This window comes from Siphateles boraxobius, unplaced genomic scaffold, assembly GCF_051911475.1.
Source record: "Siphateles boraxobius isolate OS27281-9 unplaced genomic scaffold, OSU_SipBor_1 272, whole genome shotgun sequence".
NCBI lineage: Eukaryota > Metazoa > Chordata > Actinopteri > Cypriniformes > Leuciscidae > Siphateles > Siphateles boraxobius.
In genome coordinates this window covers 2,465-74,553 of record NW_027508890.1, presented here as the reverse complement: position 1 = coordinate 74,553, position 72,089 = coordinate 2,465, and the positions used below count along the sequence as shown (strand labels likewise).

General features: G+C 37.4%; 2 protein-coding genes and 1 long non-coding RNA gene across 3 annotated transcripts; 1 reads left to right on the top strand and 2 right to left on the bottom strand.

The window, feature by feature from the left end:
- Positions 1 to 14,438: 14,438 nt before the first annotated feature.
- On the top strand, positions 14,439 to 19,003 carry LOC143753098 (cystatin-B-like). Its single transcript, XM_077245631.1, has 3 exons — positions 14,439 to 14,612; positions 14,959 to 15,048; positions 15,459 to 19,003. The coding sequence occupies exons 1-3, from the start codon at positions 14,532 to 14,534 to the stop codon at positions 15,597 to 15,599; spliced, it is 312 nt and encodes a 103-aa protein (XP_077101746.1). The 5' UTR covers positions 14,439 to 14,531; the 3' UTR covers positions 15,600 to 19,003.
- A 22,225-nt stretch (positions 19,004 to 41,228) lies between these two features.
- On the bottom strand, positions 41,229 to 62,168 carry LOC143753095 (uncharacterized). Its single transcript, XR_013207526.1, has 2 exons — positions 61,786 to 62,168; positions 41,229 to 46,297 (listed from the first exon to the last, which is right to left on the bottom strand). It is a non-coding gene; the product is annotated as an uncharacterized LOC143753095 (long non-coding RNA).
- Positions 62,169 to 68,698: 6,530 nt separating this feature from the next.
- Positions 68,699 to 70,228, bottom strand: LOC143753097 (E3 SUMO-protein ligase ZBED1-like). The gene has a single exon (XM_077245630.1). It carries the CDS (start codon positions 70,226 to 70,228, stop codon positions 68,699 to 68,701), a length of 1,530 nt encoding a protein of 509 aa, XP_077101745.1.
- Positions 70,229 to 72,089: the final 1,861 nt, after the last annotated feature.

The window sequence follows — 72,089 nt, the reverse complement described above, 5'->3', positions numbered from 1 at the left end:
TCAGCATCATTTACATCAGAAAGACTATCTGTACTCTCAAGATCCTGATCTGAATCATTTTCAGAAATAGCATATCCAGAACTCACATTGGACATCTGGGTATAGCTTTCTTCCTCAGCTTCCTCTCTTTCACCTTCTGTTTTATCATCTTCTATAACTGTTTGCTCTTTTTCTAATTGTTTGTCCTCTTCATTTATAATCAGAGTGGATTTTTCTACACTTGCTAGATTTACAATCTCCTCACCCGTATCATGATTTTCTACGTCTCTTATTAAGCCTACATCAGTGTTTTCTTTAGGTGCTGTTTCAACAGCAGGAACAAGAACATTATCTTGTCCAACGTGTTGCTCAATTATTTGCGGATTAGATGACTTATCTGTTTGTTTATTTGGACATGTTTGCCTAACATGCCCGTGTCCTCCGCACGCAAAACACCGGATGTGATCTGAGCTAATAAAGATTGTAGCCTATAATCTTTGCCTTCGTTTTTGAGTTTTACTGCTAAATTGAGCGGATCTTGTTGCTCATTCAATATCATGTACGTAAAGCGTCTAAAAGACATAACGTGCTTGATATTCGGATTTGTCAGACCCAACGGAATCATTTTTATAGGTGCTGTTAATCTGCCATATATTTCAAGAACGCCTTGGATAGTTTCGTTCTTTATGAACGGAGGAACGTTCGATAGTACGTGTAGTGGCCGTTTGTCAACAAACAAAAGAAAATTAAACTTAAATCAAACCTTCAAACGACAACTTCTAGCACTCTGGGCAGGTGATGTACGCAGGCAAGAAATAAATCAAATTCAAGGCTGGATTCAGGGTTTGTGGGTGGTTTATTTGATCCAACTGAGCAAGCAATACAGCATCTCTCGCGCTGGTAAAAAACCATGTGCCCATCACCCAGGTGCTACAGGCCACCTCCTACTTCCTACCTATATTTACCCTCACCTGTGCCCAATACTGCCCTCAGGTGTCTAAATCAAACATTGCAATTATTAAACTAACCAAAAATAAAGACTAAACATATAAATAAAAACAATTAACTAAACAAACAAACAAAAGAACATTACCAAAATATATATTACTAATGTGAACAAAATAATAATAATAAACAAATTAATTAACAAAATTACCACTACTGAAAGCAAACTAATGTAGCTCCAACACTCCGGCCCCTAATTGTGCATTATCACAATTACTGAACTCTCAAAAACGGAGCTACGCACTATGTATTTTAAATATATAAGGCGCAGACGTCTTGCCGCACCTGCAAGGAAAAGAGAAAGAAAGAGAATAATAGAGGCAGACAAGGAGAAAGAGAGAGAGTAACTTCATGTGTTCATACTGCCGCCTCCAGCAGCAGGCACAGCTTCGTCACAGGCCTCTCTAAGATGCTGGTCTTCGTTTGGAGGCGGACAGAGCGCACAAGCCCATTCACATCTGATCTGACATCCAAAACTTTCCCCATCATCCAAGAGCCTCTTGAAGCTGTAGCATCTGCCACAAGAACAACATCTCCAGGTGTAAGGTTTCTTCTTAGTGCTGTCCATTTTTGTCTCTGTTGCATCAATGGCAGGTACTCAAGAATCCATCTCTTCCAGAAGAGTTCCGCCATGTACTGTATCTGCTTCCATCTTTTTCTGACATACAGATCATTTCTGTCAAACAATCCTGGTGGCATAATTGGTTTACCTTTCAACAACAGAATGTGATTCGGCGTCAAAGCTTCCAGGTCATTTGAATCATCTGAGGCCCTTGTAATAGGCCTATCATTCAATATTGCTTCAACTTCGCAAAAAACTGTTTGGAGCGCTTCATCATCCAGGGTCTGCTGTTTAAGGACTGAGGTAAGAACACTCTTCACTGAGCGAATCAAGCGCTCCCAAACGCCGCCTTGATGGGAAGCTGATGGGGTGTTAAATCTCCATTCTATACCATCCTGAAGAAAGGCTCCTTGAATTTTACCATGATTCAGAGCAGTCAGACTCTCCTTGAGTTCACGGCTGGCTCCAACAAAGTTAGTTCCGTTGTCAGACCTGAGAGTTGAAACTGGGCCTCGTCTGCAGATGAACCTTCTCACAGAATTTATACAGGAGTCTGTATCCAACGTGTATGCTACTTCCAAGTGTACAGCACGACTGGTCATACAGGTGAAGAGCACTCCGTATCTTTTGAGAAGACTTCTGCTTCTTTTAACTTCAATGGGCCCAAAATAATCAATGCCAACATGAGTGAAAGGGGCTTCATCAGGCAACACTCTTTCAGCTGGTAAGTCCGCCATTTTTTGTTCAAGGAGTCTTCCTCTGTTGCGTCTGCAAACAACACAATCTGATATAACCTTTCTTGCAGCAGAGTTTGCATTTATAATCCAATACTTCCGCATTAAACTGGACAACATATAATTTCTTCCAGTATGACCTATCTGCTGATGAATATGGCGCAGAATTAATGTTGATACATGCAGGTCTTTTGACAGAATAGCAGGACGCTTGGATTCCACTGGCAGTGAGGCTTTGCTTAACCGACCACCCACTCTGAGAATCTCACCATCCATCACTGGGTCCAATCTATACAGTGGACTGTCCTTGGATATGGATTTCACACCACTCTGCAGCGAGGTAATTTCATCCTTAAACCGTTGATGTTGTACATACCGGATGATTGACAGCTCTGCCCTGGTCACATCTTGAGGCGTCAGACTCTGTCCTTTGAGCGTAGCCTTAAAGCTCTGCATTTGGCTTTCCACCTGTTGATGACAGTCTGTAGTGTCCATACTGAGGTCAGCAGAGGCATAAAGCTCCTTTCTCCTATGTCCCAATAACACAAGAGTATCTTTGATCTTAAGAAGCCAAGCTACAGCTACCTGCAATCTCTTCCAAGATGAAAAGTAATGAATCAGGTGGCCCATAGCATTGTCTGTGTCTTTAACAACAGCATTCACTGTCAAGACCCTTTTGATCTCAGGGTCAGCGCCAGGAATCACCTGAAGGTCTACATCTAATTTAGGCCACCCATCCTTGGACTTATAAAGGAAATCAGGTCCCATTATCCATCTCCTTCCATTCAGGAGATCTTCTGCCCTCATTCCTCTTGACGCTTCATCTGCTGGGTTTTCCTTTGTCCCCACATACCTCCACTGATCAATATCAGTTGCCTCCCTGATGACTGCAATTCTGTTGGCCACAAAGGTATAGAATCGCCGGTTTTCATTTGATATATATTTAAGGACTGTTGTGCTGTCGGTCCAGAAAACTGACTTCTCCAGCCTAAGTTGCAACTCCTTCCGTAGCATGCGGTCTACTCTTACAGCGAGGACTGCAGCTGTTAGCTCCAGGCGAGGAATTGTCATCTGCTTCAGCGGAGCAACTCTGGCCTTCCCCATCATAAATGCAACATGCACTTTATTATCCCTTTCCAGTCTTAAGTAAGAGACAGCTCCATACCCAACCTCACTGGCATCAGAGAAGTGGTGAAGCTGTATAGTGACAGGGTTGCCAAAGTCGTTAGGCTTAATGCAACGATCGATCTTAAACTTTGCCACCTTGCGGAGATCTTCCAACCAACCAGCCCATTGCTTAGCGAGAACATGGGGAATATCTTCATCCCATCCTAGGTTTCTTTTACAGAGTTCCTGCAGTAACAACTTAGCCATCATGCTGAATGGAGCAAGGAAGCCCAATGGGTCATAAAGGGAGCTGACCACCGAAAGAATTCCTCTTCTCGTCCGTGGTTGCTCGTGTGCTGAGGCCTTAAATCCAAATTGGTCAGTCTCAACGTACCTTTGTAGTCCTAATGTACGTTCAACAGGAAGTTGATCTGTATCCAAATCTAGCTCCATCATGTCTTTTGCTCTGTGGACTTCGCTGACAGAGCGCAACACTGCACGACTATTGCTGACCCACTTTGACAGAGTGAATCCTCCTTTCTGACAAAGTGCAGTTAAATCCTCGATCATTTTCCTAGCTTCCTCTTCTGAGGCCATTGAACGGAGGCAATCATCAACATAAAAATTGTTTTTCACTGTACTCACAACCTCTGGAGGGAAGTGTTCTGCGTTGTCATCTGCAGTTCTCCTTAAGGCATAATTGGCACAGCTTGGCGATGATGCAGCTCCAAATAGATGTACCTTCATGCGATATTCCTGCGAAGCCTGTGCAGTGTCACCACCTGGCCACCAGAGGAAGCGGAGAAAGTTAACGTGCTTATTTGAGACATGAACCTGGTGAAACATAGATTGGATATCAGCCACTATTGCAATAGGCTCCTGCCTAAATCGGACTAAAACTCCAATGAGGCTGTTGGTGAAATCGGGGCCTTGCAAAAGCTGACTATTGAGCGATGTTCCTTTGTATGAGGCTGCACAGTCAAAAACAACTCTTAGCTTGCCCTTCTGAGGATGATACACACCGTGGTGAGGTATATACCACACTTTCCCATTGTTCTGTGTCAGCTGGTCAAGAGGAACTGGCTCAGCATGTCGCTGTGATATTATTGCATTTAGGAACGTGATATATTCCTCCTTAAAAACACTGTTCCTGTCAAACTTTCTTTTCAGGCTACATAAGCGCTGTTCTGCTATATAACGATTATCCGGCAGGGTTACATTTTCCTTTCTGAATGGCAAATCAATACAGTAATGACCTCCAATTAGCTTTGCTGTGCTACTGACAATATCCATGAACTTAATATCTTCTCTGGACATTTCAATCTGCTCTTCTGATGATTTCTCATTAAAGTCATGGTGATACTGCTTAACAAGCATTTCTTGCAGATGTTCAACAGAGATGCGATTTGCTGTTACAGCAGAATAACCACTCTTACCTCTACAGCTTCCACCATGAAGAGGACCATTAATGACCCAGCCAACCCTGGTTCTGACAGCGTATGGGCCCTCATCTAGGCTATTTATTACTTCCCACGGCTCCAAAACCTTAGGGGCGTCAGTTCCAATAAGCAGATCTACATTTGCATGAATGTCATAGAGTGTTACATCCTTCAAATACGGCCATGGATCAATATCTGCTTGTCGTGGAATATTAAGTGTAGACACAGGTATAGTTCTTTGAGTCAAAACATCAGGAAGCTCTATGAAATCTTCAACACCCATGCCAGACACTTCAAGACCTGACAAAACATGAGCATTCACAACCTTTCGTTGGCCCATTGTTCTCAACAAAATGCTTGTCTTCTTACCTCGCAAATTTAACCTTTTCGCCATGGTTTCTGTACAGAATGTGCCGGAACTGCCAGGATCCAGAAAAGCATATGTCTGCATGATCTTATTAGTCAGTTTGCTTCTAACCTTTACTGCAACAATAGAGAAGGTAGAATCATCTTCCACACCGGCCCCAATATGGCCACACGTCTGAAAGGTTACGATTGAATCACTTGAAAGGCTCACAGGTAGTTTGGCTTGTCTTACAGATGTGCCTTTATCCTGTCTTTCTATATGAAGGACCCCGGGGTGTTTCTGATGACATACATGGCAATCCAATCGACTCCTGCAGTCCTTGCTCGTGTGGCCTACCTTCAGGCAACCAAAACAAATACCCTTGTCCTTAATGAAGTTGATCTTGTCCCGGTGTGCCTTGGCCTTAAACTGTGAGCACTGACCTAGTGTGTGGTTTCTCTGCAGGCAGAAAAGACAGCAATGAGTGGAGGGTGTGCCATGTTCTGCAGGCCGTGCCATAGCTTCTTCCCTCACAGGAGTGACATTCGTAACGTAGCTGCTTTCCTTCCTTCTTTGTCGTAGCTGACTGCTACAGGAGGCCTTGACATTAGGATGTTGAGGATCTTGAATGTTTCCAAAAACTGGATCTGTAACAATTTTCACTTGTCTCTCAATAAAATTTACAAGATCAATGAATGTAGCCCTCTGTCCACTTCTTTCTTGCAGATCACATGCAATATTCCTCCAGTTTTCTCTTAGTTTGTAAGGAAGTTTTAAAATGATACTCCACATGTTAGCTGGTAAGTCCAGTTCCCTCATATACATTACTTGTTCTGTTAGGTTTGAACATCCTCTGAGAAACAGAGAGAATGATTGTAATCCTTTTACATCTTCACCTTTAACGGGTGTCCAGTTAAATATTTTTTCCATGTAGGCAGATGCAATTTTATGTTCATCTCCAAAGTGCTGAGCAAGAAGACTCTTGGCTCTGTGATAGCCTTGATCTGGAGGCATATGCTGACAACTATGCACAAGATCCTTTGGCTGCCCCCTAGTGTATTGTTCAAGGAAGCTCAAACAGTCGCTGGGATTATTCGTTTTCTTCTCCACTACATTTTCAAAGGCTCTAATGAAGGATTTATATTGAAGAGGGTCTCCATCAAAAACTTGCAGATTTCTTGGAGGAAGAACAGAGGATATATTTTGCTGAACCAACAGTGCAGTGATTTCGTTTTGTTTTTGCATAATGCCCACCATGTCATTTTTGTTGTTACCGCTTTGAGTTTGAGAGTTTAACATATGTCCCATTTGACGTCCATTTGCAGTCTGTACTTCTTGATACGGAGCTTCTGGCCCAAACGGCCTTCCATACATTTGCTCAGCAAATCCTTGTCTTGGCCTAACAACTGTTGCAGGATCAGGTACAGCAAGAACATCATTTTCATGTGGGACAAAAGCTTTGACAAGAGGATCTAAACCGATGGATCTTTGAGCTTTGCTCCTCTCCAAATAAGAGTTCATTCCATCAGATCGTCTTGAACCGCACTGTGATGAATTAATTTCAAAAACTTGAAGCCTTGCAGTTGTAGCTGCCAAATCTGTTTCAAGCGCTAATTGCTCTTTTTCTCTACGAAGCCTTTCCTCCTGCGCTTCTATATGATGTTTCCTTTTTAAAGCTTCGGAGCGTTTAAGAAGAGCTGCTCTCTCGGCCTCCGCATTAATGCGCGCCGTGGATGTTGCAGAAATCTTTGATATGCCGGTGGTGCGTGATTTTACAGAACTTGCTCCTACACTTGAGACGTTAGAAATACTGTCTTCAGGTTGTATTCCATCGTCAACACATCCTGCGTCGATAGGTTCTTTTGGCTGCGAGTATGGATAACCAGCTTTAGACAGCCACTCCTTCACATCTTCAACAAATGCATGACATGATTTCATCTTCTCCTCAAAGGTTTTAGTTTTAGTGGTGAGTATTTCATCATCTGGTAGAGGCAATTCCATAAATGTTTCATGTATATCGAGTGCTTCTTCATAACACTTAATGAACAAAGCGAGCTGAGTGTTCACCACGTCGGCATTTTCAGTTAATTCCATTAAGGCACGGATTTTATCCATAAGCTTCTTAGCCTGGTTAGTTTTTGCAGTGCGTTTTTCTTGACAAGTTTGTATGTAAAAGCACATTCCTTTAGAAGTCAATTTGATTGACCGCTTTGATTCCGGCCTCTCCACATCAGTCATTTTGTTGCAAACTTGTAGCCTAATTGTTGACAATATCAGTGAATGTTCACAATCGGGCAACAAGGTTAGCAAAGATGGCGATCTTTATCGAAACAACTTTGTTTTATACAACAAATCCTCTTCATCCACACAAGCACACACAGCACTGGCTTTACCCTTTTATGAATGTATAGGCCACCCAGTGGGTTGATAATTCAACAAGCGCACAGCCAATTAAAGCAGTTCAAGATCACGTACCTCTTCATGAAACCGTTTTCCTATACGGCATTTCTTGCAGTACATACCAACTGGAGATTTCTTAGCTCGGGCAAGGCCTCTGTCTCATGCCAGCAGATAATCCATAAATGGTAAATAAAACAATCCATACTGATTTTCCATCGGGTATCCCAATAATATCCGAAGCTAATTCCAAGGAAAGTTCTTCTTCTTTCTTTAATCAATGAGCGGGTTTTTTACTTGTTGTAGTGGCCGTTTGTCAACAAACAAAAGGAAATTAAACTTAAATCAAACCTTCAAACGACAACTTCTAGCACTCTGGGCAGGTGATGTACGCAGGCAAGAAATAAATCAAATTCAAGGCTGGATTCAGGGTTTGTGGGTGGTTTATTTGATCCAACTGAGCAAGCAATACAGCATCTCTCGCGCTGGTAAAAAACCATGTGCCCATCACCCAGGTGCTACAGGCCACCTCCTACTTCCTACCTATATTTACCCTCACCTGTGCCCAATACTGCCCTCAGGTGTCTAAATCAACATTGCAATTATTAAACTAACCAAAAATAAAGACTAAACATATAAATAAAAACAATTAACTAAACAAACAAACAAAAGAACATTACCAAAATATATATTACTAATGTGAACAAAATAATAATAATAAACAAATTAATTAACAAAATTACCACTACTGAAAGCAAACTAATGTAGCTCCAACAGTACGATTTTCTTAGATGGACTCGATAACGGCAGTACTGGCACAAACATATCGTTAATCGTAATTCCGCGTTCAACCAAACCATCAACCATCTGAACATCGGCAAGAAAAACAACAACAATTTGTTCATCCTTGAAGCTGACTTGATATTTAACCCACCAACCTGTTCGCTGACTGCAACCACCACATCTTCCACAGATATTGAATCATCAGGTGTGCATTTCAAACCGTGTCTAAGAGTCAAGCGTGAGAAATCTCCGCTTGACCCCATTTATCTAGGTTTGCCGACCTCAGTCGGCGTTCAAAAATAAGTTTGTTAAATAAACTAAACTCTTTAACGAAATCTTATAAAAAAGAAAACGAAAAAACAAGATTAAAGTAAACAAACTCTCATGTGCTCCCGAACTCTAATTCTTCCCACTACCCACAATCCCTAGCGAGAGAGAGAGAGAGAGACCCAAGAAAGGGACCCAGAGAGTCAGAAGAGAGCAGAGCATAGAAAAAGACAGAGCATAGAAAGAGTCCCCTTTTATCCTTTCTCTGACCATGTGACTATAACCCAAATGTGAGACATTTAAACTGACCAATCAGATAAATACAACTTCCCCCAACGTAAAAAAGGTGGGACAATTTCATAGACCCCCGAAGTACACCCAGTTTGGCCTTGAGTCTTATCAGCAGTCAGCACCCCTGTGTCTTTAGGAATTCCAAATGTTCCTTGTGGAAGAAAGAGGGGGTGGAAAACAATAAAACAAATGTCTTTGTTATTTTATTTAAGCAGGAAAATCAATCCTTACAGCAGTATGCAGATGAATACACCAATCAGCCTCAGAACAGGTCTCAGTAAAATCTACTACTAATCTGGGCCCGGTTCCCCGATAACGCTCAATCTTAGCGCGCTAAGAAGACTCGAAAATATATATTATACCAAAGTTGTTTATGTGTGTTCCCCGAAGTGTCCCTTAGGAAGCTTCTTAAGACGCTGCCTCTTACGTTCGACGTTACAAAGGCGCTGTCCCAAGTGAAGGTGCTGAATTAGTTGGCATCGATTGCTCAGGAATCGATTTTCCAATTCACGCGAAGGAGCAATACGGCGTTAAGAAAGACAACACGTTCTATGCAAATGAAACATTCCTCAAATTATTCCAGTAACATTTATTTTAACATAGTTTAAGTTATCAGTAAAATATAGACTATTAATTAAATTATCAAATTGTCAGTATATGTTCACACGATATGTTGTGACGGGTAGACGAACCGGGTATCCCTCGCTAATCATCCACCCTCCTTATCCCGTTGTGCCACTTGTGCCGCTTGACATGGGTTTAACGACTTCCAAAAATTATGTAATACACTTTTATATTAATGGTAAGGTACTTTACAATCAGAATTGATTGGCAAGCAGCTGCAGTTACTTACTACAGTTGTTTAATGCGGTAGGCCTATTGATTGCCATTGGTCTACATGAACAGAGAGAGAGAGTTAGATACAGAATATGGTGGTAAGCGCAGGTCTGAGAAGGTCCAGCAGCTGCATAATGAGTTGTCTTGGGAGGCGAATTTTTTTTTAATATAGCCACGTCAGGCAAAATGTCAAAAGGGCTTAAGTTTTGCCGAATAAAAAAATTGACATCCGTGGACTAAACGGCTCCGCGGCCGGCGCCGTCTTTGATTCAATACAAGGACATGTTGGATCGCTGCCATAGTTGATCGCTTACTGGACGCCACCATGCTTACCCATTTATAGATCTTAGCCATTTAGAGCTAAATTGTTTGCCAGATTTTAATTATCAAAAGTGATTGCCAATTTAAATGCTTTAGTGACATTGCGAAATAGCCTAGGCTAATTACCACCATATTAGTTCTGATACCAAATAAAGTCAACTTCATAAATAGGCCTGTATCCATTGCAAACATATTTTATTATTAGTCTTAAAATGTCCATAACATAAAATCATTGTTGAGCCACAACATTGTCAACATACCATAGTTTGACTTGTACTGCGCTGCGCTGATTTCTAAAGACTGCTGCACAGTGGCGGCGACTAGCGTCTTGAGCTCAAACAACGCTAAGAGAGAGCTTACGAATGGTCCAGACCAACCTTACGAAAGTGTGACTTACAGAAGATATACTTAGCGTACGAACGTGTCGGGAATCGTGCCATCAGGTTAAGAGAGAGGTTAAGGAATAGGTTAAGAACTAGGCTACTTAGCGATAAGAACGTTTTGGGGAACCGGGCCCAGGAGTTTTGGTGCGAATGGCAGGATAAATTGAACATTGTGCATAAAGTGATTTAAATGTTCATACATTTCATATGTAAATTGTTCTGTTCATGTATAACTTACATGTTTGAGCCTGTAATGTTTAAATACAACCCATATAGAAGCAAAACTTTTTCCCCTCAGATCCTGACTTGCTCTGTGCAAAAGGACAAGAGTGATTCAGCTAAAGATCTTACACAGCTTACATATCACACCTTATTAATTCAGTTTATTCTCATCTCTTCTTCAAATGCAGGAGATTACACCGGTTGTTTATGAGACCGTCACATAATAAAGCTGTTGAATTGAGTCACATATTGTAATTTAAAGTCACATGTAAATTAAAAAGCCTTTTGTAAAAAAAGACTTTTTTACTTGTTAACTATTCGTAAAAAAAAAAAAAACAATTGATAGCTTGGATTAGTGATAATGGTATAATTTTTTTTTTTTTTTTCCTGTCATTTTTTGTTGGTTCAATTGTATTTTTCATTTTTTTTTATATATACATCTATTTATATTGTGTTGTCATACTTGATTTTTGTATTATTTATTGTTCCCCCTTTACTATGTCTCAGGCAGTGTTTGCTGTGGTGAAATGTGTTGAACTTAAAAATATTATTTAAAAAATAAATATTTTGAGCAATGTTTTTTAGAGGTTTACTCTAAGTATTGTTAGGAAATTATTGATATTTTTCTTTCATCTTTTTTTTACTTTTTTAAGGATCTGCTTGAAGATTGGGACAAAATGTTCCTAAACATAAAGTCCCAAATTGCATTTTTTTTTACCTGTAAAGCCTGTGATTATGTGAACTGAAAGCTGTTTATGAGACGTCATGCGGCTGTTTTCAGTATCTTCAGTTTTATATTTTTCTTTGGAGTTGCATTTGCCAGTTGACATCATGGTTGACATGTAGGCCTACAGTGTCACGGATGATGGATTTCAAAATGTTTCTGATGAAACTTCACTGAAGCGCAGCCCACACAAAATGCATATGTTGTGAAATATATGTCAAAACGTTTTTGCTTTGTTTTTCTGGAAAAACAAGAAAACCTATATATATATATATATATATATATATATATAGATGTATTCATTCACTTTGGTTGTAACGTACGGACAGAGGCGGTCGGATCCATGTGCAGAAATTTATTATAACTTGAACATAAACAGAAATAAACCAGGTACACAAATAAACAAGGGCAATCCAATAACTCATGGTGTAAACAGGCGTAGGTCGAGACAGGCAGCACAGGTTCGCAAACAGTCCAGGATACAGGCAAAGGTCGAGAGTCCAGGGAAACGGAGAAACAGAACAGGGAATAACGCTCAGAAATGCACGCTTATGGTGCGTTCACACCGGACGCGAATAGCGCGTCAGGCGCGAGTGATTTCAATGTTAAGTCAATGCAAAGACGCACTCCACTTTATTCCTATGGGTGACGTCACGCGACTTTAACGCGCCCGCAAAGCATCCCGGGAAGGCGGTGCTTCATTGTGAAAAATGCTGCGCGTCAAAAAGCTGGCCGATGCCCATCTTTATGCAAATGAATCCGTCAAACGCGACGCGTCTATCCAATAGAAGTAGTCTCTCGAGGGGCCTTTGTTCTAGACTGGCCGCTGGGTCAAAACCACGCCCATAGCTGTAAAGTTGAGGAACGCCCATCAACTTACAAATGTGGAGAGGCGTGCGACACCACGCTTCAGTCGTGTCGCAAAAGTGGATCAGTACCGTAAATCATTCGCGCGTAACGTGCTTAACGCGCCATACGCTCAATTCGCGCCATTCGCGCGAACGAGGCGTATTCGCGTCTGCCGCGCTCTACGCCTCATTCGCGCCGCAGGAATTTTTTACGCGCGTAACGCGTCTTTGCATTGACTTAACAGTACTGATCCACTTTTGCGACACGACTGAAGCGTGGTGTCGCACGCCTCTCCACATTTGTTAGTTGATGGGCGTTCCTCAAGTTTACCGCTATGGGCGTGGTTTTGACCCAGCAGCCAGTCTAGAACAAAGGCCCCTCGAGAGACTACTTCTATTGGATAGACGCGTCGCGTTTGACGGATTCATTTGCATAAAGATGGGCATCGGCCAGCTTTTTGACGCGCAGCATTTTTCACAATGAAGCGCCGCCTTCCCGGGATGCTTTGCGGGCGCGTTAAAGTCGCGTGACGTCACCCATAGGAATAAAGTGGAGTGCGGCGCGACTGAAGTGTCGCACGGACAAGTGGATCAGTACCGTTAACATACATTGAAATCACTCGCGCCTGACGCGCTATTCGCGTCCGGTGTGAACGCACCATTAGGCAAGGCAAGTTTATTTATATAGCACATTTCATACACTGTGGCAATTCAAAATTCTTTACATAGAAAGGAATTAAAATAATCACACTATGGCAATTCAAAGAGCTTTGCATAGAAAATAAACACAAAATAAAAGCAAGGGAAATTAAAAAAGTTATGAAAGGAATTAAGAGATAAATGATACAGTCATAAAATGATTTTTTTGAAACAGTCCTAACATTATTATTTATATGAATGCTGCGTTCGTCACCGTCAATGATTCACACTGATAATAATGTGCCAGTTTGTTTCATTTGTACATTGATTATTTATTCTACGGCAACAACAACATAGTCATGTGTGTGTAAACAATTTCATCTATACCACGAATTTAATTTCTCGTGTCATTTATACGCTAAAAATAGTTTTTGCGTGTATATGATACGCACTTTATGGCGTGTAAGACGCACTCACACCCTAATCCTACCCAAGGGGTTTACAGTGCGTAGCATATGCACGCAAAAACCATTTTTGGCGTATATATGGAGAAATTAAATTCGTGGTATAGATACGCACTTTTACGCATATTAGAATTATTTCTGAAGCATCTGAAACATTTCTCAAATTATAACATCTTGTACTCTTAAAAATAAAGCTTCCAAAATGTTTTTTTTTACAGCGATGCCGGATAGAAGAACTATTTTTGTTTAGTGAACAGTTTTTAAAAGAACCTTCTTTTAGAGTGAAAAACATTTAAAAAAAATCTTTTAAAAAAATCCACTATAAATAACTTTTTGTTAATAGAAAGGTTCATGGATGTTCAAGTTTCTTCATGAACCATCGATGCCAATAAAGAAGCTTTATTTTGAAGAGTAAAGCGCTCATGTTGACAGAGATCATGCAAACCACATTTGTATTTGATAATGACATTTAAGCGAGAAGACATGATCAGATGATCCGCACACATACTGTATCTGTACACAAAAACACATTTTTTAATGTTTTTCTTTTCTTACTCTAAAAATTTGTACTCTGTAGAAGATACTGATTATTTAAAAAAAAAAAAAATTTATTCATCAATTCTTTGAAGACTGGAGTAATGATGGTGAACTTTCAGCTATTATCACAGGAATAAATTACATTTTACAAAATATTCAAATAGAAAACATGTTATCTCAGATTCTCTAAACTGTTAAACATTGCTCTGTATTTTGTTAACTAAATTAAAAAAAAACATTATCCTTTTGTGGGTCAATTTTAAAGGGATAGTTCGTTCAAAAATAACAATTCTGTCGCACTCATGTTGTTTCAAAGTTGTGTGACTCATTCTTCTCTGGAACATATTTTGAAAAATGCGTCAGTTATGTTGTTTGTACATACAATGGAAGTCAATCAGCACCAATATTAGTTTAAATGGTTCCCAATGTTCTTCAGAGTATCTTCTTTTCTGTTTCACAGGAACTGAATATTACACAACACCCCAAAGAGAAACTCCGCCTATTCATTCACTCCCTTTGATGTGAACACATGGAATTACAATGTGACGTCATGCGATTTTGGCAGCATAAATAGTGGATCAGAATCAATCTGTGAGACAAACTGCCTGATAATACAGTTTATTATCCAGATTTGATCACCAGCACAATGACTGATGCAAAGCAAATTTTGGGAGGATGGAGCACAGAGGAGCCTGTCAATGCAGATGTGGAGAACATCTGCACTGAGGTAAGAGACAGAAAATCACTCTTGTAGTAAATGTGTTTTTGTTAAAACACAGCCAAGTAAAATTATCTATTTTGATGCTGTAAAATGTGTTATTTAAAAAAAAAATGTTTTCCTTTTCACTTCAAATCACAAAACATTTCACTTGAGTTTTATGATATCTGACTGATAGACGTACCTCCCTAGAGACCAATAAACGAAATCTTTTTAAAATAATAATTTAGATCAATATGTCCCAAAACGCCGGATCCGTCTGGACGAAACGCCGATCCGATAAAAAAATTTGTACGTATACAGCTAAACGCGTCTCCGTGCGGACAGGGCCTAAAATGTGTATTTGTTTATTCAGGCAGGGAAGCAGGCTGGAGTCCATTTTGATGTTTGCATTCCTAAAACCTTCAGGCATCAGATTGTGGCAGGAAAAAACTATCTGGTCAAGGTAAATGAGTGTTTTGTATTGTTTCACAGAAATACTTTCAGCAAAATTTGTATGTTTCTAATATCAACAAGCGAACTATGGCAGACAGTGTGTCCTAAACGGGTGTGATGTGTCATTTTTCCGTCCTCTCTGAAAGATACAATTTCTTCACTGTAAAAAACTTCACTGTATAAAGTTTCTCTGCATTTGTATAACAGAAAACTTTTCTCAACTGTGTAGCGTTGCTGGACACTCAAATCTAGTTTGCAATGGTCACTGTAGCAGAACTCGTAGAAATATGTTCGCGGTGTCATGGATCAATGTGAACAGACTACAGTTTTACGTGGAAGAGATCACATAAATGCATGTGTATTCTCTCTCTCTCTCTCTCTCTCTCTCTCTCTCTCTCTCTCTCTCTCTCTCTCTCTCAGGTGAAGGTCGGAGTAGAGAAGTACCTTCATGTGATGATATTTCAAGCTCTCTCCTGCCATGGAGAGAAACTGACTGTGCTCGGAGTCCAGTACCCTAAAACCGCCAGTGACCCTCTGGAACCCTTTAAAATTAAACACTAACCGACCGCATGCAGAAAATAGTTTGTATGATATAATAACAGACACACAATGAGCTGCCATACTGTAGCCTATAGAGGAACTGTGAAAACTGTTTTATTCCTCAGTAAACTCAATATTCAAACCCTCAGTGCCTGTGTCAGTGTGTTTATGTGAACAACACCAAATTCACTTTACTTTACTACAATTGTTTTATGCTGAAATAATAATCTCAAAAACAGTTAAAATTTCTCATTCCATATCTTTAAAAACAAAAAGTAAAATAAAATACTGTAAAATGGCATTCATTTTTCAGATGAATTAAATAAATCAAAAACTTGTGCACCACACGCGGCTATTGACTGATGAACAGGTAATACTTGATTTTTCAAAAGTGTGTTGTAACGCAAGCGTTACTGAACATGTACCGAGTAAAATATGACTGGAAATTGATTAGTAATGCCTTACATTACTGCGTTACAGCAAAAAGTAATATGTTACTGTAATGCATTACTTTTGTAACGCGTTACTCCCAACACCGGTGCTAATTAGATGATGAACGTTTATGTTGCTACACAATTAGGCTGCAAATATAGTGGGCTTTAAATTGCTGCATCAACATTTATGAAGTCCCACATTTCAAACTATAACCATAAACAATGTCAAACTTTGCTGCTAAATTAATATGCATTCACATGTCAATCTCACGAATTAGCTCTTATTCATACGTTATTTGTGTACTCATTTAGGGTCATTTTACTGGAAGCAACACTCACGAAAATTCGTGGCTGTACAGGAGGTTGATCTCCAAGCTATGCAACAAAAGAGGCGGAGAATCTCGTAAGAATCTCGTTATAAGTCTAGGGGGAGGGTCACCCAACTTTTGTAGGCCCTATGCATGAAAACAGCAAAATTTCAAAGTGGCTTGTTTGGTGCATATTTTTTATTTTTTTCATAAAAACAATGTCAGGTGTCAGGTAGCCTAGGTCTCGTACAATTAGGCATCAGACGAAACGGCATCAGACAAAAAGGCATCAGACAAAACAGCCTCAGACACAAAGGCATCAGACATAACGGCATCGGACAAAACGGACTCAGGTGGAGTTTAGAGGTTCGCATTGCCCCGCCCCATGTGACGTCACATGTACGCGGTTTAGGGCTGGGTTTCCCAAAAGCATCGTAAGCCTAAGAAGTTCGTAAAAACGATCGTACGACTGATCTTAATGGTCTGTTTCCCAAAAGCATCGTAACTTAAATAGCACTTGAAAATCTTCGTAGAACTACGAGTGCTCTGGAGTAATCGTTAATCCCCAAGTGCATCGTAAGAAGACAGATTTATGAGGTCTCCTGCAGGACAACCGGCAGATTACACTTTTTTATCTAGATTTAACAGATTACACTGCAACGTGAGTATAATATAAGGTTTTGATTGTACTTTATTGTACACTTTATTGTACTCGTGTTTTGTTTTAATGAATTTATATATAAAATAATTAAAAAGGGAACAAAAAATAGAAATACACAAATTAAATGAATGAACAAAAAAATCATACAATAAGTAATGTGGGAAATATGCTTTAAAGACTGGGCAAAATACAAATAAATTTAAAAAAAATCTGTCAATGACTTGCTGACGTGCACGAAAACCAGCCATGTATTGGGCATTTCTTGCGGACTGATCTTTGAACACCGGTTGCAGTGAGTTTGCAATGTCCTCCCAGATGTTTTGTTTTTCCTTATTTGTATGGTGTCATTTAAATCTGTTAAAAATAAAATCTTTGTTTCGCTCTATCTCCTCTAAAAGGACATTTAATTGAATCTTTTTGAAAGGTATCTTCTCTTGTTTTTTTTTTGTTTTTTGTTCAGCCATTTTGTCAGTGCCTCCGCCTGTATAGGTGCTTCATATAGGCCTAGACTTGTCTTAATTTCTAATCCACAACAAATGACGATTATTAGGTTAAACGTTCAGAATATGATTCCATATAAGGTTATATTCCAGCACTTCCCGAATGGACAGCAACGCTTAAGTAGCACGTAGAACGCGTTCTCTTCTCGCGCGTTTATGTTAAGTGCATTAGTAACCTTGCACTCTTAAAAGCTAAGTTATCGGGAAACCCGATATCGTTATCGATCGTTATCGGGAAACCCGATCGTTATCGGGAAACCCGGCCCAGATCAGATACAACAACAGCTGATGGAGGAGATAACCCGTCATGATATATTTATATATGTGCTTTCATCAAATGTTACACTAATTACGTTGTATACAGAAGAGAACATGCATTTCGGGAGTTTTATTTGCACGTTTAAAAAGTTAGATGACATTTCAACTAGCTAGCTTGTATGTTGGCAAACTGATAGTTTTCACGATCGTGAAGTTAAAGCCTTCTTTCGAGCTATTAGACTGCTTGATTTAACATTGCTGTAAACATTTTTTTGAAAAATAGATATATTTTTCATGTCTGTGAGCCATACACTGAGTTTAACTTTATGATGAGATGCGCTCCAGTTCACTGCAATGCAAGTGACACACCGGCGCCTCCATAATGATTATAATTGTCTGCTATATTTGCCTCTTATTTATTAAATCCAGGCAATTGGTTGATAAAAAATGATTAAAATTAAGATACAATTTATTCAAAACGAAATTCACTTTCTACAAAACAAAACTTAATGAAGTGGTCAAAATCATGTCTTACCCATATATTGCGCATCCTATCTTACTCATGCTGTTCACTTTTTCATAATCAACATGGAAAAAAAAATAACATTCTAATATTTTAACAAATATGAAACTAAATGCGCTTATTTAGTAGCCCTCTATTGCTGCACATTCATTTAATTCTGAATTTTGCACATACGTTTAAAGGCATTTGTTTGTGTAAAAAATATCTGTCACATTTATCAAGTTCACGGTTAATTGTACGTGCATGTATTAATCTTTATGATACTAAAATCATAATAAAGTAGGCTATACTACAAAAAATCAGATGAGAATATTAACGCAACGCGTTTAATTAAATGTTTAGCATTTTCCTCCCATAGAAAACCATTATAAAACGCATAATAATGCAGATTAGAATGCCCCCTTATTATGTCGAAAAATAGCAAGTTATTATGTCGAAATAACAAGATATTATGTCGAAATATGTCTGAGGCTGTTTTGTCTGATGCCGTTTCGTACGATGCCTTTGCAACATTTCACATTTTTATTTTTTGTATATATTTTATAGTTTCACATGATTTTATAATTGTATTAATTGGTTTTTAATACAATTACAGTTAAAAATACAGACACTATATATGTTTGATTACTGTATTATGTTTAATACAGACAGTATCTCTTCAGTTTAAACCATAAACGCATGCTGTCCACTCAAGTGGACATCTGAAAATCTCTTTGAAAAATGTGTTAAAAAAAAAGAAAATTTCAAATATTGTTTTTCATGCCCTAAGAGCAATAAAAACACAAAGGAAAAAAAATCCTGACTGAGGTTATCATAATTCATGCATGAAAGGGTTAAAGCAGAGCTTTTCTCAAAGCGGTGAGTGTTTGAGTCTCACCGGCACCGTCATAATAATGTGCGGGAAAAACACTCTGATGAACCATTTCATTTCATTGTCATCCCTTCATTTTGTAGAAAATTTAGTTGTGAATGTGACAGGTTGAGATACTCTAATATTTGTTTTGGCTCATTAGATCTCAAATGGGAATTCACGAGCTGTGTTTACAATAATATCGCAGTTGATGATATCCTCAGCCTGTTCCTGTTTATTCATGTCACTATACTACTTAATTATTTGTTAGGTTTAAATGGGAGGGCTGTATAGTGCGCAGTTTGATATTCATTGTCAATATATCACTTTCGGTTTCAACGTGTTCAACTCGCTCGGTCCATTTATGGTGACAAAATGATATGGCATAAAAACAAACAAAGTGTATCATAAACAATGCAATATTTATTGAGTCTTTGCCAAAGACACATTTGATGAATACATTTTTGGTCTCTGCTGTAATTTTAACAGTCAAGTGGAGTATAAATTCATAATCATAGTCTTAGGTCCTGAAATAAGCATTATTCCTCTGTTGTCAAGTTTTATGCTCGACTCTTGCTCGCAGATCTTCCCGCTGACGCCACTCGTTGAATCCTCCAGCGTAATGACGGGCCCTGAGAGGAAACACACACGGATACCTGACTTTTGTCATCTGTGAGTCAGTGAGGATGAATCCAATGAATGATCATGACTTGCTTAGGTTTTTCTGATTACCGGATGAGGATTTAAATCATAAAAATTATTTAATAGCAATATTTACAGCGCATTTTCTAGCCAATTAAATAATTAATGCATTATATTCATAAAACCATTTCTACATAAAAAAAACAGTCATATAACTAATGTCACTACCTATAAAAACAAAACAAATAGAAAATGCAAGAAAGCATAGGAAAAATAAATGTTGACATATGAAGGACACCAAATCATAGAGGGAAACTCTCTTAAATGAACCCATAATATCATATTTGCTTTGCAAAATATAATATCATAAACATGATCAAAACTTTTCTGAAAAACCATCTGTACTCGATCTACTACATGCCTTCTGTCGTCTGATAGATAGTTTACACTTTTTAGCAAGTAAAAGACCTTTTTTTACAATTGTGCAAACGTCCCCCTTCAGCTTGTGGTTCACAAGGTCTTTTTGCTGTGAAATCTTTCATTTTTATAAAGTAAACGTAAGAATAACTTTGATATTGTTATAGTAATATTTGAACAATTAGTGCACTGTAGCAGTTTAGGTTTACTTGATTATCATACATAATTTATTAGAAAAATCATGTTAAAATGTGAGTCTCAAATATGATCATCAGGCTTTTGAGGAACGTTTATTTGCTCATCTCTCAGTCATCTTTGTGTTTGCATTGAATTATGTGTTTTAAAACTACAGAGTGTTGTAAACCTTGTTCTTCTTAAGTGTAGGAGACTTAGAAGCGAAGACCAGGAGACGTTGGGGGTCAGCTCAAGTAATTGAAGGTAACAGACGAGCAGGTTATGCAGTAACGTCCACCACGGAAGTGTTAGCTTCAGGACGTCTTCCAGATCATTTTTCAGCTCAAGCTGCAGAACTAGTAGCCCTAACAAGAGCATGCACGCTAGCTTCAGGATCAGTTGCTAATATCTACACAGATTCCAGATATGCTTTTGGGGTAATTCATGATTTTGGTGTCATTTGGCAAACCAGACAGTTTCTAACTTCTGCTGGATCCCCCATTAAGCATGCTGAATTAGTGAAAGATCTAATGTTTTCCATGAAACTTCCAAAGAAATTAGCAGTGATAAAAGTGAAAGCACATCTCACAACTAATACTACGGAAGCTAAAGGTAATGCTCTTGCTGATATAGCAGCTAAACAGGCTTGTTTCTATGCAACTGTACAAGTGTGTTCAGGTAGTGCAGCACAGAAGACAATTATGCCTCCTGAATCAATAATTGATCTGTACAAAGACGTTCCTCTGTATGAAGCATGGACATGGTTAGACAAAGGAGCCACAGTGGATTCATCCGGGTGCTGGACCAAAGGGGAAAAGTATGTTGCTCCCGAATCACTGTTGCCATATTTGGCTCAACAAATACACAATTTGGGTCACAGTGGTCCAGCAACGATGAATCACAGGTTCTCAAATCAGTGGTGGAATCCAAAATTCAGAAATGTAGCCACAGAAACAGCCAAGAGGTGTGTTACATGTCAGAAAAATAATGATGTACCAGCAGCCACTACACCAGCAGCACATACCCCAGCCCCACCAGGACCATTTCGTCACCTACATTTACATTTACATTTACATTTAGTCATTTAGCAGACGCTTTTATCCAAAGCGACTTACATTTGAGGATTAAACCAAGCGAGTCATCATGGAGAGGCAAAAACAACGCAAGAAGTGCTCAGAATACAAAGTTCAAACATTGCTCAGAGTAGCATAAACCAGACAAGCGAAGATTTCAAGAAAAAGTTTTTTTTTTTTTTCTTATGTTAAGTGCTCACGGAAGACATGAGTTTTCAGTTGTCTTTTGAATGCTGTCAGGGATTCTGCATTCCGGACGAGGGTGGGTAGGTCATTCCACCAGCATGGAACCGTGAATGAGAATGTTCTGGACAGTGATTTTGTGCCTCGCTGTGAAGGCACCACGAGCCGTCGCTCCTTGGCCGATCGTAGGCTTCTGGTAGGGATGTAGACCCGTAGGAGCGAGTGAAAGTAGGAGGGAGCTGAGCCGGTGGACAATCTGTAAGCAAGTGTCAGCGCCTTGAACTTGATTCGAGCAGCGAGTGGTAGCCAATGCAGGGAGATGAACAGCGGAGTGACGTGGGCCCTTTTGGGCTCGTTGAAGACAAGACGAGCAGCAGCATTCTGGATCATTTGTAAGGGTTTAGTTGCACATGATGGAAGACCAGCTAGAAGAGCATTGCAGTAATCAAGCCTAGAAATAACCAGGGCCTGGACAAGAAGTTGTGTTGCATGCTCAGTTAGGAAAGGCCTGATCTTCCTGATGTTGTGCATTGCAAACCTGCATGATCGAGCTGTCTTTGAAATGTGGTCTGTGAAGGTTAGCTGGTCATCAAAGATTACTCCAAGATTTCTGACTGACCTTGATGGGGTGATTGAGGATGAGTCTAGCTGGATAGTGAAGTCGTGCTGTAGAGACGGATTGGCAGGGAGAACGAGAAGCTCAGTCTTTGCCAGATTGAGCTGCAGGTGATGTTCCTTCATCCATGCCCAAATGTCTGCCAGACAGCTAGAGATACGTGCAGCTACTGTGGGATCGTCTGGTTGAAATGAGAGGTAGAGCTGGGTGTCATCAGCATAGCAATGGTAAGAGAAACCATGTGCCTGTATGATGGGTCCCAGTGATGTGGTGTAAATGGAGAAGAGGAGGGGTCCAAGGACTGACCCCTGGGGAACCCCTGTGGTCAGTCGATGTGCTTTGGATACCTCGCCTCTCCATGCGACCCTGAATGACCTACCTGTGAGATAGGACTCAAACCAGTGGAGGGAAGATCCAGTGATCCAGTGATCCACCTGCAAGTTGATTACATATCATTGCCTCGTTGTAAGGGAAAAACTGATGTTTTGGTAGTAATAGATAAGTTCTCAAGATGGGTAGAAGCTTATCCAACAGGGCGTGCTACAGCTGCACATACTGCTAAATGTCTTGTCACTGATTTCATTCCCAGATGGGGATTACCAGATTGCATTGACTCAGATCAAGGTACACACTTCACAGGACAGGTAGTCAAGGAAGTGTCTAGAATTTTGAAGATTAAGTGGAATCTTCACTGTCCATGCAGGCCACAAGCATCAGGACAGGTTGAACGATCGAACAGAACAATCAAAACCAGACTAAGCAAAATGCATCAGGAAGGGGTACCATGGGTCGAAGCACTGCCAGCAGTACTGTGTAGTATGAGAGCATCACCTAACAGAACAGTAGGACTGAGCCCTCATGAGATTATTACTGGACGCCCCATGCAGATGTCAGGTGTGATTGATCTTAGAAATGCTGATGAACACATTGCCTCAGATGCCCTGATTGCTTACTGTGAAAACCTAACAAAGGCGGTACAGAGTGCCAGAGGGAGAGTTGAGTCATGTTGGCAGACTCCACCAGAAGGTGGACACACAATCATCCCAGGTCAATGGGTCATGATAAAGTCATTCAGGAAAAAGCCATTAGACCCTAAGTGGCATGGACCACATCAAGTGATGTTGATTACAGCAGCTGCAGTATTGTGTCAGGGAAGGAAAACCTGGACTCACGTATCACACTGTAAAGTTGTTCCCCCTCCAACAGGGATAGGATAGGACACGAACCAGTGGGGAGCCGAGGGAAGAACCGATTGCAACAGGCGTCGGAGGCCAACCCTTTGGTGAAGAATCCCTCATAGGCCTTCCCATCCATTAATCCATCCTCACCTCACTGCGTTCTTTAGGTGTCATAATTAAGAAATAGGGAAAGAAGGAACAACAATAGCAGACTCGGAAAATTTACCACCCTAGTGTTTGAACCAATACTGCTCTACTGTTTAGCAGACTCAGAAAAAGTTTACAACCATAGTGTTTGAACAAATACTGCCCTACTGTCTAGCAGACTCGGAAAAGTTTACAACCCTAGTGTTTGAACAAATACTGCTCTCCTGTCTTTTGTTTTCTGTCTTCCTCTGTGCAGATACCACTTGATGGCTGTCCCGAAACCCATACGCACCGACCTCTTCACCTGCGTATGAAGACACCACTTCCAGAAAACAACGAGACCTACTGCCGAGCCAACTATCACAAAAGGATATAGTATTATCCTTTTTATCCTTATTATTATAGATATAAAATAGTATTTTAACTGAGAAAGATGCACACACTGTTTTCCATTTTGAGGCAATCAAGGTTTCAGACATTAACCTCTTGTCACATCTCAAAGGTCAGCTGGGCCTTTTGTTGATCTAATCAGGCTTGTTGGATTAGCATCTCAAGACTCTGAGTTACACTGTTACCTGATGAAATCAGGTAACCAGCTGAATCAAGAGTCCCCTCCTCTATGAAATTAATTCCACCCCCTTGAAATGTATATAAACTGCAATGTAAAGTTCTCTTATTTAGACTTGATTGAGATGACTACAGCGACGCAATAAAGAACTTCTGCTCGAAAGATACCTCTTAAAGTCTCCTGGTCTGCACTTCTAAGTTTTCAACACTTGAAAAGAAAAAAATACACAACGCAGAGACCCACATACGGAACCTTCAGTCATCCAGCAACATGATCAAGATTGTCATACTACTCCTAACCATCAGGACATAGCACAAAGTGTAGACTCCAGCCATGACTCACTTGTGCACAAACATGATGGTCCAACAAGACAGTCTTGGTCTTTCAACAAAATTACACCAGATGACTGAAGATAACTCTTCATGGTTCGGGAACTTGTTAGGTAAACCGTGGATGTGGATGAAGGAAATAGCAATTCTGCTGTTGTTTCTCTCATTAGCGTACTATCTATGCGTCCACAGTATCAAGTTTTTCATTTAACAAATGAATCACGTCTCTCACGAAAAAATCACAGTTCCTACCAGAAAAGACTATTACCCGTAAGAACATCACGGACCCTAAAATTGCATGTTTGTTTCTGTGTCAGCATGCAATTGCAGAAACAGCAACACAGAAGCATGTGCCTGTAACGATCACAAGTTACAAGAATGAACTTTTAAGTGTCTAAATTTGTATTTTGTGAGAGTTATTTAGAACTCTCAAAGGGGGAAATGTAGGATTACAAATTGTATTTAAATGATTTATTGAGCTTCCAATACTATAGTATTTTAACTGAGAAAGATGCACACACTGTTTTCCATTTTGAGGCAATCAAGGTTTCAGACATTAACCTCTTGTCACATCTCAAAGGTCAGCTGGGCCTTTTGTTGATCTAATCAGGCTTGTTGGATTAGCATCTCAAGACTCTGAGTTACACTGTTACCTGATGAAATCAGGTAACCAGCTGAATCAAGAGTCCCCTCCTCTATGAAATTAATTCCACCCCCTTGAAATGTATATAAACTGCAATGTAAAGTTCTCTTATTTAGACTTGATTGAGATGACTACAGCGACGCAATAAAGAACTTCTGCTCGAAAGATACCTCTTAAAGTCTCCTGGTCTGCACTTCTAAGTTTTCAACACTTGAGAAGGAAAAATGTTACAACAGAACAGCACAAAGTCTGAGTCTTCTCTGTGAGGCTTTGTGACGCCGTATCGCTCTCTAAACTGATCCGGGCTCAGTCTGAGGGCCTGCTCCACCTCTCCCACTACATCAACAAAAGTACTGTCATTCATAAAGTGTGTGAGCTGAACTGTGTGACTTACAAGGAATGTTGGTTGCTCCTGGAATAAATCCTGCTTCCAGCTCATCCGGTTCACGAACATCGACGAGCTGGACGCTTCGAGTGGACATCATGAGCTTCAGCTGCTCGTACGTCACCACACCATCTGAAACACACGACGGGTGAGTATCGACAATCTGCTGCTGAGAATTCATATGATCTATTGTATATGATACAGTCATTACACACATCACTGGATATCTGATATTTTGGTTATAGATAACTCCAGATATATGAACTACAGCAGCTCCAAAGAAGGTTCAAGTGACGTGCCAAAATTATATCTATTGCTTTATTTTAAACATAAATGTTTTTTGGGGGATTGTAAGATTATAGGTTTTTTATTTTATTTGAAAGAAGCCTCTTCTGCTCACCAAACCTGCATTTATTTGACCAAAAACACCGTAAAAACAGCAATATGGAATACTATTGCAATATATTTTCTATTTAATTTATTTCTGTGATCAAAGCTGAATTTTCAGCATCATTAGGCCTACTCCAGTCTTCAGTGTCACATGATCCTTCAGAAATCATTCTAATATGATGACTTGCTGCTCAAGAAACATTTCTGATTGTTATTATTATCAGTGTTAAAAACAGTTGTGCTGCTTGATATTTTTCGGGAAACTGAATTAATTTTGTTCAGGATTCATTGATGAATATAAAGTTCAAAAGAACAGCAATTATTTGAAATAGACATTTTTAAAACATTATCTCTTTATTGTCACTTTTGATCAATTTAATGCTCTCTTAAAGGTATTAATTTCTTTAAACATGATTAAAACAAAATCTCTTGCTGAACCCGAAGCTTTTGAAAGGCAGTGTGTGTTGTATCTAAATACTTTATGGGACCACTTTATTTAGGTCCTAAACTTGATTCTATGATGGTTGTCATTCAGGCCATCGTGGGTGTAAATGTCAAATAATTCCTAGAAAAATGTAAATTCGGCTAATTTAAACCATTAAAGAGTAACTAAACCCTAAGCTAACTTTTTTTAGTTAATGATCTGTAAGAATAGGGCTTTATTAGTGCTGTTCATTGATTTGAGTAACTTTTTTGACATTTGGGTATAAAGTGTTTTAATTCTACAATATATGGTGTAAAAACGTCTGAGTGCTGCCCTCTTCAGGTTGAACGGTGGCTACTGCAGTTGAATTTTCCTATTGGATGTTTGCGGTGGCACGTTAGCAGGTTCCAGCTCACCCTTCTTATACTGTCTATGAGCTCACCACGCCCTTGGTACAAGCTACCACGCCTTTGGCAGTATAAAACAATCTTAAGTCAAAACCACTGTAGCGAGTCAGGAGTTGGAATTGCGAGTATTGAAAACGATCAGGATAGAGTATATAGATAGAGTATATTAGCATCTATTTAGCATAGCATTTATATAGTTATTTAGGCTCTGCCCACTTTTCCAGCATTTTTCAAATATTGCCAGTGGGTGGAGTCAGGCTCTGAAAGGATATGTATATGGCAATGCTAGTTAAATGGTTGGGCCATCTATAGAAATGTTCATTTTAAAATTTAGTTTGTTTACTTTATATTAGGGCTAGGTGATAAAACAATAACGATAATTATCGCGATATCATTTTTCTCGATAAAACGATATCAAGAGTTCGATAAATGTTCGATAATGTTTATGCGCCAAAAGTGGAACTAAACTCATTTGAACCGCGCGCCACACGGACCATTTATCCGCTCGGCTCAAATTAGCAAAGAACACAAATGTCCAGTTTAAACCAGTTTAAAGGCAGATGAAACAGCGCTGACAGGAGAACAGGAGAAACACTGTGCGCACGATACAGTCAGAATCTGAATTGATACTGAATCCATTTACCATGGATTTACTGTAACAAGTAATATTAACTGCACCATGAAATGTGATATATACATATTGAATTGTATTAGCCTATATTATTAATGTAGACAATGTATTACTAATGGAATATAAACAGTATTTAATAATGTATTTAGGCTACTGTTTTTCATACAAATACCATAGAAACCATAAAGTGACATTTTGCCATGATAGTGAGGTGCTATAGGCTATGCCTGGTTTTATCTGTGGTTATCATGATCTAAATGCATGATACTGGATGACCAATAGTTAATTTTAATAAAACTCAAACAGTCAGAATATTACATTTTACCAAATAAAAATGTGGTCGTTACATTTTTTTTTAACAGATGTTACTGTTTTTGTTAATGAACATAAATTTAACAATAAGTAGTATTAGCTTGAGTTAGGATGCAGATTTACAGTCAACTCACTGTCAAATATGCATTTCGACACAAAACATGTAATATCAATAATGCAGCCTGCACTGCAAACTGCTGAAGATACGTGCCATCAAAGTCAGGCAACACAAACCTGTTTCAAGACTTGAACAATATCCCCCATAGCACATGCAGAAACTAAGCATCTTTTGCAGCGATTTTTGTGTATGCTCACACATGCAAAAGATCAGTGAACGTGTGAGGCTACTAGAAGATAGGCGGTAATTTTGCGTTAATTTGTAAAGGAAAAACTAAAATTTATCATTAGCCTATCATTAAATCCATAAAATAACTAATTTTACATTCTGGTATTTATGTGCTGTTTACTTCCGCCTTGTTCACATTCTTGCACATAGGGATTCAAAAGAGATGTTTTCCCCCCTTTTTAATTTAGGTATGATAGAAGGGTTTAGATTCTTTATTTTGACAACTAATATAGAAAGTTGAAGAGTTAATTGATTATATAAAATTCAATGAAGGTTAAATAATCTAACCTAATAAATAATCTAAATAATAAAATAATTTAAATAATCTAATATAATATAATTAGCTATAGTGTGTGTGCTCTTTATTAATATGCCTGGAGGTAGTAAGTAGCTAATAATAATAAAAAAGATCAAATTCACTCAGTATTCCATGATTCCTAATTCACTACTATCTCAATTACAATTAAGTACAAATTAACTGTATTCAGTTGTGTAGGAAGGCACTAAAACAGTCCAATACATTTATTTAAACTAATTTTTATGTTAAAATAATTAAGATTTATATGCCACCCCAGACTGTTTGCTGGCCCTTGCCTGGCCACCCCTATGAAAAAATCCTGGCTCCGCCACTAGGCCGTGTGTTTAAGCCGACCACTGCTGCTCAGTTTTCTTGTGCTTTTCAAATGTCATGTCAGTCTGAGACTGGTCTCTTAGCTGACTCAGAGAAATTAACTTCTTCCTTTCTCTCCACATGTGCCAGCATTCTTGACATTGTTTCTCCACTAAAAGTTTTGACTCACAAATCCTTCAGTTTGGAAGCTTCTTCTGAAGTCTGTGAGAATTTTTTACACTATTTTTTAGACAAGATTGCCTCCATTAGAGCTCATATCTCCCCACCTGTATCCGACCCTTCTGAAATGTTGACCTGTTTTACAGTGTTTGATCAGTTTGAGCCTATGTCGCTTCCTTGCCTCAATAAAATAATTTCACAGCTCAAACCTTCAGCCTGTCCCACGGACACTGTAACAGAGGAGCCTTTTGAACAGTTATTGTGTCACTTATTCACTGTTTAGCTTGATGTACGGCTGCTACATTATATTTTATGTTATATGAGAGTGAGGTTACCTGATTGTGTGAAATATTATGTTAATAGTGTCAAACGTGATCAGCCAGTTGTAATGTCTCAGCATTTCTGCCGTGTTAATTGCACACAGGCCCGCCGACAGGGGGGGGACAAACGGGTCTGTTGTCCCGGGCCCAGGGTTGGGGGGGGGGGGGGCCCAGAACTGGGCCCTCATTAAATTATGGAATAATTGTTAAAAAATAAATAAAATAGGCATATTTGTGGAAAAAGTATCTAATATTTTTTCTAATAAAATATCTAGTTACATAAAAGCTTTTTATTTGTTTTCTTCCTAATTGTCCTTTAAATAGTGTAGTGGTCAAGAACCCCCCCACCCCCAAAACAAAAATGGTTTGGCCACTGATCGAAATTTGATGTTGTCATTTGATTTGAAGTTCAGTAGGCTAACGTTACGCTTAAAATGTCCGGTCATCACAAGTCCGGTGTTCAGAAAAGAAAAGAGAAGAAGAAAATAGAGGCCTTCGAGTCGAGATGTCCTAAACAAATATTTTTAAAAAGGTGGTGACGGTGAAGCTGGAACTAACATTAGTAACTTAAAGTCAACGTAGAGCAAGGTAAGAAACAGCGCAGCCAACGTCTATGAGTGTTGTCAAAGACCCGGTACTTCGGTACCAAGTCGGTACTAATTTTCTTTTTAAACGTCACGCCACGGTACCAGGTTTTCTCAAACCCGGTACTTGATGCGCGTGCATGCCCGAAGCGCGTGCAGTTGCGACCTCTTCATAAAAGTGCTGAGACATTGCGACCGGCGGTGCTGCTGATGTGGTGGCTGTAAATCCACTTGTTGATAAGAAAGGAGAAAAGAGCCACATATGGAAATATTTTGGCGCGCAAGTTCATTGTTGCATAGCAACGACAGACGCCACGGGAGAGCACGCGCTTGTGGAAAGAAGAAAGCGGTGCGAACTGCGCTCTCCATGATGATGAGGAAGTATTAGCAAAGATTTCATTGAAATCCTAGCCCTTGCATTAGCTTTACTACTAGATATATTTATGGAGATGAGAAATAAAAAGCCGGCTGAAATGTGTCACTGTCGTCATCGGTGAACAGATAATGGGCCAGATCCGAGTCTATTTTTGCTGCGCTGCTCATGCTTAGCTAATTAAAAGTGAAAGCACACTTTTGATGGACAAAAAATAAATATGATTTCACACAAAAAGTGCCCAAAATGCACAGATTTTGCATGTCTATTTGTGTTTTAACACTGCAGTAGGCTATGTAAGAAAAGAAAATGAAGACATTTATAGAAAATGTACCCATTTAAACGTGTTTTTATTATTCAGTTTAGGTGAAAGAAGGCTATATGGTGTTTTATAAAAAAAAAATGGGGGGGGCCCATCTAAGATTATCTTGTCCCGGGCCCAGGCAAGACTGTCAGCTGGCCTGATTGCACATCTATTCAGTTTATGTTACTGATTACTTTATTTGTTTATTGTAGAACCACATTTGAGAATCATACATCAGCAAGATAAATACTCAGTAATACACTAGATTACACACCTACATTTATCATCGCAGAGGATTCATCATACATCAGGGCCTGATACTGCAGCTCGACGACGAACTTCACAAATCTATTTTGGACATTTGGACATCTTAAAGAACTGCAGAGACTAACACGGACTGTAACAATCTTTGTTTTCACTGCCTAACCGCAAGACTAGCTAACATCTAGCCTATCCTTGAAATTCAAATCTGTTGAAATAATTAATTGTTTATTTTGTTTATTATTTTGCTTATAGACCTACGCATTCATTTTCCATGACAGCAAATCTCTGCGAGTTCTGCTAGAGTGTCCAGCCAGCAACGCTACAAAGTTGAGAAAAAAATTCTATTATAGGCAACGAATGCAGAGGAACTTTATACAGTGACTTGATGCATTTTAACTTTCAGAGAGGAAAAATTACTGGACACATCACACCCGTTTAGGACACAAATTGTCTTTGGATCTGGTTTTACTATAGAGAACCAGCTAATGCAACTGCAAAGCCTCACTTTTTGTTCTAGGAACATTATGTCCCTTCAAGCAGATCCTTAAAACAGTTTAAAAAATAAACAATTTATTAATTTACTAACAGCATAGAAATACCTTATAGATTAAATAACATTCACAATGCAATGCTCAAAAATATTTTAAAAAATAATATATTTTTTTTAATTTTAAGTTCAACAAATTACAACACAGCAAACATTGCCTGAGACAAAGGGGGGAAAATAATAACAAAATCAAGTATGACAACACAATATAAGTAGGGCTAGATATGATTAAATTAAAAATATAATTGAACAAATATAATGTGTAGAAAAAAAAACGCATAATTGTATGGGAACCTTTTAGAGAGGGTGACTTATCACTAATCTAAGACATCAAAATATTTTCCCATAGCCTATAGTTAACAAGTTAAAAAGTCGTCAATGTCAACATATTTGAGAGATGACCATCAGATCAGATGCGGGCTTTATGTTCACAGAAGCAGCTGAGCGTGAATTCTGGCGCAACGCTTCAGAAACTGTCATAAAGTGCGAGTTAAACTGTCTAATCTAAACATTTCATATTTGACAGCTCTTTTTTAGGATAGAAATCTTAAACGACCGACGAAAATCCGCCCCTAAACCTAGCCATCACGTGGGTTTAGACAAATCGTACAAATTCGTACAAGTGAGGTCGTGAGATATGGTCTAAAAACATTAACGAAGCCGTTTTCATCATCATACGATTAATAATGAATGTGTAGCTATTGTGGAATTTAATAAACTTAGTTAACAATCTTTCCTTGAAGGCTACTTATCTAAGAAATATCCTTAGGCTATCTATTCATAACTTAGATTATTACAATTTATAGTTTAAAAGCACGACGCTTCCCTCTAGCTAACTCATTCTCGAGAAGATCCTCCTGAACCTCCTTCACTGAAGCACATCTCTTATTATAAAGTTTTATGCTCTTATGGTAGAGTTAAACATTGAATCACAGATTGACCCGGAGAGGGAGTTTTGGATGGACGTTTCAGGAGAGGAACGAGAGAAGGTTTGGACTCTCTCTGCAAAAGGACAAGAGTGATTCAGCCAAAGATCTTACATATCACATCTTATAAATTCAGTTCATTCTCATCTCTTCTTCAAATGCAACAGGAGATTACACCTGTTGTTTATGAGACTGTCACATAATAAGCCATTGAATTGAGTCACATATTGTAATTTAACGTCACACAATGTAAATTAAAAAGCGACTACTTTTTTACTTGTTAACTATTAGGACAAATATTTTGATATCTTGGATTAGTGATAAGTCACCCTCTCTAAAAGGTTGGCATAAAATTATGTTTTTTTTTCTGTTTTTTTTTTGTTGGTTCAATTGTATTTTTCATTTTTTTTATATCTATTTATATTATGTTGTCATACGTTTTTATTATGTATTGTTCTGATTGTTCCCCCTTTACTATGTCTCAGGCAGTGTTTGCTGTGGTGAAATGTGTTGAACTTAAAAATATTATTTAAAAAATAAATATTTTGAGCAATGTTTTGAAAATGAAATGTAATGAAAACTGCATATCATATGCACGTAAAAACTAATTTTCGCGTATAAATTGCACTATAATACGATAATAATACACAATGCGTGCTATAGGGACGCATTTACGACTGATGGATTTCAAACTCTGATGAAACTTCACTGAAGCGCAGCTCACACAAAATGCATATGTTGTGAGATATAGGCCTATGTCAAAACGTTTTTGTTTTGTTTTTCCGGAAAAACTAGAAAACCTATATGCAAAAATACCTTATCACAGGATTGTGTGAGCTGAGTTATGTTGATCAGTGGAGGAGATGTGGACTAATTCCGCTGTCATTCAGTTTACATTCGTTTTTTTTTTTCTCGTTTGTATTCGCTTTGGTATTAGGCCTACTAAATGGTAAATTATCAAAAGTCTTAGTCCTAATTGTCACAGACAAAAATGAAAAGACTATCAATCAAAGCTCAGCTTTAGGAGTGGAAGAGACTGTGAAAAATAAGAAGACTGAGAGAACAAGAAAGAGTGATGGAGATGAGGAGAGAGCAGGTATTGACAAATAATCTACTGCCCACTGACAAATTGTAATCCAATTTTTGGCCTTTAAACGTCTTGAAATGCACATAAGAGAATTAAATAAATTAACACACAATGTAACAAATATGAAAATACGCTGAAACAGTTAATTTTTTACTCTGCTTGTGTAAATGGTGCCAAAGAAGAAAAAGTGTATATCATGACACTTCAATATTTATCACTGATGTATGATTAATAGTGAAGCAGAGTCTATTGGAATGTGAGCATGTGATCTTTGTCTTGTATGCTTGTATCTGCACATCAGATTCACACAGGTTTAGCAGTCGTTATAGATGCAATCCATCTTCACATAATCTGTCAAACACTCAGAAACAAAGAAAGAAACAAGATAAGATTTTGACAAAAAAAAAAAGGAAAACACCAACATGGAATGAATTCTGTTTCTAAAGAAAATCTGATCAAAAAAGTGATTTATTCTTCATTGCAGCGTGTGACACGTGTACCATTCATGTCTTTTCACCTTTATAATCAGTAATGGTATCAACATACACGTTTTAAAAGAAAAGAAAAAAAATATGATAGCTAAATCAAAGTAATTTAATTATCTCTTTATTTTTGTTGATACATTTTGTATATATTATAAACCTACATATATATTATATCTCATTTAATATTAAGAAAGTCCAAACCACCCATCCAGCAAAAGAGCTGCGGTTTGGAGAATTTCAGTAGGTTTACTTTTGCTTTAGATAAATGAGCTTTTGAATCTTTTGGTTTGCAATGCCCAATTCGTATGAATTCGTACGAATGACTAAGGAAACAAAGACCTATGGGGCAATGCCAAAATAACAAAAGTTTAGTCTACCTTGGAGTTAAATTCCAGGAGAAAACGGGGGACTACAAAATAAAATGGCGCCCACCTCCCATACAGTTCCCAAGTAATAAAGAAATAAAAACAAACAATGAGGAGAATAACAGCTTAAATGGTAAAGCAAATCACTGTACAATATAAAAGTTGTAGACTCACAAGGAAGCAACAGTGCCTTAGGCTACAGCATTCAACAATAAGCAGGCAATAAAGCAACAATAGGTCTAAACCAAAAAGGGAATGCAAACAGTCACACAGATCCACAAAAAGTTGCACTTCCAACAACTGGACCGCGCAGGACACAGATCATGCTCTGGAGAAACATTCTCCATGATTGAGAGTTCTGCTTGCTTTTATGCTGCTTCACTCCCGGTTGGTAAGCAGGTGCAGCTGGGGACGCAGTCAGATACAGTTCCTGCCAGAGTGAAAGACTGGGGGAGCCAAAGGAGAGCAGGAGACAAAACAACAACAAAAAGAAAAAGAAAACATACCACAGTATGCACCTCTCACAAAAATATACATCTTTGGATGTAACAATCAGCAAATGAGCGTCGGCTATTAGAATGATTTCTGAGGCATCTGAATCATATCTCAAATTATATCATCCTGTAGGCTACTCTTAAAAATAAAGCTTCCAAAAGGTTTTTCTTTTTCTTTTCTTTTTTACAGTGATGCCAGATAGAATAACTATTTTTGTTCAGTCAACAAATCTTAAAAGAACGTTTTTTTCTGAAAGTGAAAAACATTTTTAAATTTTTTTACATTTTTCCACTATAAATAACCTTTTGTTGAATAGAACGGTTCCATGGATGTTAAAGTTGCTTCATGAACCATGAACCAAGCAGCGCTACTGTTGACAGAGAGATCATGCAAACCAGATTTGTATTTGATAATGACATTTAAGCGAAAATACATAATCAGATGATCAGCACACATACTGAATCTGTAAATAAAACATTTTTTAATGTTTTTCTTTTCTTACTCTATAAATGTATGATCTGTAAAAGACACTGATTCTTTTAAGTTTAGTTTACTTTTTTATTCATCAATTATTTAAAGACTGGTGTAATGATGCTGAACTTTCAGGGTACTGTCCATCCCGTATTCCACCATCATAAATCTGGTCACTCCATTGAGCGTGTTGCAACCTGGCTGTCATATCTGTGTTGTGTCATGAAGGATTCAGTCACAAGAACGAAAGAACCAATGAGATTCAAAGTAATCGAAGTGGAGCTGACGTGGTAGCATGTTGAATGTTCTTCAGTCATCAGTAATGTTGACATTCAAACACATTACAAAGCTTGGAAGAGCCAGGATATTATTAAATATATATCAGATTGTGTTCAAATGAAGAAACGAAGTCATACACATGTTGGCTTGTTGGTGATGGGGTCATTTTAAATCTGTTTGATGACTTCTGTTAATTGGTGAAAAGCACTCAAAAGGTGAAATGTTTGTTTCACAGGAACCCAAAGGTCCTACACCAACTACAGTGTTTAACGGCTCTCCTGATCCCCTCAAGGCTGAAAGTGTCAGCATTATAATGGACAACGTGAACATTACAAGAGCGGCAGACATTGACATGACACAGGCTGTGGAATGCATGTTTGCTGTCTATTTTCTTTTCAATGTAATACCCGGTTGACATTAAGCACACAATGACTTTTATTCAAAAACATATGCTTAAACTTAGACAAGAGCATGACACAAGAACACCAATACCTGTACTAAAAATGTACAGTCAACTTATGTAAATTGTAGTGCTATTTAATAGATGTTTTAATTGTTCATTTATTATCTGCATTGTCAAATATCAAAAATGATTTGTTTTTCCTTATTTCAGAGATACATGTACAAGTTCTGTATGTGTGTATACAGTACATAAACAAACTTATGTATGTTTATTGCAAAGTGAAAATGCTCGAAATTATTTCATTTAAATGCTTAATTTGAAATAATTCAAACTAAATGGTTGAATGTAATTAAACACCTTAAATGTAAAAAAGTTTTGCTGTCTAATACAGAGAGGTGCAATTTTAAATATGACACTAATATTTTTGAAATCAATTGAATAAATTGAAACTTTTTGAATTTTCTGGATTGGTTATATTTTCTTATTCAATAATAATTAACTCGTTTAATAATAAAGAACCCTTAAATGGTTCTATATAGAACCATCTAACTTGATTCAAAGAACCATTTGGGGTTATTTTTATGGAACTCATTAAAATGGTTCTTTATATAACCATTTTGGAGTTCCATATATGAAGCGGGTGATGGAACCATTTCTGGTTCTAAATAGAACCATTTCTTTTAAGAGTGCACCCACTCGAACAGTTTTACAGTATTACACAACACTCCAAAGTGAAACTCCACCTATTCATTCAGTCTCTTTGACGTGATTGAATTACAATGACGACTGATGTCATGCGATTTTGGCAGCATAAATAGTGGATCATAATCAATCTGTGAGACAGACTGCCGGTTTAATTCATGCAGGCTTTGATAACAATCACACTGCAGTAATGTCAAACCTTGGAGGATGGAGCCCAGAGAAGCCTGTCTCTGAAGAAGTGAAGAAGATCTGCATTGAGGTAGGAGACTGAAAATCAGTTTTTGTTAAAACACAGCCTAGTAAAATTATATATTTTAATGCTGTAAAATGTGTTGGGAAAATTAAAAAAGCTCTGTATTACAAATTTGTTGTCATTTTTAAAATACTTTTCACAAGGGCGTAGGTTTAGGGGGGGACGCTGGGTACTAGTCCCAATCAATATTTTGAGATGACAAATTTGTCCCCACCAATATTTAGCAAGCTCCTTTGAACTGCTAGTTTGATATTTGCGCTGCATTTGGATCGATTCCAACGGCCAGGACGACGACAGTACAAGATACGCCGTAATTTGATTGGCGGCGGGTTATCTGACGGGCAGGCTACACGCGCGGGCCGGGACTACTTTTTGTGCTTGCACTCACTGGCAGCGAGCGGGTGGTTTATGCGTGTGTGCGCGCGTGACGACGCCGATGGTAAGTTACCAGGGCTGTCTCTCTGCCTGCCATATACAAAGGCCAGAGTAAAACATTTTAATATTCCGTTTTTTGCCCCTTTTTGTACTTTGTAGATCAGCTATGTCACCCAAGAAGAAGAAAGGGGACATACGAAGCTTTTTCATAAAGCAGAGTGTAAGTAGGCAAAAATAACTAGCCACACAAATAACTAGCAGTAGCAGTGACTGACCAGGCTTTCAAATGCAGATTCTACTGTGGAAAATAGTATTAACTGGTGATCCTGGTTACCCAGGATATTGTTACAGTTAAACCTAGCTTCTGCAATCTTTCAAGGTTAGGAGCATTAATTAGGGGTGTGCAGCACGGATAGACTCATAGAAGTTGCGCTATCATGATAGAATGCTACGAAGTCACTGAATGTTAATTAGCCTACCTTAACTTAGAATCTTGCAGTCATAAACTGGATCATCTGAGACATTTTTCGTTTCTACATTCTGTTTATGTAATGTATTTGTGAGTGTAGCCTACTTGCTAGACACATGTGCTGGAAAAACATGTTGGCAATGTTAAAAAAGCGAAAGTGAACACTGTTGGTTATTCAAATATAATGAATCATTACTTGATTGATAATATCCAAATAACAATATCTGGTAGGAGGGTTAAACTTGCTAGCCATAGGATAGACTACAAAATTAATTAACCATTTTGTATGCAGGAAAGACCGCATCAAACCACAACAGATTTACATTTATTCATTTAGCAGACACTTTTTATCCAAAGCGACTTACAATTGAGAACAATAGAAGCAGTAAACCTAGGATAACAATATGCAAGTTTTATGACCCTTCCCAGTTTAATCTAATGGACTTTTTTTAAAGAATAGAATGGGGGGGGGAAAGGGGGGGGGGGGGAAAGGGGGGGGGGTGTCCCCGTCCCCGTCCCCGTCCCCGTCCCCACCAAAGCTGAGACCAAACCTACGCCCATGACTTTTCACTCAAAGACACAAAACATTTCACATGAGTTGTCTGATATCTGAGTGATAGACGTAAGTATAGAGACTAATAAACTTTTTGTTAAAATAATAATATAGATGAATATATAAAATGTGTATTTGTTTATTCAGGTGAAGTCAGACATAGAGAAGGAGGCTGGAGTCCCTTTTGATGTTTTCATTCCAAAAAGCTGTAGGTTCCAGGTTGTGGCAGGAATAAACTATCTGGTCAAGGTAAATGAAAAAAGTATTTTTCATGGGTTTTGAGCTTGATGTTTTCATCACTGTCTGAAACTCTTCCAAGGCACAATTTCTATGTTTCCAATATCAACACGCCAACTGTGGAAGTGTCCTAAACGGGTGTGATGTGTCCTGTAATTTTTCTGTCCTTTTCTGAAAGTTAAAATGCATCAAGTCACTGTATAAAGTTTCTCTGCATTTGTTGCCTATAAGAGAGAACTTTTCTCAACTTTGAGGCATTGCTGGACCTGGACACCAAAATCTAGTCGGCAATGTCACTGTCAGAATTTGAGGGAATTTGCTTGCTGATATGGAAAATTAATGCGTTTTGGTCGCTATCAATGTGAACAGATTTTTACGTGAAAGAGATCCATTATAAACCCATGTGGATTCCTCTCTCTCTCTCTCTCTCTCTCTCTCTCTCTCTCTCTCTCTGTTTCCGGTGTGCTGGGAGTGTGTGTGGGAGCTGAGTGTGTTTGCTGAGAGCAATTGTGGAATTTTCCTTTTTTTTTTTTCTCTCTCTTTTCTTTTCCCCTCGCTTTTACACAGAATAAGGAATAGGTTTTTCTCTCAGTGTGTGTGCGTTTTTGAGACGCCAGCATGGCGTCGTTTCCCACGCCAGGAACGCCAACACTGTCACTGCGTAACGGGTGCCGGTGTGTATGGAATGATATTCCGGACATTATTCAAAAGGAATTGCAAATTGTATTTGCAATTGCGTTTTCAATTTGTGGACGCATAAAATGTGACATAATCCAAACGCAATTGCAAATCGCGCATTACCGTTTGCATTTTCGTTTAAGCGAACGCACACTGACTGCCAAATTTCAAATGAAAATGCATTTAATCATTCCAAAATATCATTCCATATCAAAGTGGGTGGGATTATGACTGATCGTTATAGTTTATCCCAGAGCCGTTAAATATGAGAGTTGCGACACACTTTGATCTCGCCGCCACGCGGTCACGTGGTTTATGTAGCTCTCAATAGTTCCAAACAAATCCGCGTTGCCAATGATTTTAAAGCGGGGCAGACAGCAGCAGCTGTATTTGCAGCAATTATCGGTAAATATTGACGCATAATGTACATTGATTTTTACGTTGACACTTAAATGGCTTGCATATAATAGCATATTTTTTCTGGGGAGTAGCAGAAACGGCATTAATACGTTTTTGTGTTTATTTTTGGAGGGAAATGGGGTGCTCCCATAACGTAGAATACATTTACAGCACAGCAACGACCATTTGCAGCACATTTCTGTAAATATGATTTAGAGACGGCATTAAAGTTAACAGTGTGGTCAGTTGAAATGAAACTGGAGATATGGTTACTGATACTGACTGGAATAATTCATAACATTAACGTTATTGTTAAGGGGATTCATTTCAGTATACATTTACATACTGTACACAGTACATAGTATGCATGTATTTGTGTGTGTTCTGATGAATGGTTTGAAGGGATGTAGGGGTACATTAGCCATACTAAAATTAATCCTATAACGTTAATGTTAGATCGTATTTATTGTTATTTCACTCAGTAACCATCTCTCCAGTTACACACACATTTATATGTATACATACACACACACACATACATAATATATATATATATATATATATATATATATATATATATATATATATATTGTGTGTGTGTTTATGCATACTCTACCAGCCAAAGTTTTGGATCAGTAGGCTAAGATTTTTAATGTTTTTAAAATAAGTCATCTCTTCTGCTTAACAAAGCTGCATTTATTTGATTAAAAATACACATTTTATAATTTAAAAATGTGTATAAATATAATATAATTTGTCCATTTTAGAAAATAACTATTTTCTATTTTAATATATTTTAAAATCTCATTTATTCTTGTGATCAAAGCTGAATTTTCAGCATCAGATCCTTCAGAAATCATTCTAATATGTGGATTTGATGCTCAAAAAACATTCATTATTATTATCAATGCTGAAAACAATTGCGTACAATTTATTTCAGGATTTTTTGATGAATAGAAAGTTCAAAAGAAGTGTTTATTTGAAATAGGATCTTTTGTAACATTATAAATGTCTTTACTTTAACTTTTGATCAATTTAATTTATCCTTTAAATTCATCCCTTATTCATCCTGAATAAAAGTATTGATTTATTTTATTTCTTTCCCCCAAAAAATAAAATAGAAATTCCTACTCACCCCAAAATTTTGAACGGTAGTGTTTAATGTTACAAAAGCTTTCTATTTCGGATAAATGCTGTTCTTTTGAACTTTCTATGCATTATATAATCCTGAAATAAAAATGTAAATAACTTTTTTCAACATGGATAATAATCATAAATGTTTCTTGAGCATCAAATCATCATATGATACTGATTTCTGAAGGATCATGTGACACTGAAGACTGGAGTAATGATGCTGAAAATTCAGCTTTGATCACAGGAATAAATTGCACTTAACTAATAATATATATATATATATATATATATACACACATGTATATACATACTCACATAGAAACAGTTGTTTTAAATTGCAATAATATTTCACAATATTACTGTTTTTTTTCTTTTCTTTTTAATCAAATAAATGCAACTTTGGTGGGCAGAAGTGACTTCTTTTAAAAACATTAAAAATCTTACCGATCCAAAAATGTTGACTGGTAGTGTACATACACATTGTAATTGAAACTTTTATGTCAATAAAGCCATTTGAATTAAATTTATTTTTTTGTGTTTTGAATTTTGGAGGGAAGGGGGACTGCTCCCATAATACATTTGCAGTATTTACTGTATATATTTTTCTCATGCTTCTATGGTCATAATTAATAACATCCTTATGTTATGTTAAAATACATTCACATAAACCTGCACAACAAGCAAATATCAATTAAAGCGGCTCAGTTTAAGTCAAGAAAGAAGTTTGGTCAACAGTAAAAAATATACAAGGCAACCAATTGCATTCAACAAAACATTTAATTATATATTATATCTAGGGAGAGGGTAGGTAAGTTTTCCTTGAATGTTCTGTCTTCAAAGAAACTTGTTCGACTTCCTACAGGGAGAGAAAGATAGCAGAAAGCCGGCCAGAAAGGGAATACAAGTGTTCACAATAGCCATTACATTCTGTCCCCGAAGCTGATGACCTGGAGACCTGCTGGTGAATCGAGAATCAGTCAAATGCTTAGCCATACACTGATAACAAAAGCATTCAAACTCCACGCAATAAGTAATACTATAGTTATTATACTATAGTGAGAGCATTCCCCTGCCAGAAGCAGAGCGTGTCACTTGCTTTTCAGTTCGCAAATATGACTTGTATTACTGCTAATATTTATGGATATAATTCACCAAAAGATAATACGTTTTTTTTTAATAAATTAGAAATGCGTATTTGTCATATGTTATCTAAATTTCCAAATTCTTCCTTAATTTTCGGTGGTGACTTTACTGTTGTTTTGAATTGTACCTTGGATAGATGCCCCCCCCCAATCTACTAAAACTAATTCTGAGTATTTATTATCCTTTATGCAAAAATGTTCTGTTGTTGATGTGTGGCGAGAAACCCATCCCTTGCAAAAAGTTTTCACATGGAACAATAATTCCCTTTCTACAATCCCGACTTGATTTTTGGTTGACATCAGCAGAGTTGTCAAATATAAAGACTGATATACTTCCCTCACTATTGTCTGACCATAAGGCCATTTCTATTTGTATTCCATTTGTATCTGCTCCCTCACTAAGTAAAAGATCCTCATATTGGAAACTTAACACCTCAATTCTTCAACACAACGAAGTTCTCACTAGGATTAATAACTTAATTTCCTTTTATTGGCTTAAAGCTAACAAAGAGAATATTTTTTGCATTAATTGGGAACTTCTCAAATACGAAATTGGGAAGTACTGTCGGAAATACAGTAGTTCGTTAGCAAAATCAAGAAAAAGTAATGAAAACCAGATTATTGCTAGAATTTCGACATTATCATGTAAAAATGTAGATGATCTTATAGACTCAGAAAAAATTGAGCTTGTTGATCAAAAACATAATTTAGAGGATATATATAGACGGAAGGCTGAAGGCGCCTTCATCAGATCTCGACGGAATTGGCTAGAGGAAGGTGAGCAGAGTTCTGCCTATTTTTTTAGGTTAGAAAAGCAGCGAGTTAAAAATTGTATTCAGCAACTAAGTATTGATGGGAATGTAACTGCTGACTTTAAGATAATTGCAGACTTTTGTGCTAAATTTTATAATGATTTATATTCTTCTAAATTCTGCCAGCAGTCCACCACGGAATTTTTTGAGTCCTTATCTCACATAAAACAAATTAATAATGAAGATTGTAGTCTGTGTGATGCACCCATTAGTCTTTCAGAAAATCTTGATTCTATAAATAATTTAAAAAGTAATAAATCCCGAGGGACTGATGGACTATCTGCAGAGCTTTATAAAGCATTTAGTCAAAAATTAGCACCTTTTTTACATAAAATGTTTTTAGAGAGTATTGTGAAAACCACGCTTCCTCCCTCTTTATGTCAAGGGCTAATAACTTTGATTCCTAAGCCCAATAGAGATCCCCTTCTATTAGAAAATTGGCGCCCGATTTCTTTATTGAATACCGATTATAAAATTATTGCCTTAGTTTTAGCTAAGAGGCTAAAACTTATTCTTAATAATATAATAGATGAGTGCCAATCAGGTTTAATGCATCAAAGACATATTTCTAATAATATACGCTTGATTTTTGACTTGTTGGATTATTCAGACCTTATCTCTACTGATAGTTTTATCCTCTTTCTTGACTATTATAAAGCATTTGATTGCTTAGAACACGAATTCATGTTACAAGCCCTGCACAGATTGGGTTTCGGTAATTTTTTTTGCAAATGTATTAAAATGCTTTACTGTAATGGTAATAGCTCTATCCGACTCAATAATGGCACCTCTCCTAGGTTTTTTTTAAAGCGTGGTGTAAGACAAGGTTGTCTTACACCATTTCCCCATATCTTTTTCTAATAGCTACACAATTTTTAAATTTACATATTAAAGAGAGCCCTGTGAAGGGAATTTCTATTGCTGGTACGGAATTGTTTATTAGCCAACTGGCAGATGATACAGCATTGTTTCTAAGAGATGTCTCTCAGATCCCAATTGCTTTAACCTCTCTTCAGTCTTTCTCTAATGCATCTGGCCTTTTGCTTAATGTTAATAAATGCGAATTACTCCCGATTAAAAAATGTGCTGCAACCTCTGTCTCAAACATTCCCATCAAAGAAAGTGTCACCTATTTAGGAATAAAAATAATAAAAGATACTAAACTAAGATGTCAGATGAATTTTAGTTCAGTTGTGGAGAAAACACACAAAAAATGTAACTTTTGGTTGTTAAGAGATCTATCTTTAAAAGGCAGAACTCTGCTTACTAAAGCAGAAGGGATTTCCCGCTTATCCTATGCTGCTCAGTCTTTAATTGTGGATAAATCTACTTGCAAGTTGATTGATGTAATGTTGCTCAAATTTCTTTGGAAAAATAAAACTCATTATATTAGAAAATCAGTTATTTTGAATTCTTATAATAAAGGTGGCTTAAATTTCATTGATTTTGATTCTCTTAACAATACCTTAAAAATTAATTGGCTTAAACGTTTCCTTCACAATCAATCTTCTATTTGGAGTATAATCCCAAGATATATCTTTTCTCAATTAGGAGGTATACATTTTCTTTTAATGTGCAATTATTCAGTTAGTAAACTTCCTGTCAAACTTTCCAATTATCATCAGCAGATGCTTATGGCTTGGAGACTTTCCAAAACTTAATTTCTCTTAAAGAAAGACATGGATATCTTGGATGGCATTGGGGTGAGTAAATTATTTGGAAATATTTATTTTGAGGTGAACTAATCCTTTAAGGCTGTTTCCCACAGTGAGTATATTGGTTTAGTTTGATGAATTCAATGGATTCAAGTCACTGAATCAGCATTTCTTGTGGGTGGAAATCCAGATTCCCATGAGTTTACACACATTTTTTGATAACTCTGTACAGTTTAATGTACATACCATCTCATACAGGCAAAATAAGGAATTTAAGAATTGGCTCTTTGAAGACTATAGGGAGAGTCACTAAAATATTGATTTAAATATAATAAATATAAAGTAGGGCTGGGTGATTTGGCCAAAAAAAAAAAAAAAAATTTTTTTATATCAGTCGATGTCGATAAATATCAGGATAAATGTCAAATCTTTATTTCTTTCCAGTTTAAAGGGAGATTTTTGCTCCTAAGTGAAAGTTGTAGAAACCAGTGTTAATTGTGGTTTTAAACTACTCTTTATTGTCAGAAGATAGCATGACAAACACTTGCCAAACAGGTGAACATTTCACAAATCTGAGGTAGAACATTCAAACATGTCATTTTTCCTTAACATAATAAATATCTGAATAGAACAATATATTTCTTAGTTTCTACATGTGCTAATGGGGGATATTGTTCAAGTCTTGAAACAGGTTTTTGTTGCCTGACTTTGATGGCCCGTATCTTCACCACAGTTTGCAGTGCAGGCTGCAATATTAATATTACATGTTTTGTCTCGAAACGCATATTTGACAGTGAGTTGACTGTAAATCTGCATCCTAACTCAAGCTAATACTACTTATTGTTAAATTTATGTTCAATAACAAAAACAGTAACATCTGTTAAAAAAAATGTAACGACCACATTTTTATTTGGTAAAATGTAATATTCTGACTGTTTGAGTTTTATTAAAATTAACCATTGGTCATCCAGTATCATGCATATAGATCATGATAACCACAGATAAAACCAGGCATAGCCTATAGCACCTCACATCATGGCAAAATGTAACTTTATGGTTTCTATGGTATTTGTATGAAAAACAGTAGCGTAAATACATTATTAAATACTGTAATTATATTCCATTAGTCATTTAATACATTGTCTACATTAATAATATAGGCTAATACAATTCAATATGTATATCCCACACTTCATGGTGCAGTTAATATTACTAGGCTAACGTTACAGTAAATCCATGGTAAATGGATTTAGTATCAATTCAGATTCTGACTATCGTTGCGCACAGTGTTTCTCCTGTTCTCCTGTCAGCGCTGTTTCATCTGCCTTTAAACTGGTTTAAACTGGACATTTGTGTTCTTTGCTAATTTGAGCCGAGCGGATAAATGGTCCGTGTGGCGCGCGGTTCAAATGAGTTTAGTTCCACTTTTGGCGCATAAACATTATCGAACATTTATTGAACTCTTGATATCGTTTTATCGAGAAAAATGATATCGCGATAATCATCTGTTACACCCCCGTCTAGAGGAAGAGGCGCAACATGAAAGAGTCAGAGAATTACAAGATTTGGAACAAAAAAAAGTTATTCATTTTCTTAATATGGGACTTGTGGTTCAGGAGCTGACCCAGCCAAAATAACAAACAAAACAACCTTGTCTTTAACCTCCTTACTAAACCCTAACCCAAAAGAAAAGAAAACGAATATACAATCTGTAAAGCTAACTCCCTAACAGAGTTCAAACAGTTTACAATAAAAAAAAGAATGGCGTCAAGCTCCCTACTTTCCCAAAAATCAATGTGTACAATATATTTACAATCAGGCAAACAAAACCGAAAAGGGCAGTCCAAATCGGTGTCGGTAAGCAGGCAAAGGGTCAAATATACCAATGGGGATATTTAGATAAAAGACAGTTCACAATTCAAACAAACAAACAGTACTCACAGTCTCAAATACTCTTAACACTCAAATACTCTTAACACTCAAATACTCTTAACACTCAAATACTCTTAACACTCAAATACTCTTAACACTCAAATACTCTTAACACTCAAATACTCTTAACACTCAAATACTCACAAAAACCCAATCTGCCTCTCTAGGAAATGATGATGTGTCTTTTAAAACACTCTGCACCAATCAGGATAGAGGATCAATCACCATGCAGAAACCAATCAGATGGTGTTCCAATCATCCTGTAGGAACCAATCAGATGATGTTCCTAGACAAGCAAACAGAGAAATAACAAAATGCAACCCATAGGGTCGTAACATTATCGTTATCGTTTTATCGCCTAGCCCTAATATAAAGTAAACAAACTAAATTTTAAAATGAACATTTATATAGATGGCCCAACCATTTTACTAGCATTGCCATATACATATCCTTTCTCTTTAAAGGGTAACTAAACCCCGTGGTCAGAGCCTGACTCCACCCACTGGCAATATTTGAAAAATGCTGGAAAAGTGGGCAGAGCCTAAATAACTATAAATGCTATGCTAAATAGATGCTAAAATACTCTATCCTGATCATTTTCAATACTCGCAATTCCAACTCCTGACTCGCTACAGTGGTTTTGACGAAACAAGATGGTTTTATACTGCCAAGGGTGTGGTGAGCTGGAGCCTGCTAACGTCACGAACCACCCCAAACATCCAATAGGAAAATTCAACTGCAGTAGCCACCGTTCAACCTGAAGAGGGCAGCACTCAGACGTTTTTACACCATATATTGTAGAATTAAAACACTTTATACCCAAATGTCAAAAAAGTTACTCAAATCAATGAACAGCACTAATAAAGCCCCATTCTTACAGATCATTAACTAAAAAAAAGTTGGTTTAGGGTTTAGTTACCCTTTAATGGTTTAAATTAGCTGAATTTACATTTTTCTAGGAATTATTTGACATTTACACCCACGATGGCCTGAATGACAACCATCATAGAATCAAGTTTAGGACCTAAATAAAGTGCTCCCATAAAGTATTTAGATAAAACACTGCCTTTTAAAAGCTTCGGGTTCAGCAAGAGATTTTGTTTTAATCATTTTTAAAGAAATTAATACCTTTAAGAAAGCATTAAATTGATCAAAAGTGACAAAGAGATTTATAATGTTTAAAAGATTTCCATTTCAAATAAATGCTGTTCTTTGTAACTTTATATTCATCAATGAATTAATTCAGTTTCCCGAAACATATCAAGCAGCACAACTGTTTTTAACACTGATAATAATAATAATCAGAAATGTTTCTTGAGCAGCAAGTCATCATATTAGAATGATTTCTGAAGGATCATGTGACTCTGAAGACTGGAGTAGGCCTAATGATGCTGAAAATTCAGCTTTGATCACAGGAATAAATTAAATTGAAAATATATTGCAATAGTATTTCATATTGCTGTTTTTACAGTGTTTTTGATCAAATAAATGCAGGTTTGGTGAGCAGAAGAGGCTTCTTTCAAATAAAATAAAAAAACCTATAATCTTACAATCCCCCAAAAAAAATTATGTTTGAAATAAAGCAATAGATATAGTTTTGGCACGTCACTTGAACCTTCTTTGGAGCTGCTGTAGTTCATATATCTGGAGTTATCCATAACCAAAATATCAGATATCCAGTGATGTGTGTAATGACTGTATCATATACAATAGATCACATAGGGGTGGTGATGGCGCAGTGGATAAGACACATGCCTTTGGTGTGAGAGACCTGGGTTCGAATCCACTGTGAGACACCGATCTGTCCCTGAGCAAGAGACTTAACCCCTAGTTGCTCCAGAGGCGTGCGACCTCTGACATATAGCAATTGTAAGTCGCTTTGGATAAAAGCGTCAGCTAAATGAATAAATGTAAATGTAAATATGAATTCTCAGCAGCAGATTGTCGATACTCACCCGTCGTGTGTTTCAGATGGTGTGGTGACGTACGAGCAGCTGAAGCTCATGATGTCCACTATGGTGTTGCTAGGGTGATTTAAGGTATTTTGGGTGGTTGCTAGGGTGTTCTGGGTGGTTGCTATGGTGTTCTAGGGTATTTTGGGTGGTTGCTATGGTGTTGCTAGGGTGATTTAAGGTATTTTGGGTGGTTGCTAGGGTGTTCTGGGTGGTTGCTAGGCAGTTGCTAGGTTGTTCTGGTGGTTGCTAGGGTGATTTAAGGTATTTTGGGTGGTTGCTAGGGTGTTTTAAGGTATTTTGGGTGGTTGTTAGGGTGTTCTGGGTGGTTGCTATGGTGTTGCTAGGGTGTTCTATGGTATTTTGGGTGGTTGCTATGGTGTTGCTAGAGTGTTTTAAGGTATTTTGGGTGGTTGCTAGGGTGTTCTGGGTGGTTGCTAGGGTGTTCTAGGGTATTTTGGGTGGTTGCTAAGGTGTTTTGAGCCTTTTGGGTGGTTGCTAGGGTGTTTTGGGTTGTTGCTAGGCAGTTGCTAGGGTGTTCTGGGTGGTTGCTATGGCGTTGCTATGGTGTTCTAGGCTTTTTTGGGTGGTTGCTATGGTGTTACTAGGATGTTTTAAGGTATTTTGGGTGGTTGCTAGGATGTTCTGGGTGGTTGCTAGGCAGTTGCTAGGGTGTTCTGGTGGTTGCTAGGGTGTTCTAGGGTATTTTGGGTGGTTGCTATGGTGTTGCTAGGGTGATTTAAGGTATTTTGGGTGGTTGCTAGGGTGTTCTAAGTGGTTACTAGGCAGTTGCTAGGGTGTTCTGGGGGTTGCTAGGCAGTTGCTAGGGTGTTCTAGGGTATTTTGGGTGGTTGCTATGGTGTTGCTATGGTGTTTTAAGGTATGTTGGGTGGTTGTTAGGGTGTTCTGGGTGGTTGCTAGGCAGTTGCTAGGGTGTTCTATGGTATTTTGGGTAGTTGCTATGGTGTTGTTAGGGTGTTAAGGTATTTTGGGTGGTTGCTTGGGTGTTCTGGGTGGTTGCTATGGTGTTGCTAGGGTTTTCTACGCTATTTAGGATGGTTGCTAGGGTGTTCTAGGCTATTTTGGGTGGTTGCTATGGTGTTGCTAGGGTGTTTTAAGGTATTTTGGGTGGTTGCTAGGCAGTTGCTAGGGTGTTCTGGGTGGTTGCTATGGTGTTGCTAGGGTATTCTAGGGTGTTGTATGGTATTTTGGGTGGTTGCTAGGCAGTTGCTAGGGTGTTCTGGGTGGTTGCTATGGTGAACTATTTGTGAATTTAAAAGTTCATAAGTGTATGAATTTATGAAAATTCATAAGTGTATGAATTCATGAGTTTATAAGTTTATGAGTTTATGAGTTTAGAGTTTATAAGTTTAAATGAGTAAGAGTTCAGAGTTTATTAATTTATGAGTTTGAGTTCATAAGTGTATGAATTCATGAGTTTATAAGTGGACGAGTTTATGAGTTTATGATTTCATGAGTTCATAAATTTATGAATTCATGAGTTTATAAGTGTACGAGTTTAAGAGTTTATAAGTTTAAATGAGTAAGAGTTCAGAGTTTATTCATTCATGAGTTTGTGTTCATAAGTGTATGAATTCATGAGTTCATAAGTGTATGAGTTTATAAGTTTATGAATTCATGAGTTCATAAGTGTATGAATTCATGAGTTTATAAGTGTACGAGTTTATGAGTTTAGAGTTTATAAGTTTAAATGAGTAAGAGTTCAGAGTTTATTAATTTATGAGTTTGAGTTCATAAGAGTTTGAATTCATGAGTTTATAAGTGTATGAGTTTATGAGTTTAGAGTTTATAAGTTTAAATGAGTCTAAGAGTTCAAGTTTAGAGTTTATTAATTTATTATGAGTTTAAGAGTTTAAGTGTAGATAGAAAAGTGTCATGATAGATGAGTTTATTAGTTTAAATTAATCTCAATGGCTCATATAGTATATAGAATGGCAGTTTGATTCAGTCTAGGGCTTCAAGGAGTTTAGATTTGAATTTTTGGCAGTTGGCCAGTTTGAAAATCTGAACATTCCGCAATGTTAAGTCAATGGGAGTTTTTTCCGACTTTGATCGTCATTTTTAGGAAAACCGTAAGTCTGATCAGTTAGAAAAGATATAGCATACCGAGTCAGAACAGTTTGAGTGTCTGAGCCGAGTTTGGAGTATGTGGAGTTAAAGCTCTAGGAGGAGATAGAGTTGTAAATTTTTGTAAGAATAATAATAATAATAATAAGTTTAAGTACAATATCAGTAAGTTGGCTCTCACAAGCCAACTTAACTAGAATGTACATTTCCAGAAGAAAATGTGAAGTGGTGCTTGCAGTGGCAAAACTCGCCACTCGGTTGCTAGGGTGTGGTACATGATTGCATACGAGGCAACAAACATGTCTGTACTATGTTCTGGTGCTGAGATATGGCTTATTCATGTTGTTCAGGTGGTTGCTAGGTGGTTGCTAGGGTGTTCTGAGTGGTTGCTATGCGGTTGCTAGGGTGTTTTGGGTGGTTGCTAGGGCATTCTGGGTGGTTGCTAGGGCGTTGCTAGGGTGTTCTGGGTGGTTGCTGGGCGGTTGCTAGGGTGTTTTGAGTGGTTGTTATGGTGTTGCTAAGCGGTTGCTAGGGTATTCTGGGTGGTTGCTAGGGTGTTCTGGGTGGTTACTATGAGGTTGCTAGGTGGTTGCTATGAGGTTGCTAGGTGGTTGCTAGGGTATTCTACTGGTTGCTAGGGTGTTGCTAGGCGGTTGCTAGGGTATTCTGGTTGGTTGCTAGGGTGTTGCTAGGGTATTCTGGGTGGTTGCTAGGCGGTTGCTAGGGTGATGCTAGTTGGTTGCTAAGGTGTTGCTAGGCGGTTGCTAGGGTGTTGCTAGGCAGTTATGGGTGGTTGCTAGGCGGTTGCTAAGGTATTGTGGGGGGTTGCTAGGCGGTTGCTAGGGTGTTTTGGGTGGTTGCTAGGGTATTCTGGGTGGTTGCTAGGGTGTTCTGGTTGGTTGCTAGGGTATTTTGGGTGGTTGCTAGGGCATTGCTAGGGTGTTCTGGGTGGTTGCTAGGTGGTTGCTAGGGTGTTCTGGGTGGTTGCTATGGTGTTGCTAGGCGGTTGCTAGGGTATTCTGGGTGGTTGCTAGGGCGTTGCTAGGCGGTTGCTAGGGTATTCTGGGTGGTTGCTAGGGCGTTGCTAGGCGGTTGCTAGGGTGTTCTGGGTGGTTGCCTGGGTGTTGCTAGGCGGTTGCTAGGGTATTCTGGATGGTTGCCAGGGTGTTGCTAGGCGGTTGCTAGGGTGTTTTGGGTGGTTGCTAGGGTGTTGCTAGGTGGTTGCTAGGGTGTTCTGAGTGGTTGCTAGGGTGTTGCTAGGCGGTTGCTAGGGTATCCTGGGTGGTTGCTAGGCGGTTGCTAGGGTGTTCTGTGTGGTGTCTAGGGCGTTGCTAGGCAGTTGCTAGGGTGTTCTGGGTGGTTGCTAGGGTGTTGCTAGGGTAATTTGGGTGGTTGCTATGGTGTTACTAGGTGGTTGGTAGTTGTCAAAGATGGTTACTGTTGAGTTTGTAGCATTTTATTGGCATGATTTAGCACTTAGCTAATCAATATTAGCATGTAGCTATTCACTGCTAGCATGTTTAGCATGTAGCAAGTCCTGTTTGCTAGCATGAGTAAAAAGAGCCAACCCCCATCTCTATACGATGTTTTGATGCAGAGATATAGGTCTTGCAAAACGGTTGCTAGGGTACTATGTTTGGTTGCTAGGGAGTGGCTTGGCAGCTGCCAATCATGCAGCTCCAAAGTCAATGTGAATGTATAAACCAACCCCCATCTCTATACGATGTTTTGATGCAGAGATATAGGTCTTGCAAAATGGTTGCTAGGGTACTCTGTTTGGTTGCTAGGGAGTGGCTTGGCAGCTGCCAATCATGAAACTCCAAAGGCTGCTTGTCAGTATGAATGATATAAACCAACTCCCATGCCTCTGTGACATTCAGAATGGAAGATATCCCTCTTTGGATTTTGGTTGCTAAGGTGCTCGACAATGGTTGCTAGGGCGTGGCTAGGAAGTGTTGAGGTGATTCATGATTGGCTGTTTGCTGCCCCGAGTCAAACGAGACCACCCTCATGTTTCTATGACAATTCAGTCCAGAGATATCCCTTCGATCTCTTTCAATGGAAGTCTATGGGAGTTGTTGCTAAGGTGCTCTAAATGGTTGCTAGGGCGTGGCTTGATAGCTTCACAATGATCCTGAGAGACTGATTGGTTGTCTGAGTAAAATGAGCCCGCCCCTTTGTCTCTACGACACTGTGATCCAGAGTTATGTTCAATATAAAAGCGGTTTCTATGGTGTAGGACGGCCCATTTCATGGGCCGTCCTACACCATAGTAAGTCAATGGGGAAACTTTGGGCAGCTCCTGCCCCCCAGGGGTGCAACTTTTACCCCATTGTGTGGTATGTTCTTACAGAGTCTGTCAGCCTCTTCAAATGTGGTAAATTACACGTTTCTGCGACATCCTCGTTCCGAGCTACGACTCGTCAAAGTTTGACGCAATGTTAAGTCTATGGGATTTTTCGGGCGGTTTTTCGCCCCTGGGGCGAACATCGTACCCCCGATCCCTTATAAAAGTCATAGCACACCATTCCCGAACAGGCCGCACGTTTTGACGCCTCATTCGTGGGTCTGTGACAAAAACTGCGGGAGGAGTAGCGCGTCAAAAAGTGGCCAGAAGAATAAGAAGAATAAGAATAAGAATAATAAGTATGTGAGATAACAATAGTGTTGCTTTGCCATAGGCAAGCACCACTAATAAGAATAATAAGTATGTGAGATAACAATAGTGTTGCTTTGCCATAGGCAAGCACCACTAATAAGAATAAGAATAAGAATAAGAATAAGAATAAGAATAATAAGTATGTGAGATAACAATAGTGTTGCTTTGCCATAGGCAAGCACCACTAATAATAAGTATGTGAGATAACAATAGTGTTGCTTTGCCATAGGCAAGCACCACTAACTAGAAAAAGTTCGTCGAGACTAGTGATCGACCGATATTGATTTTTTATAACCGATACCGATACAGATTATTTGCATGTGTATGTGCCCGATAACCGATATGCAGAACCGATATTTATTTACTGTTATACTTCTGTTTTTGGCACAATTATTACAACACAAATGCACTGAACAAACCATTTTATTTATAACAATCACTCCCTCCTTGCATACAAAAAAAAAAACCTTTATATTTATACACAAATAAATAGAGGGGTCTGAGTCCACAAAATAAAGTGCACTGTTACTAAGTGTCTTTGTTTAAAAATAAAAGCTTTGATGAGGTAAAAAATAAAGCACAAAAACTATTCTAACATATTTGGATATGTTTATTTGTTTTCATAAATGGTAAACTAATCAAATTACAATAAAAACATTTATATTATTACATTATATAATTTATATCTAAATTATACATATCATTTATAAGCATCAGCAGCAACAATGTTAACAATAGGCAAAATAAATGTTAAAAGTCTAATGTTTTCATATGGAAAAAATAATTGACAGGGGAGTCATATCACCTTTGCTGAAATGTAATTCATTTTAAACAGTTTTAGAAGGTTTATGTGCCGTTTAATAGGTTTAAACTAAGAGTGAGGAATAATTCACAGGGTAATATTAATTCACTGCATAATATTAGCTGGAATAGCCTATAACATCAGGAAAGTAACAAACAAAACAGCATATACATCATTGCATTTTCCAACTAGTATGTTATTAATTATTATTAATATTTTTGTCGGTCTAGATCATGAAATGCTTTATGACAAAGTGCTGTTTATCTATGCATTTACACATAACTATAACATTAGGCTATACGTTACTCAACCGCGATCGCGCGTGCAGATAATAAATAATTAATTTCCACAAAGCGGTATATTTAGATGTGTATTAGCGAAATAATTGCTATGTAGTAAATGATAATATAATCTAGGGTGTTTAAACAAGATAATCTTGTCAAAAGTTTCATTCAGTGGCCGTGCTTGAGCATTCCTGATCATCAACCTAGTGAGTGCTCAGCAATATGAACGAACTTTTTTTTCGAGACTAATGGTGAGCAAATACAACAGATAGAGAATTAAATTCAGCGCTTTTATTTTCAACATGCACTCATTCATGTCTGTTTTATTTAATTCATGTAAAGTTACGTCTTTATTGGGGAAGGACATGACGGATTACGTGGCTCAATGAGTTCGTCTCAATTTTTTAGAACCAAGCTGCATAAATAAACTATATCAGGCATTTATGTCTCAAATCTCATTTCTGCATGTCTGTTATGTTAAATAAAGTTGAATAATTAAAGCAAAGCAAGTAGAACATATACTTTACCTGTGCACAGAGTTGTTATTGACTGATCTCCTCAGACGCGGGCTGCAATGGCGGAATTCTCAAAACGGCCACAAGATGGCGCCGTTTATCGGAAAATCCGATATTACAAAACCGATTCCCGATTATGGGAAAATGCTTAAATATCGGGAAAAATATCGGTAAACCGATACATCGGTCGATCACTAGTCGAGACAAACTTTAAGTTGGCTTGTGAAAGTTTGGACCAAAAAGTTTAAAGAAGTTTAAAGTAGTTTGAAGTTTACATTAGTTTAATATGTAAATTAGTTTAAAGTGTAAATTAGTTTGAAGTTTAAAGTAGTTCGAAGTTTAAAGTAGTTTGAAGTTTAAATTAGTTTAAAGTTTAAATAAGTTTAAATTAGTTTAAAGGTTAAAGTAGTTAGAAGTTTAAATTAGTTTAAAGTTTAAAGTAGTTTGACGTTTGAAGTAGTTTGAAGTTTAAATTAGTTTATAGTTTAAAGTAGTTAGAAGTTTAAAGTAGTTTGAATTTTAAAGTAGTTTGAAGTTTATATTAGTTGCTAGGGTGTTCTGGGTGGTTGCTAGGGTGTTCTGGGTGGTTGCTAGGCAGTTGCTAGGGTGTTCTGGGTGGTTGCTATGGTGTTGCTAGGGTGTTGTAAGGTATTTTGGGTGGTTGCCAGGGTGTTCTGGGTGGCTGCTAGGCAGTTGCTAGGGTGTTCTGGGTGGTTGCTATGGTGTTGCTAGGGTGTTCTAACGCCTTTTGGGTGGTTGCTAGGGTGTTCTGGGTTGTTGCTAGGCAGTTGCTAGGGTGTTCTGGGTGGTTGCTATGGTGTTGCTATGGTGTTCTAGGCTTTTTTGGGTGGTTGCTATGGTGTTACTAGGATGTTTTAAGGTATTTTGGGTGGTTGCTAGGATGTTCTGGGTGGTTGCTATGGTGTTGCTAGGGTGTTCTAGGGTATTTTGGGTGGTTGCTATGGTGTTGCTAGGGTGATTTAAGGTATTTTGGGTGGTTGCTAGGGTGTTCTGGGTGGTTGCTAGGCAGTTGCTAGGGTGTTCTGGTGGTTGCTAGGGTTTTCTAGGGTGTTCTAGGGTATTTTGGGTGGTTGCTATGGTGTTGCTAGGGTGATTTAAGGTATTTTGGGTGGTTGCTAGGGTGTTCTAGGTGGTTGCTAGGCAGTTGCTATGGTGTTCTGGGGGTTGCTAGGCAGTTGCTAGGGTGTTCTAGGGTATTTTGGGTGGTTGCTATGGTGTTGCTATGGTGTTTTAAGGTATGTTGGGTGGTTGTTAGGGTGTTCTGGGTGGTTGCTAGGCAGTTGCTAGGGTGTTCTATGGTATTTTGGGTAGTTGCTATGGTGTTGCCAGGGTGTTTTAAGGTATTTTGGGTGGTTGCTAGGGTGTTGCCAGGGTGTTTTAAGGTATTTTGGGTGGTTGCTAGGGTGTGCTGGATGGTTGCTATGTTGTTGTTAGGGTGTTCATTCATAAGTGTATGAATTCATGAGTTTATAAGTTTATGAGTTTATGTGTACGAGTTTATGAGTTTAGAGTTTATAAGTTTAAATGAGTAAGAGTTCAGAGTTTATTAATTTATGAGTTTGAGTTTATAAGTGTACGAGTTTATGAGTTTATGATTTCATGAGTTCATAAGTTTATGAATTCATGAGTTTATAAGTGTACGAGTTTATGAGTTTATAAGTTTAAATGAGTAAGAGTTCAGAGTTTATTAATTTATGAGTTTGAGTTTATAAGTGTACGAGTTTATGAGTTTATGATTTCATGAGTTCATAAGTTTATGAATTCATGAGTTTATAAGTGTACGAGTTTATGAGTTTATAAGTTTAAATGAGTGAGAGTTCAGAGTTTATTCATTCATGAGTTTGAGTTCATAAGTGTATGAATTCATGAGTTCATAAGTGTACGAGTTTATGAGTTTATGATTTCATGAGTTCATAAGTTTATGAATTCATGAGTTTATAAGTGTACGAGTTTATGAGTTTATAAGTTTAAATGAGTGAGAGTTCAGAGTTTATTCATTCATGAGTTTGAGTTCATAAGTGTATGAATTCATGAGTTCATAAGTGTATGAGTTTATAAGTTTATGAATTCATGAGTTCATAAGTGTATGAATTCATGAGTTTATAAGTGTACGAGTTTATGAGTTTATAAGTTTAAATGAGTAAGAGTTCAGAGTTTATTAATTTATGAGTTTGAGTTCATAAGAGTTTGAATTCATGAGTTTATAAGTGTATGAGTTTATAAGTGTACGAGTTTATGAGTTTAGAGTTTATAAGTTTAAATGAGTCTAAGAGTTCAAGTTTAGAGTTTATTAATTTATTATGAGTTTAAGAGTTTAAGTGTAGATAGAAAAGTGTCATAGATAGATGAGTTTATTAGTTTAAATGAGTCTCAATGGCTCATATAGTATATAGAATGGCAGTTTGATTCAGTCTAGGGCTTCAAGGAGTTTAGATTTGAATTTTTGACAGTTGGGGAGTTTGAAAATCTGAACATTCCGCCATGTTAAGTCAATGGGATTTTTTCCGAGTTTGATCGTCATTTTTAGGAAAACCGTAAGTCCGATCAGTTAGAAAAGATATAGCATACCGAGTCAGAACAGTTTGAGTGTCTGAGCCGAGTTTGGAGTATGTGGAGTTAAAGCTCTAGGAGGAGATTGAGTTGTAAATTTTAGTAAGAATAATAATAATAATAATAAGTTTAAGTACAATATCAGTAAGTTGGCTCTCACAAGCCAACTTAATAATAAGTTTAAGTACAATATCAGTAAGTTGGCTCTCACAAGCCAACTTAATAATAAGTTTAAGTACAATATCAGTAAGTTGGCTCTCACAAGCCAACTTAATAATAGCTCTGATGCGTTCTAAAAGTGGAGTTGCCATGGACTTTCGTTGAGAAGTTCAGTTGTATTCTAAATGCATCTAGTGATGTGCTGTTATATTTAATGTTTGAAAGTTAAAAGGTCAGATTTATAATCCCAAGTTTGCTTGTTCAGATCAATATTTAAAAAGGTGAAGAAAATCATTTTCCCTCTTGTTACATTTAAAACTCAAGTTTTTCTTTTTTCTTTTAGTTAACTTGTTCTACTTTTCAATTTGTCTTTGTCATTTTATTCACTTAATGTGAGGGGTATACGAGAACAGACTAAGAGGAAAGCTGTATTTTTATTTTGTAAAACTTTCAAGGCAGATTTTTATTTTCTACAAGAAACACATGCCTTAGCTTCAGATTTTAATTTCTGGAAAAATCAGTGGGGAGACAATATTTGGATGGCTTATGGAAACAGTAAATCTGCTGGCACTGCCATATTAAAGGGCTCCTTTCAGGGAAAAATCCTTAAAAATGTTGTTCATGATTCAGGAAGATGGGTTATTCTAGTTATTGAATTTATGGAGAATCTTTTCATTTTGGGTAATATATATGGTCATAATAATAGTCATAGAAACACACTCCTTTTTGCAGAATTTGATGAACAAATAAATACCTTATTAAATTCCTTTATGAACGCTAAATTAATTTTGGGGGGGGACTGGAACTGCATAAGTGACCCCATCAAAGACTGTCAACCTCAAAGATCCTTAGGAAGTAATTATGGAGAGTTTAATAATCTGTGTATGCATTTAAACTGTTGTGACATATGGAGACTTAAAAATCCACAGCAAATCCAGTTCACTTGGAATAACAAAAATTTATCTAAGAGATCCAGGATTGACTTCTGGCTTATTTCAAATGAGTTGCTAGACAATGTGGAAGAAACCAAAATAGAGCCCTCAGTTTTTTCTGATCATAATTTGATAACTTTAGTACTATGTATAAGGGATCAATCAATAAAATATAAACCAAATTATTGGAAATTAAATAATACACTTTTGAGTGATAGAATCTTCAAAGAAAAAGCCAAAAAAAATTATAAATGAAAATTTGATAGAAGCAAAAAAAGACAAAATATATGGCAAACATTGGGAATATACAAAATTTCAGATTCGTAATATGGCCATTGAAAGGGCTAAAGAATTATCTAAGGAAAAAAGAATGAGACAAGATAAAATACTCAAGGGAATAATTTCTATCTATGAAAAAGATGAGCAATCACAAGCTGACATCAATATTTTATTCGAATTACAAGCTGAATTGGACAATATCTATCAAAATCTGGCACAGGGAGCCTTTATTCGTTCTAGACGAAAATGGATAGAGCATGGTGAAAGGAATACGAAATATTTTCATAATTTAGAAAAGAGAAATGTTAGTGTTAACAGTATATATAAACTCAAAATAAATGATCAGATCTCTGAAGACCCCTCAAAAATTTCTAATTTTGTGGAAGATTTTTATAAAAAACTATACTCCGAACACAACAGTTGTCAGAGCTCATATTTTCTCTCCTGTATAAAAAGTGTGGCTCAAGGTCTTGATGAAACTCAGAAGGACATTTGTGATCAAGACATATCCCTAGAAGAATTAAAAAAGAACATTAGTAAGCTTAAAGATAATAAATCCCCAGGGAATGATGGCCTAACAGGTGAATTTTATAAAGCATTCCAAGATTACATTTCTGAATTCTTATTATTAGTTTTTAAGGAGGCTATAGAAACTTGTAGACTTCCCCCAACTTTGTGTCAAGGCTTAATTACATTGTTACCTAAACCCAATAAGGACTGTTTGCTTCTTGACAATTGGAGGCCTATAACCTTAATTAATAATGATGCGAAATTGTTGTCTCATATTTTTGCGCAAAGAATAAAATTATGTTTAGATACAATAATAGATGACAGTCAGTCTGGTTTTATGCAAGGACGACATATTAGTAACAATATTAGATTAATCTTAGATTTAATTGATTATAAGGATTACATAACCAATAATAGTTACATTTTATTTATAGATATATACAAAGCCTTTGATACTGTAAAACATGAATTTTTATTTGACGTTTTAGAATTTTTTGGTTTTGGTCAACACTTTAAAAGGGCAATACAAACTTTATATAGTGATTGCAATAGTTCAGTTAAACTTCCATGGGGAACTACTCGTAGATTTAGCATTTCCAGGGGCATAAAACAAGGAGATCCGGCAGCTCCTTTCTTATTCCTTCTGATTATGCAAACTTTGGCTCTATATATACACAATGACTCGTTTGAAGGCATCAAAATTATGGATAAAGAAATTAAATGTTGTCAGCTAGCTGATGATACAGCTATTTTTTTAAAAGACATATCACAGGTTAAAAAAGTTATGGAATGTCTCAATATATTTTCTAAAGCTTCAGGTTTATCTTTAAATGTTAAAAAATGTATTCTTTTCCCACTTAAAAACAATGATATTCCTTTAACTGAATTTGAAGGTATACCAGTTAGGGAGGAAGTTACGTACCTTGGTATCAATATATGTAAAAATCAATTAGACAGAGTGCAATCTAATTTCCAACCTCTTATGGTGAAAATGAAAAAGAGATTTGATATGTGGCTCATGAGGGATTTATCACTCAAAGGTAGAGTTCTTTTGTCCAAAACTGAGGGGCTGTCTCGTTTAGTATATCCTGCAAAAGTGTTAGATATACCAACATCTTTTATTAAAAAAGTTGATTCGACCTTATTCAACTTTATATGGAAAAACAAGTCACACTATTTAAATAAAAATATTTTATGTAATTCTTACAATCAAGGAGGTTTAAATGTGCTCGATTTTGGTACTTCTAATACAATTTTCAAGTTGAACTGGATTAAACATTATATTAAGCATACTGATAAACTATGGTATATAATTCCAAATCTTATTTTTGAAAAAGTTGGTGGTATAGAGTTTCTTTTAAAATGCGACTTTGAGGTTAATAAGCTCCCCATTCAGTTATCCAATTTTCACAGACAGGCTCTTTTATGTTGGCTTCTTATATACAAACATAACTTTTCCCCCCACAAACACTTAATTTGGAACAATAAATTGGTTAAATATAAGAATAAATCAATCTTTTACGACAATTGGGTTAAAAATGATATTCTAATGGTCTCACAATTGGTAAATAACAAGGGTTTCTTACTTACATATACTGAATTTTTAAACATATTTGAGATTCCAATATCTCCACGAGAATACAGTATTGTTTTTGATGCTATACCAGTAGGTTTTTTGAGACTCTTGAGAGGCAGTAGTGAACCACATAAGCAATCAATGGATAAAAAACAGGTTTTGTTAAACGGTGTTGATATAAAATGACCTTTCTGAATCCTGTACATTCTGTAAAAAGGATACTGAAACTCTCTTACATCTTTTCTTTGAATGTATGTATGTGAAGTTTTTCTGGATTGATGTGGAATATTTATTTAATATGTTGAGTGGAATTAAGATAAGTTTAGAGAAAAGAGATGTTTTTTTTTATTATGAAAAAAAAGATTTAGACAAGAGTCACGATTTTATGTTAAATTTGATCTTATTACTTGGTAAGTTTTACATACATAAATGTAAATGGTCTGAAAGGATGCCTAACATCTACCATTTTAAAGCTGAAATGAAGATTTATTTTGAAACACTGAAAGGACTCTCAAACCGCAAAGCAACCAGAACGATGGACATCCTCAAAGATTTAAACTCCTCTTCTGTATTTTAAGTATACATGTATACCTCCTTTACATTGTTGTTGATTCTTTTTTTTCTTTCTTTTATTTTTCTAATGTGTGATTGAGTGTTCTTTAATTTCATTGATATGAATGTTATCTTTAATGCTTTTCATATCTGATGATGATTTGTAATCATTTAGTACAGTATATGTGAAATATCTGTATCTACTGTATTTTGATACAATCTTGGAAATAAAAAATAAAAAATAAAAAAAATAAAAAAAAGTTGTTGTCATTGTCACTGTCAAGCAGCGAATCTGGCATCTCCAGCAGAAAACATGTTCACTGACGAGGTAATGTGTTATATTACATCTCTATTGTTGTTACGTTTAGTTACGGCTTTTCACTTTATATAATGTCAATCTAATGAAATAGCCGCGAGCTACAGTTAGTTAACAGTCATTCTAATCTAGTATTCTAATAAACATGTATTTTGGAACTCAGAGATATATGAATTACCAGACCATTATTAAATCAATATTATATTATATTTAGCTCGTATTAACAGGTGATAAAAGTGACGGTCACCTTACATTAATTGAACAAGAGACATGTTACCATGAAGCTAACGTTACTTTCTCCAGCTAGATATAAAAACCAATCCATCTGCGTTTTACACATCATCGTGTCACCAAATATAGGGATAGAAATATACTTTTAAATCAGTTTTTATAAAATAGTTTCAGTCTCCCAAAACAAATGGATCTGCCTGTTTGAAACGCCCATACAATACAAAATGTATAGCCTACGTATTCAGCTAAACGCGTCTCAATGTGGTCAAGATCGCTATGCAATATGCAAACATACAGCATGCTATGATTATACGATTATTATGTTAGCTGAATGGTTACTTAACTTACCTGTTTATTAAAACGCAAGCGAGATCAGCATCTCTCTGCAGTGCGAGCTTGTCACGAAGCTTTCGCCATCTTTCAAAGGCTTCTCCAAGGTTTACACGTCTCTTGCTTCTTCTATGGTCCCAAAATCTTCTCGGGTCATTTTTTTCACCCGTACGTTTGCGCTTTGTTGAGCTGGCAGAACGTACAGCCAAAGAGTAGTCATGATCCATTATCATACAGACTTCTTCTTCTTCTTCTTCTTCTTCTTCTTCTTCTTGTTTTTATGGCGGTTGGCAAATAACGTCTGGTTGCATTACCGCCACCTTCTGAAATGGAGTGTAGGTCTGGATAAATTATTTCCCTACACTTAAATTATCTTTATTAAACCTGTTCTTCTAAAAAAGGAAAATAAAAGCCCAAAATAAAAATCTCCCGAATTCCTTAGCAAAATATATCTTACTTTCAAAGGTATCTCTTCATCTTCTAGCTGCTGAATTAACTGTTGTCTCTCATTACTATATCTAGTACATTCTTCAATAGCATGTTCTATGGTATCCTGTGTGTTACATACACTACACCTCCCATCAGCATGTTTTTCCATTAAAAATAATGTACTGTTTAAGCCTGTATGCCCAAGTCTCATTCTTGAAATGATGTTCTCCTCCTGTGTATTTCTGCAAGTACTTCTACTCACCCCCACTCTTTTTTGGATATTATATAGTCTCCTACCAGTCTGACCATTATCCCACAACACTTGCCACTTCTCCTTTATCTTTCTTTTAATGATTGATTTCACCTCTTCTTTACTATATTTAATGCTTAAACTTATATACTCCATTTCTGTTGCCTTTTTTGCATACTTATCAGCCAACTCATTCCCTATTACTCCTTTGTGGGCAGGAACCCATACAAGTCCAACATTGACTCCAGTTTTAATTAATGTACTAGCCATTTGGACAATTTCTACAACAATGTCTTGTCTAGATTGTGAATTTATGTTCTGAATACTCATCAGAGCTGACGCTGAGTCTGAAGCAACTACTAAACTTCTTGGCTTGTTACTCACAGCCCAAGAGAGTGCCATTAAAATAGCAATTAGTTCTGCTGTATAAACTGCTAAATTATCATTAATTCTTTTTTGTGTTGCTACTTTTAATTTTGGAATAACAAAAGCCACCCCCACTCTCCCATCCCTTTTGGACCCATCTGTGTACATTATAATCCTATCCCCATATCTTTCAACTAAATACCCCTGCACCATATTACTATCTATATCCCCATTCTTAGTTTCCTCCAAAAGACTGAGGTCAACTGAAAGATCTTCAAGAGTCCATAAAGGAACTCTTGAAAATACTACTGTGGGACTTATATCCAACAAGGCTATTTCCATCTCATTTATTTTCTGTCCAATAGTCCATCCAAAACTACTTTTTCTACCATTCTGTCTCTCTTGACACTCTACCAATGTAGATTGACTCAAATGGTCTTCCCTATGACCTTTAAGGTTTGCCCAAAAAACCAGGCTAAGCTGGTCTCTTCTGAGATCTAAAGGCAACTCCCCCATCTCTACTTGGATGGCTGCCACTGGAGTTGTCTTCATGGCTCCACAACATAATCTTAAACCTCGACTCTGCACTCTGTCTAGTTTATTTAAAGCTGTCTTAGCAGCAGACCCATATACAACACACCCATAATCAAAAACTGATCTAATCAGTCCAGTATATATTGTATGCATAGCACTCCTAGTTGCACCCCATTCCACCCCATGCAAACACCTCATTACATTCAATACCTTTTTACACTTTTCTTCCATCTTCTGAATATGAACTGCCCATGTTAATCTTTTGTCAAACCATATACCTAGATATTTAAAGCTCTCTACTCTTTCCAATTCCTTACCTGATATTTGAATCTGTAACTCCTGACTTATTTTCTTCCTTGTGAAGAAAATGACCTTAGTTTTTTCCACAGATATCCTAAATCCCCATTCAATTGTCCATGTGTGTACTGTATCCACTGCTTGTTGTATCTTATTTACAATGTGATTGATATTTCTTCCCCTTTTCCACATTGCTCCATCATCTGCAAATAAAGCTACACCAATAGACCTTTCTACATTTATAAATATCTCATTTATCATTACTGAAAAAAATAATGGGCTAATAATACTCCCTTGAGGAGTACCATTGTCTACCTCATACACTTCACTCAAAACCCCATTTACTTTAACTCTAATTTTCCTCCCAGATAAAAAGGATTTTACCCACACTAACACTCTCCCCTTTACTCCCAACTGATATAATTTGATAAGAAGCCCCTCCTTCCACATCATGTCGTATGCTTTCTCTATATCAAAAAATAAAGCTAAAACTGTTTCTTTGTTTACCTGAGCTTTTCTGATGTCATCTTCAAGTAACACAGTTGGGTCCATAGTCCCCCTACCTTTCCTAAAACCACTCTGGTAATTCCTCAATGCATTTTTAGTTTCTAAATAGAATGCTAATCTATCATTTACCATTCGTTCCATGGTCTTACCCAACTGAGATGTCAGTGCAATAGGCCTATAACTACTAGGCAATTTAGCGTCTTTACCAGGTTTCCTAATAGGAATAATAATTGACTCCTTCCAAGTGCAAGGGATTACCCCTTCTACCCATATTTTATTAAAAAGAGCCAATATTACTTCCTTACTTTTATCAGTTAGATTTCCTATCATTGCATAGCAAATCTTGTCATTCCCTGGTGTAGATTTCCCCACCTTCTTCAAAGCACAATTCAGTTCCTTCATTGTAAATAGAACCTCCATCACACCACCTTCCTCCTTATCATTACCCAACTCAGCACTATATCTTAATTTAGTAGCTTCTCTTCCTTCCCTTTCTATCTGATCTAAATTTGCTTCACTATGTACCTTTACTAATGTCTTTGCTATAACTTCAGCCTTGTCCCTGCTATTAGTAATAATCCTATTATCATCTAACATTATTGGATATTCATATTCTCTCCCATTACCCCTCATTTTCTTTATCATACCCCACACTTGTTGTATTGGTGTAGTTCTACCAATAGATTCACAAAACTTTTCCCAGTATATTTTTTTTGCCTTCCTTATTGTCTGTCTCACTATTGCTTGCAATCTTTTATATTCAATCATTTTCTGAAAGTTGTGTGATCTTTTCAAAATTCTAAAAGCTCTATTTCTATGCTTTATACTCTCACTGCAATCCTTAGTCCACCAAGGAACAATTTTGATGACATTTTTATTCTTTGTTTTAGGTACAGCTACTTCTGCTGCTTCTATTACACTGCTGCTGATTTCCCTACATAAATTCTCAACACTTTGATCCTTATTTACACCTACCAATCTGTATTCACTCAACTCTCTAAATGTGTCCCAATCAGCTCTTTCTAACATCCACCTACCTTCCCTCATTACACTCTCTCTTATCACCTCCACTCCTACCTTAATTGTAATTAAAAAATGATCACTGCCTATATTACTTTCCCTCAATACTTCCCAGCTACATTTATCAGCTACTGTCTTTGTAACCAAAGTCAGATCTATTGCAGATTCATATCCCCTAGCTATATCTATTCTCGTACCTGATCCATCATTCAAGCATACTAGCCCCTTCACACCCAAATATTCCTCAATAACTTTTCCATTAGAATCATCCCTATCCCCCCAAAGAGTACTATGCGCATTAAAATCACCACACCAAATACCTTTACCATTTAAGTTATCCCACATTTCATCCAGATTCTCATCTTCTAGTTGTCTGCATGGATTGTAAAAATTAATGATACCCATACTACCACTATCTGTCCATATTTCTATTACAATATATTCTAAATCCACACCCTTCTTAACCTCTCTAAACTGCATCCCTCTTTTAACAAATGTTGCACACCCTCCACCACTTCCCTCCACTCTATCCCTTCTTATACTTATGTACCCCTTTATAACAAAATCTAATGACTGTTTAAGCCATGTCTCCTGAATGCAAATTACATCTGGTTTAACCTCTAAATTATTAATAAAACCTTTTAACTCCTGCCCATTTGCTATAAGACTTCTTGCATTCCACTGTAAAATCAATAAGTTCTTAGAGGTGTTAATGATGGATCATTTGTTTCACCCTGCATAAGATCAGCTTGTATTTTTTCCCATGATAAATTATCCACATTCAAGAACTTTGCAGCAGCTTTAACAATTATTTTTATTTTCTCAGTTCTCGTTTTAGCTTGATCAGAACAATTAACCACGTACGCAATGAACAGTATCAATTTCTCTGAGCTTAACACATCCTCCTTTGGCCTTCTGCATTCAGCACCACCTTGTGTTGCATTTATCTCCTGTGTCTCTTTCCTTTCCATATTGACGACCTTTACCGCCTCAGCATATGTAATTTTTTTTGTTGTCCGTATCTGTTGTACCACCACTGCCCTTTTGCTTACAGGACATCCCCCATACGCAGCCGTATGATCCCCACCACAGTTACAACATCTCCTCTCAACCCCCTCTCCACATTTCCCATATTCATGCTCTCCTCCGCACTTCCCACATCTTAATTTCCCTTTGCATACATTTGCTATATGACCAAACCTTTGGCATTTATAGCATCGAGTTGGTGGAGGGATGTACTCCCGCACCCTGAAACTCAAATAGCCCACCATCACTTTATCTGGCAACACTTGCTCCTTGAACTCCAAAAGTACTGTAGTGCTATCTACTTTCTCTCCATTACGGTTTGCTTTAAGTCTTTTTATGTCCACTACAGTTCCTCCCTTAATGTTCTTTTTAAGATCGTCCAATTTTTCCCCAATCGGTATACCTGTGATCACTCCCTTTGTTCTTATACCTACAAACCTTCGTACTTAACTCACTTCTTTCTTACACACCGACTGTAATCTCTCAGCCTTCTCTCTTTGCTCAATGTTCCTGCATTTAATTAGTAATCTGCCATCTCGTAACACTTTTGCCATTTCTATGTCTCCTACTACCTTTTTCAATCCACTCGTCAATGTAAACAAACCAATTTCGTTTATATCATGCCCCTCTTTAAATTTAACGATTACTTTCAAATCATCTTCCTGACTTACCTTCCTTCTCACATCTCTACCTACTTCATCAGATACATCTTCAATACTCCTCTTCGATGGTCCTTTCCCCATTCCCTCAGCCCCATTAGACCTAGTATAATTTCCTCCTCTCCCTCTACCGATTACATAACCTTGATTTTTCCAATCTTCTTGACCTTTTAACCAATCCCCACTCTCATCATCTTCCTCCATTATACTATCCAGACCCAGTCACAAATCAGATTATGCCAAACCGCCAAATAAAAATAAACAAAACAAACCAAAACAAACAACAAAAGAAAAAAGCAAAGAAAATATCTCTTGGAGATACAAACAAACCGCCACCGCCGTCTTCCGGAAACCGCCCGATCCACACCCATACAGACTTTTTTATAAGGGTGTTCCCCTTATACCGTCAGTGTTCCTCTTTGAGTTTGGCGGTTCCGCCGAGTTCCGCAGGAAGGAAGACGCAAACGCGGATATGACGTGATAGACGGGCGACATAACGGAAATAAAGACACGGTCCGTGTCTTCGAATTAAAATATTAATTTCTCTGAATTTAGAAGTTGATTGGAACTGTCGGGATAATGTAAATACACAACTTTAAAAAATATATATAACATAGATATAGTGATTTCTTATATTTTTAAAGCAAAAAAAATTACATATTGTGCCTTTAATAAAACCAGATTGTGTTTCACTTATAACTTCACTCTTAAAAAAAAGGGTTCCTCGGGGTTCTATATAGAACCCTGGGGTTCCGTACTTGGCCAATAGAACCCTTTACCGACAAAATGGTTCTATGTAGAACCCTTGGAGAGCAAAGAACCTTTTTTATTAAAATGGTTCTATAATTCATGTTTTATGACTGAAGTGTAAACTAAAGATTCACGTTTCACAATAATTATACACAACACATTCACAAAGCTTTTTGAGTCAAGAAGACCCATGATAATGACTGTAGTCAAAAACCAGAGTTAACAAAATGTTAATATCTAGTCAATGTATGATTTGAGATTTCTTTATGCACGTTTGTACATTAGCATGAAACTTATATTTCCTAATACATTATAGTTTGCCTTTTTGACCAATCATTTTGTAATAAAACATTATAGGAAACACTTTAAAAAATAAAGAAAACACTTTGTTAGTTTATTATGTGTATCATATAGTGATGGTTTTAATCTATCGAAGGGAACATTAAAAATATTAATCGTAAAAATGCCCTCTGGTGGCGTATATGCGTTGCATCATCCTTGAATTCCTATTGGTGGATTGGCGAAGATGAACCTACAAGTGACAGTTAATTTTTCAAACTGTGGAGTCTAGGGATGGGCGATACCAGTTATTTTCTTTTCGATCCGATACCAAGTACTTTCAAGACAAGTATCGCCGATACCGATACCGATACCGATACTTCTATGAAATATTTTTATGTAAGTGATTTTATAGAGTATTTTGATAGCAACATTATTAATAATAAATAAAATGGACATGAAAACGTTTTGCTTATGTTTATTAACAAACACTGAACACTTTTACCACATTTCTTCCCTTTATAGGTTTTTGAGATGAAACAAGTTGACATTAACATTTTCCTCTTGAGCCTGTTTTTTCTATGACTGATAAACTCTACGGCTTAAAAATAAAATAAAATAAACCCCTGATAAAAGACTGGAATGCACTGAAAATCAAACCAGGGATGACTGTTAGGCTGAGAACACTTCAAATTATTTAAATGTCAAACTTGAACCTGAACTTCAGGCAGAATTTTAAGTTGGAATCTTCATATGTGCATGTACTGATATACACAGCCAGCATATGTAAACCATTAAATGATTTAGAACTGATTTAAAGGTTTTTGTTAAGGAACAAGAGAATGTTGACATTTTTCCCCTTTAGTCTGTTTCTTCTTTGACTGATCAACTCCCCTGCTTTGGAAAAAATTCTCTCAGAAGGGACAGATGATGCAGTGACCCCAAGATATTTTTTTGCTAGTTTGCTGAGAGCTGGGAAGGTTTGTTCGTGATTTCTCCACCAAACTAATGGGTCTTGGTTACGGGGAAGTACTTTTTCCTCTGCATAGCGACGCATTTCAATTATGGAATCGCTGCTTCCTGATTGTTGTTGTTGTGCTGATAGAACCTGTGAGTCAAAATCCCCCCATATGCCTCCTTTAGCTGTAGATGATGCAGTACATGGGGTCATTGGAGGAGTCTCTGATGATGCAGAGTTTGCTCTAGGTACTGACACAGACCTTAGGGTAGATGTTGAGGTAGCTTGTGGTGCAGCCGCCAAGTGGACATCCCGCATTTCAGATAGGAGTCGCTTTTTTACAGCTTCTACATGATCCTTGTCACGAAATGCCAGGTGCTTAAACCTTATGTCAAGAAAGGTGCTGGCACCAAGACTGTGTATGGTTTCAATTCCACGGAATCTCCGCTGACATTGCTGTGCCAGTTCTGTGGCAAAAGAGCTTCCTTGACGCTCAGTGGCAGCAGATGCTCTAAGCAGCAGTGATACTAGGGGAATGACCTTTGAGACAGAAGTGTATTTTTCTGCTGATACTTCACGTGTTGCCTCCTCAAAAGGTTTCAGGGCCTCAATGGTTAGGTGGATAACAGACCGCTCTTCAGTTGTAAAGCACAGGTCACTCTTTCCAAGTAAACAGAGGGCTGTGGTAACTGGATCTATTTGTTCATGTAGCCTCTCCAACATGTAGAAAGCTGAATTCCACCTGGTTTCAACTGAAATTATCAGTTTATGTTCTGCCACTTTCAGTTGATTTTGTATCTGTTTAAGCTTCTCTGTGGCTTTTGTGCTGTGGTGGAAAAAGGATACAATGCTTCTGCATTTTTCCAGCAGATGAACGGTCTCCGGAGATGCCTTTATTGCATCTTTGACCACCAAGTTTAATGTGTGGGCAAAACATGGATAATGCATCCACCCAGCCTTATGCACTGCAGCAACCATATTTGCACCGTTGTCTGTGACAACTGCAAGCACCTTTTGAGTTATGCCCCATTCTTCAGCTATTCTTTTCAGCTCTGCACTAATATTGTCAGCTGTGTGCTGTACACTGAAATGGCAGGTTTCTAGCACAAAATTCTCCATTTGCCAGTTGTCAATAAAATGACAGGTCACAGTTAAATATGCCTCTGTGGACCTTGAGGTCCACATATCTGTTGTGAGAATGACATGGTTTGCATGTTGTAATGTTGTCATTACGTTGGCTTTACATTCACCATACATATTGTTAATTGTACACTCCATCAGCTTTTTCCGGGAAGGGATTTGGTAACGTGGATCAAGAATCTTGACAAGAGCAATAAATCCCCTGTCTTCTACAAGTGAGATTGGCTGGAGGTCCCTTGCAATCATCTCTCCTATCCCTCTTGTAATTTCTGATGCTCTCTGCGAGTCATCTATAAAATATAATACAGAAATTATGTTCTTAAAGCTGTGTTACAGGCATTAAGAATTTATAATGATAGTAAATCTCTCCCGTATTACTGGACATTTAAACTGTCATTTGTTTAATAAACATTTTTTAAATGATAAATATATAAATGATTTAATTAAGAATATCCACCAGATAGCCTATCAGATAACAGAAATAGATATAGCTAATGAAAAATGTTTAAAGCAAAATATCCAGTTTAATATTCTGCTCCACATAAAATACTGTAATTAATATCTTCATATCTGAAACAGTATATATTGTACAAAGTAGCCTATAGCTATAAATAACTTGACTTTTTGTATTCAAATAATCTAACCACCACTTGATACCTGGATAACGTTGACCTCTCTGAAACCATTCTGCTAATGCACTCTGCCTCGAGCCAGAAGATGGGGGTCGTGTCTGTGTTACCTCCTCTGCTCGCTTCAGCTGCACTTCGTCGTGCTCTGTAGGGTGTTTTGCTTTAAGATGTTTTGTCAAATTTGTGGTATTGCCACAGTGGCGTATGTTTTTTTTACAAATGTCACACGAGGCTTCAGTGAAATAACTCCAAATTACGCTTCTTTTTCTTTCACTCATCGCAGTCATGCACTCGAACACCTTTTTAAACCTGTCTGCGGGACTCTGCGCTGACTGAGTGTGCTGATGTGCTCCTGCTGGACTGGTAGTGAGAGTGAGAGTGTGCGCGCGCGGTGATACAGCGGAAGGAGACGTAACGTGAGCGAACGCGGTGATACAGCGGAAGAAGATATAGTTCCCATTGACGTTATGCTTTAAGTGTATTTATATACAATAGGGTGTACTACTAATTTTAAAAATTAAAAAAAATAAACGTAATAAAAAAATAAACAAACAGATAGTATCGATACTTGTTTTTGAGGATCGATCCTTTTGATACAAAAGCAGTATCGAAAATATCGATACTTAAGGATCGATCCGCCCATCCCTACTGTGAGGCTTTGTGACGCCGTATCGCTCTCTAAACTGATCCGGGCTCAGTCTGAGGGCCTGCTCCACCTCTCCCACTACATCAACAAAAGTACTGTCACTCTTAGTGTGTGTGTGTGTGTGTAGAGCTGAACTGTGTGACTTACAAGGAATGTTGGTTGCTCCTGGAATAAATCCTGCTTCCAGCTCATCCGGTTCACGAACATCGACGAGCTGGACGCTTCGAGTGGACATCATGAGCTTCAGCTGCTCGTACGTCACCACACCATCTGAAACACACGACGGGTGAGTATCGACAATCTGCTGCTGAGAATTCATATTTACATTTACATTTATTCATTTAGCTGACGCTTTTATCCAAAGCGACTTACAATTGCTATATGTCAGAGGTCGCACGCCTCTGGAGCAACTAGGGGTTAAGTCTCTTGCTCAGGGACAGATCGGTGTCTCACAGTGGATTCGAACCCAGGTCTCTCACACCAAAGGCATGTGTCTTATCCACTGCGCCATCACCACCCCTATGTGATCTATTGTATATGATACAGTCATTACACACATCACTGGATATCTGATATTTTGGTTATGGATAACTCCAGATATATGAACTACAGCAGCTCCAAAGAAGGTTCAAGTGACGTGCCAAAACTATATCTATTGCTTTATTTCAAACATAATTTTTTTTGGGGGATTGGTAAGATTATAGGTTTTTTTATTTTATTTGAAAGAAGCCTCTTCTGCTCACCAAACCTGCATTTATTTGATCAAAAACACTGTAAAAACAGCAATATGAAATACTATTGCAATATATTTTCAATTTAATTTATTCCTGTG

What these genes read in the sequence shown, in the direction of transcription:
- LOC143753097 (XM_077245630.1), bottom strand. Translation starts at nt 70,228, where the DNA reads ATGATTGCAAGGGACCTCCAGCCAATCTCACTTGTAGAAGACAGGGGA.
- LOC143753098 (XM_077245631.1), top strand. Translation starts at nt 14,532, where the DNA reads ATGACTGATGCAAAGCAAATTTTGGGAGGATGGAGCACAGAGGAGCCT. An exon ending in TGGAGAACATCTGCACTGAG is followed by an intron (nt 14,613 to 14,958) that starts GTAAGAGACAGA and finishes TTGTTTATTCAG; the next exon opens with GCAGGGAAGCAGGCTGGAGT. An exon ending in GAAAAAACTATCTGGTCAAG is followed by an intron (nt 15,049 to 15,458) that starts GTAAATGAGTGT and finishes TCTCTCTCTCAG; the next exon opens with GTGAAGGTCGGAGTAGAGAA.